Source organism: Populus trichocarpa, chromosome 8 (assembly GCF_000002775.5).
Source record: "Populus trichocarpa isolate Nisqually-1 chromosome 8, P.trichocarpa_v4.1, whole genome shotgun sequence".
Taxonomy (NCBI): Eukaryota; Viridiplantae; Streptophyta; class Magnoliopsida; order Malpighiales; family Salicaceae; genus Populus; species Populus trichocarpa.
Window position 1 is genome coordinate 10,789,808 of NC_037292.2, and position 50,784 is coordinate 10,840,591.

At 33.5% G+C, this 50,784-nt stretch overlaps 5 protein-coding genes and 1 pseudogene across 13 annotated transcripts; 4 read left to right on the forward strand and 2 right to left on the reverse strand.

The window, feature by feature from the left end:
* Window positions 1-4,544: 4,544 nt before the first annotated feature.
* On the forward strand, window positions 4,545-7,674 carry LOC7473428 (acireductone dioxygenase 1). Of its 2 annotated transcripts, none has more exons than XM_052455507.1 (5): window positions 4,545-4,678; window positions 4,841-4,931; window positions 5,027-5,121; window positions 6,977-7,216; window positions 7,311-7,674. In XM_052455507.1, the coding sequence occupies exons 2-5, from the start codon at window positions 4,850-4,852 to the stop codon at window positions 7,440-7,442; spliced, it is 549 nt and encodes a 182-aa protein (XP_052311467.1). In that variant the 5' UTR covers window positions 4,545-4,678; window positions 4,841-4,849; the 3' UTR covers window positions 7,443-7,674. The 2 variants fall into 2 exon arrangements, with proteins under 2 accessions (XP_052311467.1, XP_002311640.1); XM_002311604.4 differs by having other exon boundaries at window positions 4,596-4,761.
* A 1,213-nt stretch (window positions 7,675-8,887) lies between these two features.
* LOC7467506 (acireductone dioxygenase 2) lies at window positions 8,888-12,897 on the forward strand. The gene is made up of 7 exons (XM_002311605.4): window positions 8,888-9,144; window positions 10,778-10,889; window positions 10,984-11,078; window positions 11,296-11,410; window positions 11,506-11,630; window positions 12,501-12,571; window positions 12,678-12,897. The coding sequence occupies exons 1-7, from the start codon at window positions 9,127-9,129 to the stop codon at window positions 12,742-12,744; spliced, it is 603 nt and encodes a 200-aa protein (XP_002311641.1). The 5' UTR covers window positions 8,888-9,126; the 3' UTR covers window positions 12,745-12,897.
* Window positions 12,898-17,578: 4,681 nt separating this feature from the next.
* Window positions 17,579-20,113, forward strand: LOC7467507 (heat stress transcription factor A-6b). The gene is made up of 2 exons (XM_002311606.4): window positions 17,579-18,341; window positions 18,944-20,113. Exons 1-2 carry the CDS (start codon window positions 18,105-18,107, stop codon window positions 19,751-19,753), a joined length of 1,047 nt encoding a protein of 348 aa, XP_002311642.1. The 5' UTR covers window positions 17,579-18,104; the 3' UTR covers window positions 19,754-20,113.
* Window positions 20,114-25,216: 5,103 nt separating this feature from the next.
* Window positions 25,217-27,386, forward strand: LOC18101572 (uncharacterized; annotated as a pseudogene).
* Window positions 27,387-28,287: 901 nt separating this feature from the next.
* LOC18101574 (early light-induced protein 1, chloroplastic) lies at window positions 28,288-48,476 on the reverse strand. 7 transcript variants are annotated; one of them, XM_052455509.1, is made up of 4 exons: window positions 48,084-48,411; window positions 37,913-37,963; window positions 37,657-37,779; window positions 28,288-28,611 (listed from the first exon to the last, which is right to left on the reverse strand). In XM_052455509.1, the coding sequence occupies exons 1-4, from the start codon at window positions 48,237-48,239 to the stop codon at window positions 28,390-28,392; spliced, it is 552 nt and encodes a 183-aa protein (XP_052311469.1). In that variant the 5' UTR covers window positions 48,240-48,411; the 3' UTR covers window positions 28,288-28,389. The 7 variants fall into 7 exon arrangements, with proteins under 7 accessions (XP_052311469.1, XP_052311470.1, XP_002312550.4 ...); XM_024607743.2 differs by lacking the exons at window positions 28,288-28,611; window positions 37,657-37,779; window positions 37,913-37,963 and adding exons at window positions 47,372-47,812; window positions 47,946-47,993 and having other exon boundaries at window positions 48,084-48,266; window positions 48,351-48,476; XM_052455510.1 differs by lacking the exons at window positions 37,657-37,779; window positions 37,913-37,963; window positions 48,084-48,411 and adding exons at window positions 28,868-28,918; window positions 38,055-38,373 and having other exon boundaries at window positions 28,288-28,734.
* On the reverse strand, window positions 41,668-42,815 carry LOC7473430 (early light-induced protein 1, chloroplastic). 2 transcript variants are annotated; one of them, XM_024607745.2, is made up of 4 exons: window positions 42,679-42,815; window positions 42,412-42,594; window positions 42,274-42,321; window positions 41,668-42,141 (listed from the first exon to the last, which is right to left on the reverse strand). In XM_024607745.2, the coding sequence occupies exons 2-4, from the start codon at window positions 42,565-42,567 to the stop codon at window positions 41,797-41,799; spliced, it is 549 nt and encodes a 182-aa protein (XP_024463513.1). In that variant the 5' UTR covers window positions 42,568-42,594; window positions 42,679-42,815; the 3' UTR covers window positions 41,668-41,796. The 2 variants fall into 2 exon arrangements, with proteins under 2 accessions (XP_024463513.1, XP_002312552.2); XM_002312516.4 differs by having other exon boundaries at window positions 42,412-42,731.
* Window positions 48,477-50,784: the final 2,308 nt, after the last annotated feature.

Consider the following 50,784-nt stretch of genomic DNA (forward strand, 5'->3'; position numbering starts at 1 on the left):
ATGACATTATTGTCGGGGTAAAATTATTGAGAAGGTAAGGCGAGGCCAGTTTTGAATCTTTTGATTAAATGAATCCACCCCCATGAACTTTCTATAAGTGCGGGCCTAAACCTTGCAGCGGAGTTGTGGTATTTCCAGTGTCACTCTCAGCTCACTGATTAGTCATCAATGGCGAGGGGGGCTTCAGGTTCGGTAGCATTTAACGCTCAAGGTCAAGGCAGGTTCAGGACTTACAAATGACTGGCTAGAAGTCAGGTTTCTGGTTAGGGTCTCATCAAGCAAGCTTACAAGGTCAACATACCAAATAGTAACTTGGAAAAGCATGGAAGAAAATAGTAAAACCAGGGAACTGTTGCAAAACATGTGGGCTCTGTTTTTTAATTTTATTTTAAATCTACTTGTTCTAGTTGTGGAACGAAAAATAAGACATTTTAATATATAGAATCTACAGGCTAAATCATAGGCCTGAAGGCAACTGGAAGTGGGCGCTCTTTAATGACCCTGTGAACGCTCTCGCGGATCATAGCTTGAGAACAGCTTGGTGATGAACAGTGGACCTACCACCTGGACAAGCATGGCAGCAAGCAACCATTAGCTTTTTAGACATTAGATTTGATACATCGGGTTTAGAAAATGGAAAGGGACACTTCATGCTCGGGTACTATTTAGTATCCATGCTACCATATAAGCAAAGGGATTCTGCAAATCCTTTTAGCCTGTTTATCTGTGTCTAGGTACAATTTTGGGCAAGAATTTGAAGGAATTTTGTAGCATGTGCTTCTCCTTTTCGTTTTGGGCTCATGGATGATCGAGAACCCACCATACAACTTTTTGAATTGCGGGCCTCGTATGAAGGCCATAATTTATTCGAGATCAACTCACCAGCTATCACTGCTTTCCCATATTCTAGAGTGGCAGAGCCCAATAAATTGCACTATGCACATCAACGTATTTTGGGGCATCGCAATAACCAATGGTAGTTTTATATATATATAAATACGCTACGTGACAATAACAAGTTGGTTGAATGTATGGCTAGGATAGTTCATTGCTACTGGAAAACATGTCTCGGTTCCGATAACGTTATGTCAAGCTCGTGATTGATGGTAACCACATGCGCTCTGCCCTATGGCTTGTCTATAATACCAAATGAACTCTAAGTCTTTATGAATACAGTGTGTTTGAATTAAGGGTATTTTTTTCTTCGATGTTAGCCGTGCATCGAAAAAAATGATATTTGAACTCCAGATTTATTTTTTTATATATATTATTTTAGAGCATCACTATATTTACATTGTGCAGGGAATATAAACATATATTTATTGTACTATGAATCACACTATAAACAACACTGTAGTACCAGAAGACATTATCTTTTATGTTTTTTAGTTAAAAAGTGCTTTGCAGCTAGACCCCATAGCATTCGGGTCTAGCAGGGTCTGGCTCAACAGCCACATCCAAGGATATTGGATCTGGCTCCTCAGCCAGACCCAAAACTCTTGGATCCGGCGCTCTATACTTTTTATATTTATTTTACATTTGAAAAAAATTATTATTGATCCGTTGTGGAGCGCGAGCCAATATACTAGTAAACTTCATAGAGTATGTCCATTTCACATTTTACTTTAGCAATAGACACAAATAGTGGATTGCTATAGTGAAATGATTATTTTGTTTGGGTAACAAAAGCGAGAGTCTTGGTTGTGGGGGTAATTTGGTATTTTTCAATGACTCATTAGTCATTAAAAAATTATTCATGGTCTCTGAGTTTTTTCTGATTTTTTGCACAATAAGATTATGCTTCTACACTCGGAGTCAACAAAATTTAGAGTCGTTGACCAAGGTTTTTTCCATCTCTTCACAAGCTTTAGAACAATAAAAATATTTCTTTACACTAGTAGTGCTGATGACTAAGGTTTTTTATTTTTTTTCCCTGTCATTCTTTTCTTTGTCTTTTAGAGAACATACATGTCTGTCATTTTTTTTTTGTTTTTTAATTTCAGTCCTTATATTTTTTTATTGTTTATTTTTGTCTTTGACCCTTTATATAAAAGTTTTTTTTATGTTATCATTTTAGTCCTTAAAATTATAATTTGTCATATATTAATTTTTCCAATTTGCTTCTTATTTTTTTTATTTCTGATTTTTTTCCATGACTCTTTTGTTAAAGTGTTTTTGGTTTTCAGTTTCATTATTCAATAAAAGTTTATGTTGTTTAATTTTTTTAATTTAGCCCTTGTTTTTTTTATTTCTTTTTTCTTTTGTTAAAGTTTATTCTTTTCAATTTAACCTTCTACTTTAAATTTTTTTTATGCGCTTTAAGTTATTTTTTATTATGATTCTCTCCCTCATCTTTTAATTATACTTTTTTTGTGTGTGATTAATATTTTTTCTAAATTTCATCCTTCAACGTCTGATTTGTTAAGGATTGGACTTCATGGTTTTTTCATTTGTCATGCTTTCGATTTAATGACATAAGTCACGAGTTTTAAGTGTATGAATCCTTTTTCCCTCATTTTCTTTTATAATTTTATGATTTTACACTAGTTTTTAATAATAAAAAATTGGTTTGTTGGTTATCTTCAATTTCTTTTCTATTGGTTTATTTCGATCTCATAACCTAGGCTATAAGTTTTGCAGGTTCTTTTTAGATAGAGTTTTTAAATTTTTTAAAACAATTGTTTTGTTTTGTATTTATTTTTTGAAGAATTTTTATTTTATTTTATATAGATAAGCTTTATTTTATAAAAAAAATAGTTATTTTGAAATAATATTTCTAATATGTCCAGCCTTGCATAAAATATTTATTTTATTTACCTAGTTTCATATATGATTCTATTTTTATTATCTTTTATTGATTTTAATAAAAAAAATCAGTTGGCACAAACAAATGAATATCTCATTTTACGAGATCAAATATCTTGATAAATATCAATCTTTTAATGTTTTAGTTTTTATTTTAGTTATTGTTAATGATTTTTTTTTTATTTACATAGATAATTATGGATTTATTTAGTTAGATGTCTAGATAAACTTTTTGATATATATTTTAAATTTTTTATGTAAAGAAACATAATGAAATAGCTTGTTAGTCCGTTTTTTTTTATTATTATAAACCGTAGTGGATCAAATAGCTAGCTGGTTTAGGGGCTATTGAAAGTTGCATTCCAAATAGAGTTTTTAAAAAAATTAATTTTTTTTTGTTTAAATTATTTTTTAAAAAATTATTTTAATATATTAATATAAAAATAATTTTTAAACACTATCACAAGACAACAACACGAGCATAGCATTTGTAAAGGTAATCTCGAAACGGCTGATTCCTTCGTCAGGTACCCGGACTCGCTACACGTGTAGACGAGGAAAATATAAAAACTTAGGAGCTGGTGAAGTGGAAGCAAATCATGGGGCTGAGCGCAGAATCCTCCCAAGCTCGCATCGGTCATTTGAATCGCATTCGCCCCCTGCCATGAACAATCAAACATCAAGCCAGCTTTATGTTAATGTTAGAATACGTATACGTGTTTCCTTTTGGTATTATTATACATGTTTGATTTTTTATTATTTCTATTTGATCGTATATTTTTTTCTACTTGACTGTATAGATTTTTAATCTTTCTAATAGAACAATTTTGTTAGTTTTAAATTTTAACCTTCCGCCAGATTTTTTTTTAATTTCCATTTATTTTTCATTTGAGTTTTAATTAATACCCGATCTTATTATTTTTAATTTTTTAGCTTATTTTTTTTAAATAATAATTTTTTATTGTTTTTATAATTTCATAATACCTCAATAAGATAATTGTAATTTATGATCTTGAAAGGTCTCTCTCTCTTAGATTATAAATAAATAAGCTGTTTTTGCATGTTGCATTTTAAAAAACTAAAATCATTTGTACCTGAACAAAAATAATCTTCAAGAATAAATTGAATAATTTATCAAGTCATATACTTATTAATTTATTTTATTAAATGCAAATATCAGTTTTTTTGTTTCTCAACAAAAAAAATATTCATAATATTAAAAAATACATGCATATTTTCAACGCTCACTAGAAATTAAATTGAAGTCTTAATTACCAGTAAAATATCACGAGTACATTGGCTAAATTTTGACCTAAATTCCCGAATCCTCTCCCGTCGTCCTTTTCTTTATATAGCTTGTCAATTATAATATGAATCGTTTAAATGTTTTTTTTATAAAGGATCGTATCGGTGAGACAGCTTGCAGCCATGTTAGAAGGGAGCCAGTGGGTGGGATCCAAAACAAGCAAACAACAAATTGTGTGAGAAATCGTTTCCTCTTCTATTTCTAATATGATATTTGTTTAAAATACCAGAAACGAGAAAGAAAATTAACATTGAAAGGCATATAAATATATGTAAAAAAGTAGTGTCAGTAAAGACATAAACTGCTGGGATGCTTTGGTTGATCATGATGGAAGATGCCAAACAAAGTTATTGGGGGGTTACAACGTACAAAATCTGTGGGACGACGACGACCACAAAATAAACAAGAGGAAATGGAATTCTACACAAGGCATTGGCAACCACCAAATAATGGAAAAAACCAGAATCAATCAACAAATCACGACACAACTCCCTCACCTTATCATCTCTCTCTTTTTATAAAGCTTCATACAAGAAGCTGCTACGCGATTTTCTCATAGAATCTAAGGTAGGTCACAGAGAGAGAGAGAGAGAGAGAGAGAGAGAGAGAGTTCAATATTATTCTAGACAATTACCCAAATGGCTATCGAGGTAGGTTCTTCTAAAATTAATGTCAAATTCGAAGATTATACTTATAGTCAATGTTTTATACTTAAATATGCACATGCAGGCATGGTTCATGGATGAAACTAGTGGAGAAGACCAAAGACTCCCTCGTCACTGTAACCCAAAAGAGTTCGTTTCCCTTGACTACTTGGCTGGTCAAATCTCTATCTCTATCTCCGTTTCCTTCTTCTGGGTTCTTTTCTCTCTTTCTCTCACACTAACTCAGGATTGTGTTTGTATTTAAATACAGAGTTGGGAGTGTTATACTGGCGCTTGAACCCAGCGAACTACGAGAACGATGAAGAATTAAAGAAGATTAGGGAAGACAGGGGATACAATTACATGGTATGCCTGATTTCTTACCGTTTGGTTACGTTTGTTAAATGGTTGATAATGTTGTGTAAACAATAAAAAAAATACCAGGTTCAATATGTTTAGCCGGTTTCTTTACTGGGAAAATTAGCCAAGTTTTTTTGGTTTCATGTACCAAAATTCAAGAGGTTTAAAAATAAGAATGATGTGTTAGATAATTTGCTGATTTTTTAGTTTAAATGATTTGATTTATTATTCTTAGTTAAGGTATCTAATGAGTTGATATGAAAAACCCAAAGAGTTGGTATTTGATAGCATGTGATATTTGGTAATCCAGGTGATCAGTAGTTAGCACATGTAAAAAGTCTTTTTGATAGACGTGAGGACTATCCGATGTTAAAGTCAATAATTTTATAGAGAGAAAAAATGCAATAATACTCTAGAAAAAGATGCTCTGAAAATATATGTGCAGTAGAGAATGAAGAGATTGTGAATCTTTGTGCTGAAGGTCTTATAGTGTATTTATAACTCATGAGTCTTGTCATTTTGTGAAGAGGAGGGTCTGAAGTGTAATTTTACTCTTGCGATATTTTGAGTTGTATTTTACTCAAAATAATACGTATTGGATCAATATAAAATACTAAGGGACCTGCATGGAGTCCCAAAAAAATTCTCTAGCGAGTATTGGGCTCGGTCAAGGAGCCCAAGCCCATAAGAGGTGAAAGTGGGTTCGAGCACATGCTTGGACCCAAACACGTTGGGCTTTGGAGTGACAGCTCGAGCCAACCAGGGATGAAAGTGGGTTTGGGCGTTTTGTTTGGACCCAAACATGCTGGGCTCTGGTCTGATAGCCCATGCTCACGAGGGATGAAAGTGGATTCGGGCACGCTACTTGGACCCAAACACGCTGAGCTCTGACGTGATAGCCCAAGCCTATGAAGGGTGAAAGTGGATATGAGCGCGCTACTTGGACCCAAACACGCTGAGCTCTGGCGTGACAACCCAAGCCCACGAGGGGTGAATATGGGTCCAGACGCACTGCCTTAACCTAAACACGCTGGGCTCAGGTGTGATAGCTTGAGCTCACAAGGAGTGAAAATGGGTCTGGGCGTATTGCTTGTACCTAAACATGTTGGGATCAGACGTGATAGCCTGAGCTCAAGAGGAGTGAAAATGGGTCCGGACATGCTGCTTAGACACAAAGACACTAGGATCTTGGGTGAGAGCTTGAGCCCAAGAGGGGTGAAATGGGTTCGAGAGCGCTGCTTGGACCCAAACACGCTGAGTTCAGGTGTATTAGAAGTAAGAAATGGGTTCAGGTGTGTTGTTGATGCCCAAGCATGTTAGGCTCAGTGCGTACTCCATAACCCACGAGGGTGCTGGGGTGCACACCCACGTCAGGCGTGCACCCCGCATGGGCTCGGGCTTTTTGCCAAAGCCCATGTCCTCCATGGATGTGGGCTCAAGCAATAAGCTGAGCCTAGGTTTCTTGGGTGCTAGGCTTGGGCTACCACGCCTAAGCCCACTCTCCTTGAACCACCTATTGTACTTTGAGCTTAGGGTATCAAGCATGATTTCAGAAGTGTTTTTATTGGATTTATTTTTGGGAAATTTTTTGAGTCCATTTTGGGAGGTATTTTATATGGATCTATCATGTGGAAATCACTTATCTAAGGACTGGATTCTTGCACCAGTAATCTCATGGAACCTTATTTGAAGATTGTTTGCTTGCCCTTCTTATGGTTTTTCTTTCTCTGCCAAGCTCTACCATTCTTTGTTATGCCAGCATTGGACATTCAAACAATATTGCCGACTAAACTCGACTTCCATTCTATTCGGGATTAGTTATTACGCTTATAATTAAACTTCCAATGCTCCCTTTTTGCAGGACTTGCTTGATATTTGCCCAGAGAAAGTTGCTGATTTCAAGGAGAAGCTTAAGAACTTCTATACGGAGCACATACATGCTGATGAAGAGATACGTTACTGCTTAGAAGGAAGTGCATATTTTGATGTGCGAGACAAAGATGATCGTTGGATCCGTATCTGGATCAAGGCGGGTGATCTTATCATTCTGCCCGCAGGGATCTACCATCGGTTCACTCTCGACACTGGTGACTATGTTAAGGTAAGGCAGCTTAAGATATACTTGGCAATAGCATGATAAAGTAGTGACTTCAGAGCATTGGCTGATAGATTCTTCTCTTGGCAATAATAAATAGTTGATGAGGTTGTTCGTGGGAGAGCCAGTGTGGACAGCTTATAATCGCCCACAGGAAGATCATCCAGCAAGGAAGGAGTATATCAAGAGTATGGTGACCGAGAAGGTTGGCGTGGCACTTGAAGCTTTTTAAGGTGCTTGAGTACCTATCGGTTTAGCATGTATGATGCAGTATTCCTATTTATGAGATGGTTTAGACAAGTTAAATATATATCATGAAAGTAAGCATGTGGCTATCGCGGTGGAAAAGGTCTAGTGTATTTAACAGAAGAGGTGACAAATTGCATGTCAGTAATTACTTATCCTGTATTTAGTGTTGTTTCTTTCATGCTGAAGCACATTGCATTAATTTCCATGTTGTGCTACTACGTGTCTCTGCATATGCTTCAATTATTTGCATGGTGCGACATATGCCCTCTGGTGATATTAAATTATCAGACAGTTGAGATGCTTATGCTGGTAGAAGTTCAGTATAAGGTATGGTTTTTTAACATGTAGAAATTTTTAGGACGACAAATCGGTTGTTACTTGTTACATGTGGGGCATCCGAATCTGAGGTACAGCACGGAGAGCAAGAGGAACAATATAGCCATAGAAGTCCTTGTCATAGGCAGGAGAGTGTTTAGAGTGCTCTTTTTGTAGGAGAGAGTTTGAGCTCTGGACTGTAAAATGACATTTACTGGTTCGATGAGACTCCAATGCTGTCAGTTTTAACAATCAGAATCTTATAATTTCAATTTTGTTTCCATTACCTCCACAATCTACAACATCCTTGGTACGTTCCAAGAAATCACCCGAGACAATGATAACGAAATGATTCTGAAATGTAGCAAACTTAGTTCCTGGACAAATTGTCTTCATCTTCTGTATAAATTGGAGCTGGAGCAAACTTCCTCCACCCTGCAAGCTCTACGAAGATCCCATTATAGGACATAAGAAACCCCAATATAGCTTTAAGTAATATCGCCGTGGCAGCACGGGATGCCCTCACCCTATTCCTGCAGCTGCTTGCAATTGATGAGTGATAAACCAAAGCCAACGAGATGACACAAACAAGTGAGCAACTGTTCACAAAAACTTCACTTTTCTCTGTTTCATCATCCGCTGAGCAGAACATAGAAAAACTAATCAATGACTTTGAATTCAGTTACGATGGTGGAATTAAATTGTTCTGGTTTCCCATCCCTTGTGCCTCCTCTGGACAGGAACCGAAAGCTATTCTAATAATGATCCAAGTCGAAAAACAAGTTCAGTAAAAAAGGCCTGGGCACTTGGCAGAATTGACCCATTCCAAGAAATGAAGCGTATACCCAATGGACGCAAGAGCCCAGTTTCTGGATAAGCTTACGCAAGACATGATGGCATTAAAATTAATTGAGTTGAAGATCTCTTTCATAAATAAATCAAAGAAGAACTTTCAGGGTTGGGCATGGGATTTTCCATTTTTCTAGTCCGCCTCACCGGCACCAGTAACGCCTCCACTATTTATAATGACTAAAATGCCCCTACATTGCCAGTTCTCAGATTCAATTAACCTGGACCAATAAAATCATAAACGCAAGCGATATTTTCTCTTCCTCGCGTAAATTCCAGCTGCCGAACCCACCCCTTGTAGACAAGGTCAATTATGTCTTTCACCAATTCATGAATAAGACCCAACGTTTAAAATAATCATTTCAACCCCCCCCCCCCCCCCCCCCCCCCTCTATTTTTATCAAAATCAATCACTTGCGTTTTAGCGTGGCCTCAAAGCGTCGGGTAACAAACAAACAGCCAAAACAGACGAGGGACAGAGAAAGAGAGCACAGAAAAGAAACATGGTTGCACCGGCAAAGGTAAGCTGCCTCCTATTCTTACATCTTATTCTTCTTCTTTCGAGATTGTACATAGCTAAGAAGAATTTTTAAAGATTTACGAAATTGTGTAGATTTTGTGGATGGGCTATGTGGAAATCCAGAGTTTTTTTTTCTTCGAATTTTGTTGTTAATGGGCGATGCGATGCGATGCGATCAATTTAGGTTGAAGGAGTAGTATTCACGTTAAGTTAGATAGGGTGATTAAATGTAGCGTTGGTGGAGACGGGTAATTGAGGGAGTTATTGGGAAAAATTATAAATTGATCTTTTTAAAATATTTTAAATATATATATTTATTTATTTATGTTTAACGTCTTGAATAAGTGAGGATAATTTTCATTTCATAAAAAATAATTAATAAATATATTTTATTTATTCTTGATTTTTTTTTTTATTAAGTAGAGTTCTTAAGCCATTGCCCGAATGCTCTGGCTGGCTCTGGTGGTGCCTGTTTTCGTTAGTAGAGATTTATGCGGGAAATTGTTTCCCTTCCCATATGAGAGCATGGCTATGTAGGATTAAGTGCTTGTCCGTGCATAAGCTATATTTTGAGAGAGTCACACTTTTCTAATCCTGCCATCAGTATTTAGATTGAATGGGACCAAATTCACATGCAGAGTAAACCTTGTCTGGTTTGATTTTAATTGTTCATTGGCTGTTCACGGCAGCAATATTATACCAGCAATTGTTCCCGACTTTTTGGAAGATGATTTTTGAACTTGAATTTTAACTCAAAAGTTATTTTCATCAATAATGTGTGGCAAAAATGAGTTAAGTTAGAATCATGTTGGCAAATCAAGTCTTTTGATGATGGGAGGTAGTTTAAGTTAGAATCGATAATCTTAACTCTTTATTAAAGACAAGTTTTGTCTCAATTTTGTAACAAAATTTTATTGAAGTCTAAACTTATTTATGACCTTGGTATCTGTGTATATGGGTGCCTCCTTGTTTTTTAATCTAGCATGGAACGGAGACTCATAGATAGTGAGAGTTTGTACTTTCACTGCCTGGTCTAATACCAGAGTCTTATTGAGGTTGGTCTTCACAATGAGGTCCCTCTCCTCACTCACAACCCTAGTTCCAACCTCACCACCCTCCTCTTCCAGTACTTTTTACTCCATTAAAATTGAGAAAAATAAAATTTCTATTTATAATCTTGTCAAATTGCTGCACCTTGTTGTCATTGACAAATAGGTTCTCTCTTATTTATTTTTGGATTTTTACTTTCAAGAATGAGTGCAAAAAAGGCTTGTTTTCATACAGCTCTTATGGAGCAATATTATTCTTTTTTTGACTAATGCATTATCTTTTGTCAGAACTGTCACCAAGAAAAAATTCAAAGGGCTTTGTGTATGACATTTATTCATGCTATTATGGTTGATAGGTCGTATGCAGATTTTTGGATGATTTGTCTGCATGAAGTTATTCTATTGATTTTTAGTTTCCGTGCTTTGTGACCTTATATTATTTGGACATGTGACTTGGGTTAGGTTAGGGGGATGACTGGTTGCCTACAATATGAGAAATGTTGATAGCTGAAATTATGAGTTCCCATATTTTCCCCTTGTTTTCTTAAAATGAACATGTGGTGATATTGCATCTTCTTCACCCAGGATCCCAGAGAAGAAGTCATTCAAGCATGGTACATGGATGATACTGATGAAGACCAGCGGCTGCCTCATCACAGGGAGCCCAAGGAATTTGTGTCTTTGGACCAACTTGCTGGTAGGATTCGTTTAAAGTTAAAATTGAATGGGCTTATCAAATTGTTAAAAGTCTGTAACTTGCATATCATTTGCAATTATGCCTTGCCTTGCAGAGCTTGGTGTGCTTAGTTGGAAGCTTGATGCTGACAACCATGAAACAGATGCAGAGTTGAAGAAGATACGTGAAGAGCGTGGATATTCCTATGTGGTTTGTCATCTTAACTTAGCAAGCTTGAAGAAATGTGCTGCTATCATTATGACATCCATGTCATGTTATTCCTTATATTCGAAGTCTGCAGTTTGTCAATTACTTTAGAAACAACTGGGAAACAGTTCTTTACAATCAAAAGTCAGATATTGTAAACATGAAACTTAGTAATTTGCACAAAAGGAACAAGTTAAACTAAATAAGACCTGTTCTTCAGGACTTGATTGAAGTTTGCCCAGAGAAACTGCCTAATTATGAGGAGAAGATCAAGAGTTTTTTCGAAGAACATCTTCACACTGATGAGGAGATCCGCTACTGTTTGGGTGGAAGTGGTAAGATTGGTTTTGGCTCTACCTCCCCACACTCACACACGAACATTCATTTTGGCAACCAATTGAAGTCATCTTACTTTCTCTACACGGTGAAGGTTATTTTGATGTCAGGGATCATAATGACCACTGGATTCGTGTTTGGGTGAAGAAAGGTGGAATGATCGTCTTACCTGCTGGAATTTACCACCGTTTCACGTTGGACACAGATAACTATATCAAGGTATATAACAAAATATATGCAAGAGAGCTCATTGCTTGTGGAAGAATGGAGAAGGGAATAATTGAAAAAAATTATTCTGTTTCCCCATCTCATTTCACTGGGAACTAGGATTTAGTCATAAAACCGTTCTACTTGCCCAGTGGTCAACTCCGAACATTTGTGGTGAAAATTATAACTTTTAGTGTCATGATTGGCACTAACCTCAACATAGATAACCAATGCTCCTATAGTTTAGTAGTTACTATCTGTTTGCAAGGTGTGTGTTAAGGAATGATTTTTCATATGGGGGCTTGTGGCTTTAGATCAAATTCTAGGTATGGGATTCTGGTACAGAGTCCCATCTCTAAAAAAAATTGACATGTTGTATAGTTAGGATGTATCTCCAATACATTTTTACCACTGCACCTTTTTTAGACTTCTTGTTTTAAGGCATGCATGTCGACTGATGGCATCCTTGCTATGCTACGCACATAAGATGATATTTATGCTATGTTCAATGCTATTTGGTGCATTAAGAGCTTGCAAAATGATTTATTTGAGAGGCAACTAGAGTGAAGTTGTGTGAACATCATTGAGACATCAAATCAGCAATACTGTTCTACTTCAATGATTGAGGCTATAGTACATGATCCCTCATTAGAATTTTGGTATTTGAATATTTTCCCACAAGGAGAACGCTGGAGTGGTATTCTGGTATTTGACCTCATTTGACTGATTCCGCCATGATTCCTGGCATGAATGTTATTATGCTCAACGAGTTTTACGTTTACGTAGCGCGTACCAGTTTAGATTTATATGGTATTTGTGCAACTGTGCCTGATGTTTAACCAACGCATAAAAATGATATCCTAACAAGACATATTTCTTCAGGCAATGAGGCTGTTTGTGGGTGATCCAGTTTGGACTCCTTTTAATCGGCCACATGATCATCTACCTGCAAGGTTTGTTTCTTCCTCATTTATATTTTTGACATCTCTTGTTGTACATGTTTAGGCAATAAGAGATATTCAGAAGTTCCCTTGAGTCTAAGAAAAGGTTGTATTGCAGGAAAGAGTATGTGCAAGCTTTTGTTAGCAAGGACGACAGTGCTCGTGCTGTTGATGCTGCTGCATGAAATCTGCTTTCGCTGGTGTAAATCAAACTGAAATATTAGCATGATCATATTTTTAAAATAAAATACCCTGTCTTGGAAAACAGAATTTAAAACCTTCCTAACTGTGATAACTATATCTATAACCTATATGGCTGCTTGTGCTTGTGCTTGTAATTTCTTCTTTCTTGCCTGCAACTCTTTTCCCGTCATGATTTTCGCATTTGGTTTTTTCTGCACGTGGAAGATGGCCGTGGTAGTGATTAGTGATTACAGGGTGTGTTGAATCGATCACCCCTTTGTTTTGGCTCTCGTTACTCGGTTAAATTGATTGTTTCTTTAAAAGTATTGACGTGTACTGTTCCGATAAGGATGTTGAATGTATTTCGACAGATTAAAAAATCAGGCCCTTAAATAATTTCACTTTAATATATTACTTTGATTGAGTTTGATATTGCAGTGTGTGATGTACTTCTAAAAAAATACATGGAAATAATTTTTCTTTTAGATTTTTCTTTTATTTTTAACATAAATATATCAAAACAAAAAAAATCATTAAAAAATATATTAATTTAATTATTTTAGTAAAAAAACACTTTTAAAAAACAAGGAAAATTCTCGAACACACTTTTCATAAAATTATTATTATTATTATACAATAAACTAAAACATGGGTTTTCATGCAAAAAATCTCACTTTTAACTTTTTTTGTTCAAGTGTTTTTTTTTCTTTGAAATTTTTTAATTGGTGTTTTTTTTAAAAAAATTATCCTTTAATATTATATTTGTTTTTTATTCGGTTATTTCTTTTTAATGACACGAATCATGGATTTGACAGGTTAATCTGGTTGGCTAAGTTGTTTTAATTATTATTTTTTTAATTTTATTATTTAATATGAGTTAATTAAGAATTAGATTTTATAATTTATTTTGTTTGATTTCTATTGCTCAACGAGTTAATTTGAGTTGACTCGAGTTTTTTTTATATATTTTTTTTAATTGAATTTTTTTAATTTTATCATTCAATATTGGGTTGGTTGGTAATTGAGTTTTATAATTTGTTTTTATTTATTTTCTATGAAGATATCTTGGTCTCATGATCAGGGGCGCGAGTGTTGATATTTTAACCCTGGTTAAATCAGGTTGTTTATTATTATTATTATTATTATTATTATTATTATTATTATTTTTCTAAGATGTTCATAACCTGGGTCACATGTCCTTCAATATTAGATTTGTTTTTTATTAGGTTGTTCTCTTCTCATGACTTGAGTTGCGGGTTTAGCGAGTTAATCCGATTGACTCAATTTTTTTTAATTGACTTTTTTACTGGTTTTATCATTTATTATTGTGTTTCATTGAGAATTAGGCTTTATGATTTGTTTTAGTTTGCTTTTTATTAGATTATCTCAGCTTCATGACCCGAGAATAATGCTTAACAAGTTACCCTTGGCTGACTTTGCTTATTTTTGTGTTATTTTTTTAATTAAAATTTATACAAATTTCATCGTTCAACATTAGGTTTGACAAAGTCAATTGAGGATTAAAATTTATAATTTATTTTGATTTATTTTCTAAGAGGTTGTCTCAGTTTTATAATGAGAGTCACATATTTGATAGGTTAAAACATGTCGTGTTTTTTTGTTATTTTTCCTACAAGGTCATCTTCGTCTTATGACCCTGGTCATGAGTCTGATAGATTGACCCGAGTTATTTTTTTATGTTTTTTTTTATTTTTTTATCTTATCCTTCAACATTGAACTGATTAGGAATTGAACTTTAAATTTTATTTCAATTTGCTTTCTATGAGGTTATCTCGGTTGTGGGTATGACAAGTTAACTTGGTTAACTTTTTTAGGTTTTTTTTATTGATTTTGTTTTTCATTCTTATTCTTTAACATATGGTTAATTGCAAATTAGACTTTATAATTTGTTTTGATTTACTTCCTATAAAATTATTCTAATCTCATAACTCGGGTCATGAATTTGAAATGTTAACTCGGGTTAACCCAAGTCAATCCAATATGTTGGTATGTTAATATTAAAAAAAAAAAAACTTGAAATTTTTTTGAGTCAAATTATATTTTACAAGTTTCTTTTGAACTTACAAAATCATCCCTATCATATTAGATTAATCTCCATGTAATTTAAAATCTAAAAAAAATTAAAACATTAGCATATTTAATTTTTTTTTTAACTTTTATAAAAGAAATTAATGCGTATCACCAGTGAATTATGTAATCAGGAATTGATTCGGAGCGCAATAATTCGTTTCAAAAGTTGCATCTGATCGGCCCCAGTCATCCTCTCTCTAGATTTGGTTGTGTCGGGTATATTCCACGCGTTTCTACGCTCATCCTGAAGCCTTTTTATTAAACTATTTGCTCCACTTTACTCCAATAATTTATTCCACAGTCTTGCATTTGTTTTATTCTCGTTTCTCCATTCTTCCATTTGTTTAATATTTTTGCTGGTAAAACGAGCCACCTGTCAGCTGATAGTCGAGTTTAAAATATCTTCTTGTGCTTGTGTATGATTGGCTTTTGGTATGATGCGGTGGATAGCCATCTACCCTACACCTGTCATTGTCAATCTAGGGCAAACAGTGTATCACCCTTGTGCATGTAGAATGACAATTAAACCCAAAAATATCTGAAATATTCTCTTGATAGATATGAAACTGCAAGGATGGATCGCAAACGGAAAGTGGGCCTGGTGTGCCTATATATAATCTTGCAAGTTCGGATAGGTTACATCTATCTCAATTAATTTTTTAAAATTTTAAAATTAATTTTTTAAAATTAATAATTATATAAATTTTTAATAATTTTAAAACTTGTTAAATTCAAACTAATAGTTTATAAAAAGTAAATATATAACCTAATCAGTTAAGCTACATCGTCAGGGTTCGAGATATATTAATTATTTGAAAGTAGGTGGAAGATATTTTTTAAAATGTTTTTTATTTAATACTATATTAAAATTTTATCTTGAAATCATCGCATTAAAACTATTTAAAAATATAAAAATTAATTTAAAATTAAAAAAATATTTTTTTAAAAAAATACGACACAATTAAAATCCTAAATATAACTGTATTATTGAACCTTTTTGTAGGAAAAAAGAGTATTGAACTTTCTTTTTAATTTTTCTCTGACCTATTTAGATATTTAAGGTATAATAAAAAGATTCCATAACTTAGTAATAGTAATATGTATCTCCATCTCAAGAGAAGGTACAACTTCAAGCTCCGAAGAAAATGAAATATAATTAGCTACAGCGCACCCTACGCTAATATGATTTTCAGGAATTTAATTTAAGGTGGTTTTTATTTTTTTATTTTAAAAGTATTTTAAAAAAAATTAATTTTTTTTATTTAATTTTTTTTAAATTAATATATTTTTAATGATTTTAGATTATTTTGATGTTGATATCAAAAATAACTTTTTAAAAATAAAAAATATTATTTTAATATATTTTCAAATAAAAATTAATCATAATCTTATTTCTAAATAGATACCATGTGTCGGAGTTGTATGTTCTTTTTTACCTTATTAAGGATGATGACGTTATTGACTTATTTTTTGTTAATTAAAATTAACTTTTTTTTTTTTTTTTTGTCTAATCAAATTTTAAACAAAAGGTTCAAATCTGAACTTTCAATCCCTCTTTAAACTCGAATGTTTCATGATAGCATTAAGATAGTTTTAAATAAAAAAATCAAATTTTTATAAAAATATTTTTTTAACCATAAAAAATAAAATAGGCCGGGATTTTTCTTTAATTTTTTTCCGTCGAAAGGTCACTGTCAGTTTTGCACTGAACAGTTTCATTGGTGCACAATTAATTTTATTTATTTATTTATTATTATTATTAAGACTGGTACTGCACGTATATAAGAGACACGAGGGTGGGTCTCATAACTCCTTTTCTTTTTTGCAATTTTCATTTTATTCATCCATTTTTATGACCTAAAAAAACATCAACGGATGCCACTGTCCTGAAAACGAAAGCTAGCTGCAAACTCACACTTCATCCAGACTGGGTTCCATTCTCAGACACCACCATTACATCTCCATTACTCCAGACCGTTCCAGAACATTCCCATGGAGTCCCTATCTCATAATAACCGCGTCAAGAAAAACAACCCCATTATTAAATATTGATCCAGAATCTTCTATTGTTACAAAAACTTGTAATTAATAATAATATTACTATACTTGTAATATTCTTATATGGATGTTTGCTATTTGTTAATGTGGTTGAAAGATCTTTTTCGAAGTTTTTTTTATTTTATTGATTTTGATGTCTATATCATTAAAAAAATATTTTAAAAAATAACAATTCTATCCTTTTCTTTTTAAAGTAGTAATGACCATGACAACATATAAAAAATGATATATATATCCTGTAGAATTTTTATTTTACTTTTAGAATATAAATTTTCTAAATTCAATATCCAATCAATAAAAGAAATAAAAAAATGATACCAAGTTAGAATTTTTTTTAAAACAATTATATAAAATCTGGGTGAGTTATTTTTCATAAACATATGATCTATTACCATTTATGTTCAAACACAATATAAATAATACGAGTTCTATATAGTAGCAATGACCATGACAACATATAAACAAAATTATAATAATATAATTAAATTATTAAACAATTAATTATATTATATCACCACGGAACGCGCTGGAGAATACAACTAGTTATTTTTGTAAATCAATATTATTCCAACTAAAATTATACATCAGGATAGAACTTCCTTAGGTCTAGGTATTGACAAAACAAAAGCGTGCCAGGGGAGTACTTTCTCAAAGGAGAAATAAGTGATGTGGGGGCGAAGTATCTCACACTGTCATTTTTTGCTTCTTTTATGCCTTCGTCACCCGCTCAGGCTGCTGACTGTTGTGCTCTCATGCTTTGAAAAGAAGGAAAAGGCCAAAAAAATAATCTCATCAGCTTATTTAAAGACTAACCGATCCATATAGCCTAAATTTCACACCTCTCTGGTTCCCCAGCTCCTTACACCTCCTTTGTGTTTTTCCATCAGTGTCATTCCTGCCTAGCACAAAGCTCCTACTAACTCCTAATCAGTCTCTCTTCCTCTCTTTTCTGATTCTTAATTTCAAGAGTGATAGTTCCCATTTTCAATAGCTTTCTCAAATTTAGTTTACATATATATCCCTCACTGTATTCTTCTCAAGATTGGGCCTTTATACCAACTCAGTCTGCACATCGACCTGAAAAAAGAGAGACTACCTCAAATCTTGTCTTTATATCTCAGTGAGCTAGGTCGGTTTCCAAACCAGGAATCATCGCGGCCGAGAGATCAAAGGGGAGTTTACAGGATCTAGTTCAAGTACATACTCATCAGGCATGGCATCTACAGCTATTCCACAACCAATGGAGGGACTCCGTGACTCGGTTCCTCCACCATTTCTCACCAAAACTTATGATATAATAGAAGATGCAAGCACAAACCATATTGTTTCTTGGAGTAGAGGTAACAACAGCTTTATTATTTGGGATCCCCAAGCCTTTTCCACGAGTCTCCTCCCTAGATACTTCAAGCACAACAATTTCTCTAGCTTTGTTAGGCAGCTTAACACATATGTAAGTACTTTTTCCTTATAACCTTCAGATTTATCAACTTAATTTAAGTAGGAAAACAATTAAGGGAGTGATGGATATTGGTTTTTTTGGATTAGTATCTTCCTGTAATTTTAAGTGGGCTCTCTTTCTAGATGTGACTCCTTGGTTTGTTCAAGAACATGCTAGAAATTCATAGCTTTCTCTTTTTTTTCAAAAAAAATATATTATTCTTTTCAGAAAAGATCTAATCGGTCCCTTTTTTGTCCAATTTATTAATTTAATCGGACATTTTGCTTGTTTGATATATAGTTTGAAAAGGGCCACTGCTGAGATCAAATACATAAAATAATATACAAAGCTATTATTAGGTTGTTAAGCATTTGTAGTGTTTCCACATTTGGTTTGTTCAAAAAATTATGACTGTTTGATGAATGGAATGGAAGTTCATTAAAAACTCAACCTCTCTAAACCCCTGATAATTGCTCATAAATTTTAGTTCATCCCTTGTAGCTCTTGAAAACTGTTGTTGAGAGTGCAGATAGTACTAGCTTACAATTCATTTTTTGGTTATCTTAGCCTTTTTTTTGGAATTGATCAAAGAGGATGGGATTTGGATTGTGTAGGGGTTTAGAAAGGTTGATCCAGATAGATGGGAGTTTGCTAATGAAGGGTTTCTCAGAGGGAAAAAACATCTTCTCAAGAGTATTAGGAGGAGAAAAGCTCCTCAAACACTAACTTCTCAGGCTTGTGTTGAAGTTGGAACATTTGGACTGGATGGGGAAGTGAATCGATTAAGGCGAGACAAGCAAGTACTAATGGTGGAACTGGTGAAGCTTAGACAACAACAACAGACTACTAAAGCTTGCATTCAACTTATTGAACGAAAACTTAAAAGGACTGAGAATAAACAGCAACAGATGATGAGTTTCTTGGCTAGAGCAATGCAAAATCCCAACTTTGTGCAGCAACTAGCCCAACAAAAGGAAATGAGGAAAGAACTTGAAGAGGCGATTAGTAAAAAGAGAAGGCGACCGATTGATCAAGGGCGTAGTAATTTTGAGGTTGCAGAATTCGGCCATGGCGAGGGAGTAGGAACATTTGTTAAGATTGAACATCAGGAGTTTGGTGATCTTTCTGAGTTTGACGATCTTTCTGAGTTTGACGTTCCAGAATTTCACAATCCGGCAATGAACATGCAAGGACTAAGTGAAAACCAACTGATCAACTTGGTGGAAGAACGTATTGAGAAAGGAGAAGAACATGGAAATAAAGGTAACGAAATTGATGAGGGTTTCTGGGAAGATTTATTGAACGAGGATATTATTGACGAAGAAATAGCAGTATTGGGTAGCGAAGGTGAAGACGAGGAAGATGTAAGCGTGTTGGTTGAACAGCTTGGTTACTTGGGTTCCAGTACAGAGTTGAGGACTTGAGATTGACTGCTGCTTATTCCTTGTTGCTTCGCTGGAGTAGGAAACTATTCTAATTATCAAACTTTTTGGTTCTTGTGGGTTTGAGTCAGATAGCCTGGCTGACAAAAGCCGACTGTGTAGGGTTTGATTTGGTATTATTGATAGGAGACTGCCAGTAAATTTAAAACAGGAAGAATGTATTCCAAGAGGGGAAGCAATATATATATATATATATATATATATATATATTGCAGTCTTTTCTTCAGAAATAGATGCAGACGCATTCATTCTGGGATATTTTACAAATGATCATTTTCTTTTCTAGGTTTCGTTGAACATTAACTGATTTTATTAACTGATTATAATCACTTGTTCATCTCATCTCTTTAATTTGTCACTTAATTATGTGATCAATATTATTGACACCCAATTAGCTTGGAAAACCATGGTACAGCTTCATGATCATCTTATTTTTTTTTTATCACTAGTCTTGTATCCAAACTTGATGATCTTACCCAGAGAAGGTTTTGGTTGTTACATATGGCTACTGGCTAGGACTTGATCATGTGTACATATACACATGAAATCACCGGTGAGCATGCAAGTTACCTGACAAGCTACCTAAAAAGCACAAGCTTGGAATAGTATCGAACTTGTTTACTAAAAGAGAAAAGGAATGAAAGCGTCAGAGTATTTTAATGTATACAGTTGGGTTGAGTTTGAATATATGATTGTATTCTATTTAATTTTTTATATTTTATAAACAGTAAATTTGATCTATTTAAATATTTTTGGATTTAAACGTGTTAGATATATAGGGTTTCACTAATTTTTGTAGGGTTATATAGATATCTACATCTTGAATTTATATTGTTAATTTTCATGAGTTTATATTTAGAGATGGACTTATAATATGACTATAAATGTCATTAGATTTAATTTTTATTCCTTGCACTATTATTAAATTTTATTAATTACCTTATTCTCTCCTCTAACAAAGGCAAATATTTTTTATTATGTTAAATAAATTTAATTAGAATCCCACTAACAAAACTTTTAGAGCCAAAAAATTTCTAAATAAATTACAAATAATATTCAATTTACAAGTTATCAAATATAAAGATAAAAAAAATAAATGTTATACGAGTTGGGTCACAATATTAACTGGATTTTAAAAATCTTGATCAGTTACCAACTTATGATATGTATTTTTTTTATATTTTTTAAAGTTTTATAATTTATAATTTTCTCGATTTCTTGAGCTGGTTGTGATTATTCCATTTGGTTGTGCGCAAATTGAAACATGCATGAAAGTTAACACTCACACACACACGTGTGTGTGAATTAAATAGATGTTCGCTGATGTCTTAAACTAAGGATGCTCTATATTAAATTGGCGTAGCACTTTTTTTATTAGGTAAATTTTACGATCAAAAGTCAACCATTTCCACTTCTAAGTCCACAATTAGAAACTTTTTTTTTTTTAATAATAATAATTCGAAAACCTTAATTAAACAGCTGTAATCTTCTTCTTCCTCTTCTTCTTCTCCTCTTTTTTTTTTTATAAAAAAATAATCAAAATAGTTTTTTTTTTTTGCAGGAGCTAAGCATGTGGATCACTTCAATAGTACATAATTACATTAGTTTATTGAAATCTTAGTTCCAAGTTAGGAGACAACGAAGTTGAAAATAAGCAAATTGATCACTATAGTAGCTCGTATGGTAGATCACACAGGAAATTGGTTGAATATGGTCATCAACAGTTGGCTTTTGAAGCCGTTCAATCCCCTGCTGTTGAATAATTTTTTATTTTATTAATGTGGATGCTCGGACTAATTTGTTCGTATCTCAATTAATTTTATAGATCTTGAAATTAATAATTATATAAATTTATAATAACTTTAATGATAATTTTTAAAAAATAAATCTATTACATTACCGGTTAACTTATATTTCTAAGCTTCCGCACCCGTCGAACGATATTTACTGCACGAAGAATTTGTTCGTGTAGGTAAGCGTCATGAAGAATTTTCTGGAAATGAAGTAGACCACGCAACAACGAGCTGCAAGTTCTAAGAAATTACAAAAGACAGAATTATTAACTTCGGTGTCCATTAGCGAGCGTTTTTAACTTGGAAACCTTATTAAATTTAATTTGGATAAGTGCTTTGGCCAGTAATTGAAAATAATAAAACATAAATTTAATTTTCGCAGATGACCCGGTCATTGTCAATATGAGAAAATTTTTTTTATCATGATCTTTCTTTTCGATAGCTTCTGAAGACTCTAGATAATTAAATTATATATATAAAAAAATATAAATATTAATATATTTATAACCAAAAATATTTTAAAAAACAACCGCTATTATAATTTCAAACACTACCTTAATCACATTATCTATTTATGAGCGTGTTTGATATTGCATCCAAAACGTTATTTACTAGAATTATTTTTTAATATTTTTAAATCGATTTTATGTCCTCGCGTCAATAATAAATTTTTTAAAATAAAAAAAAAATATTTTTTTAATATATATTTTTAAAAATAATTTTAAAAAACAACCACTAATTATCATTTTTCTAAGTACAGGGTATAATTCATGAAAGCTTAGTCAATTAACCCCGTTTGTTTGCTGGAACATAGTTTTTTTTTGGAAAATGAATTCCGGTAAAATGAATTATTTTCCGATATTTGGTAGTATAATAGAAAATAAGTTGGAAAACACTTTCTAGTGTTTGGTTATGTCATGGAAAATGAGCTGGAAAATAACTTATTAATGTTTTATTTTTTTCAAGTTTATTAAAATAATGAGGAACAAATCTTACAAATTAAAAAGTTGAATGAGAATGAAATTGAAAAAAAAATATAATTTCATAAATTATCTCAAATAAAATAAATAATAATCAAAATAATAGAGATCAAATCTAAAAAATTAAAAAATTAAAAGATGAAGAAATTAAAATAATAATAATTAACATTTCATAAATTATTTCAAATAAAATAAGTAACAATCAAAAGAATGAGGACTAAATTTGATAGATAAAAAATTTCAATTAAAAAATGATAAGGGAAAAGCAAATAACAATTATAAAAATGAGAACCAAAATTAATATAAAAATTAAATTCTAAGGGATGAAATTGAAAAAAATATATTTAAAACAAAATACATATAGCAATCAAAAGTTTGAGGACCAAATTTGATATAATCAGCAAATAATATGACATTTCTAAATTTTTCACAACTTTCAGAAAGTGTTTTTCGTTAACCAGAAAGTGTTTTTTGCTGACCAAATTTTCTAATATTAAATAAACACAAAAACATTTAGAAAATGATTTCCCGAAACCTCTTTTCAGGACACAAAGGCAACATTAAACTCTTTAAACTCCAAGTCAATGGTGATGACATTAATGTGGTGGCATGCACGTCCAACGAGGATCAAATTTACACAATTAACATCAATGGCTAATTAGGCTATGTTTGTTTCCTGAAAAGTAATTTCTGAAAAACTACTTTCTAAACTTTTCTATATTTGTTTGCCATTAGAAAAGTTGGTTAACGGAAAACACTTTCCAGTCAAAGAAAAATTTGACTTGGTTTTTAGGAAAATATTTTCCTGGAAAATTTGAGCGGAAAACACTTTCCGGAAGTTGTGAAAAATTTTAAAATGTCATATTATTTGCTGATTATATCAAATTTGATCCTCAAACTTTTGATTGCTATATATATATATATATATATTTTTTTTTTTGTTTTGAATATTTATTTTTCAATTTCATTTCTTAAAATTTAATTTTTATATTAACTTTGGTTTTCATTTTTATAATTGTTATTTGCTTTTTCTTTATCATTTTTTTATTGAAATTTTTTATCTATCAAATTTAATCCTCATTCTTTTGATTGGTACTTATTTTATATGAAATAATTTATAAAATGTTAATTATTATTATTTTAATTTCTTCATCTTTTATTTTTTTTATTTTTTAGATTTGATCTCTATTATTTTGATTATTATTTATTTTATTTGAGATAATTTATGAAATTATATATTTTTTTAATTTTATTCTCATATAACTTTTTAATTTGTAAAATTTGTTCCTTATTATTTTAATAAACTTGAGAAAAATAAAACATTAATAAGTTATTTTCCTGCTCATTTTCCACGGCATAACCAAACACTGGAAAGTGTTTTCCAACTTATTTTTCATTACACTACCAAACATCAGAAAATAATTTACTTTCCCGTAATTTATTTTTCCAGAATTCACTTTCCAAAAAAATAATTACTTTCCAGCAAATAAACGGTATCTTAATTAAAGAGAATAGTAACTGAAAAACCAAACAGAAAGTGACTGGCGAGAATTAATGTGACAAACACCAGAAAAGACATGGAAATAAATGTGTAATAACATTTTCATTTAGCATGAAAATTGCTTTCCCTGAAACTGAATATAGTAGTGAGTACTTAACTTACAAACAACTCTTAATTACTATGATTTATAAGCTAATATATACTTTAGGGCATGGGTCATATACTGAATTAATCAGTAAAATACAGATAGAGTGGTATTTGGCAAATTCCAGGGACTGCTGCCGACGAAACAAAACTGTGCGCAAATGACAAAAAAAAAAAAAGAAGAAAAAAAACAATAAATTGAGCTTGTTTATTTTTGTAGTAAAAAAATATTTAAAAAATTAATTTTTTTTATTTTTAGATCGTTTTGATGTTTTAATATAAAAAAATATTTTTTTAAATAAAAAATACATTAAAAAAACAACAGATACTATATGAATAAATATATAAACCATCAATTCTTTGCTTTCGTAATAAGGTAAAGACACTTGCTTTTTTTTTTCCTCATTCCTTTTTAGAGTAAGGAAGACGATCTTAAATTGCAATTGCAGGAAAAGAGAGATAAAAATCCAAATTAATCATAACTCCACTGCAACTAAATATAATTAAATCATTAAACTTACAGCCAATATCCCAAGTTTTTTCTATTATTTAAGGATAAGCCGCTTGTAAAACACAGTTTAAATCCGTTTCTTGAGAGTCAAAATATTCCTTTGAATCATCACAAGTCAACGTTCTAAATAATCCATTATGTAATTCAGTTAAAGCTCTACTAAAAGAATTAATTATTAAATCCTGTAGTTAATATCATCAATAAACAAAAAAGGAGAATAAAAATATCAAACATGACATGTCATGGCATCCTATGCGCTGGCACAGCAACGAGAAAGTATCCTATTTGTGTTCAAACAAATTGCGTGGAAGGCATGGTTTTTTAAAGTATTTTTTATTTAAAAATATATTTAAAAAATATTTTTTATTTTTTAAAATTTATTTTTGATATTAATATATAAAAAGATTTAAAAACATTTAAAAAAAATTATTAATTTTAAAAAATCATTCAAGTTTTAATAAAAAACATGTTGAAATTTTCTCCAAAACAACGAAAAAAAGATAAAAGAAAAAAGAAAGTTGACCCCGCTCTCTAAAAACAGATAAAAAAAACACAGCAACACTCTCTCGCTCTACGCCTTTACCTCTGCGATGCCAATTGAGTCGCCGGACTCGCCTTTTAACCAAAGTTGACCCCGCTATCTAAAAACAACCGACTGAAATATTCCAATGGGAGCAGTGCCTTCAACGCCGCGCCTCTTCGGCGCTTGCCCTCAGTGCCGAGTATTTAATCGGTTCATTTGTCGGTGAGAAGACGTTTCCCATAGGTTCTCTCCATGAAGCCTGCAAGCTCTTCGGTCAGTTTATCACGAAACCTCCTCCTCTGTTCATTAACATCTTATCCTGCATTATATAATCTGTGTTTGCTTTAATTGTTACTTTATTCGCACACAAACCATGCTCTCTCTCTCTCCTTTTCCTCTTCATCATTTTTTAGTGCATTCGCTTCTCTGTTTATTGGAACTATAATTATAGAAATTATGTATTTTTAACAAAAAAAAATTTTGTGCAGCACAAAATAATTGTTATACTAGGCATCTGGCGAAGATTTTGATTCACTTATCATGGTGTTTGCAAGAGTGTGTTTCGAATTCTGTTGCACCTTCGGAGGTTTATGCGAAGGCTGTTAATGCGGTTTACAGTTCATCTGTTTTTTTGAAGTATTTAATTGAAAATGCTCAAAGCAATAATAGCATCAAGGAGTTGTATTTGTCATTGAATGTAAGCGAACCAGCACCTAATGATTTCAACACATGTATTTCATTTTTGTTATTTGGTAAGTAGTGCAAATTGAATGTCAGGGTGTAGGTTTGTTTCAAAGCATCCATAGTCAGCAACATTTAAGTGTTTAACCTGTTCTCTTTTATTATTGTTTTTGAATCGGCGTAGTTTGGCCATCTTTTCTTCGCAGGAAAAAAATCTAATGGCAAAATGGGTGCCAATAAGCTACAGTTTTACTCTATAATTGGAAACTAGATTTGCATTAAGGTTATGCAAAGAAATGCAATTGTCATAGAAGTTTCTGAAAGTTTAAATAAGTCCAAACATTTAGGTGAAGAACTGCTGAACTCCCGCCTTTGTGGTTGGTTATACATCCTCAAACAGCAGATTAATTATGTAAAGGAGGTCAAAAGAAAGTTAGATTCGAACTTTTGGACTTTCAAGGAATAATTTCAGGACAAATCTTGGTGTTTACTGATAGAATATATTTATTCAAGCCCAAAGAATGCCAATTGTGTACTTTAGACTCTCTGCTTTCAGTTCTATTGAAGTGTTTGTTTGACAACTATGCTTTCCAATACAAGTAAATCATTGTACGTATGCTGAATTTCTTACATGTGCAGATCAAAACATCGAAAATCTTGTCATGCATAGTGTACTCAACTTCATTGGCTCTGTTGAAATAAGGTACACCATGGATTTATCACAATGCTCACTATGTTAAGATTTTGTGCAATTTGATCTTCTAAAATGCGTTATTTTTGTTCCAAGTTCAAACACATACCTTCTACATCACGAGTTGCTCAATTTCATGCTTATTGCAATGTCAACCCAACTTCTCTACTGACTATCTCCTGGACCAAGTGACACGAACCCTTTTATTGATGCAGCCATGGTTCAGGTTAGGGGATGACCTTTGGCTTTATTTCTTGTTCTAAGTTCAGAATTGTTTAGATCTTGCAATCTTTTTTTGGACGTCTTCCATAATTTGCTGGAAAGTTCTTTGGTTAATTTGGTTGTTGGGAGATTGCTACTTAATTATACAGTGCAACCTTGTATCCCATTTAACAGTGCATCTTATTCAGTATTTTCTGGCGAGAGTCAGCCTGGAGTTTTGTAAAGAGTCGGTTCTGCAGCTCATATGATGTTCTTATTAGAGCTTCCCTTTATTTAAATAGGCTTGAACTAGTACTCTTTCTCATTTTTGTCTCATTTGCATTGCCTGCCTTATGCTTTCAAGTTTGGGTCATATTTATCAGACTACGAATAATGGTATTAGTGTCAAAGCATTGTGAGCATATATTTCTCCAAAACTTCTTTCTTAATTCGATTCATATATTTTTGTTAGCTTTCATATATTTTTTTCTTAACCCATGGATTCCCTTTCAAAGATACTATTTGAAACTCAGTGACCTTTTTTAGCTTTTCTTTACCATCAATGCTTTTGTTGACTTTATATATTTGCTTTGCAGCCACTTTTGTTTTATTGCCATTCAATTATTTGGTCTGTTCAACTGGTGAAGGCTCAAGAAATCCATTGGCAGACTGCCGTCTTCATGGGTTGCTTATACTTAATTATTAATCTTAAGTGTGTTGTTGGTGATGAGTCCATGACAGACCGAAGCAATGAAAATGCAACTGCAGATTCTCTTTCTAAAGGAAAAACACACTTCTCTGACTTTCCTTACTGCAAAGCCTTAGAAAATGCAATGTGAGTTCTTTTTAAAAAAATTTTTCTCAAATTGCTTTGATATGTTGTATGTTTTTGCCATATTACTGAGTAGTGCCATGCTTTCAGTTGATCGTGTAGATATCGAGGGGAAGGCGCACAGTGGGTCACATGTGAGATTGCCATTTGCATCTCTGTTTGATATTCTTGGCATGTAAATGTCTTGATCTTTTACCTCCATGACGAGAGTGATTTCTATGGTTTAAGTTATACTAGTCTTTTTGTTAGATTGGATGTATAAATGCAAATGCTCTACTACCCTTTGATGGCTTCGAAGGAAGTGATAAATTTAGACTTTATTTTGATTTCTCTTCCTCCTAAATATCTCTATCTTTGTTGGCTTCGAAGAAAGAGTTCTGTTTGACCTGTAGCGGGTGCGGTATGATACATCTCCTAAATAAACTTTTTTTAAAAAAAAGAAGAAAAAAAGCGATTTTAAATGGCCTAAACTGGATGGGCATTGCATTTCAATCTTACCATTTTCATCAAGTGTAGTTGGTCAAACATTTGTAATCGGTCGCTGAAAGAAAGATCCGTGATTCGTTAGAAGTCCGAAATATCTTCCTATTAATGCACCGACGGCTTTCAATCTTGGCATGTTCCTAGCTAGCATAACATAAAGAAGGAGAAGCAAAATCTACAGAAGTATTATTTGTAATTTATACATATTTTTACTGAAATTACATTGATTCAAGTATCCATGTTAACATCCATGGCTTGAATAATACACAGAACGGAAACTACAGAAGGGTTCCACCCGAGACATACTCGGTGTAGGCCAACGCAACCAAACCCAACATGGCAAATCTACCGTTCCACATCTCAGCATCAGATGTCATGACGCCATCTGACTTGGATTCCGCGCTGACCCCTTTGAACAGTGGGATCAAAGACGCGACAGAGAGCAGAATACTTGTTCCGACGAACCACGAGACTCCACCGTTAGATATCTGATAAGAAAGGTCTTGACCCTTGGACAGTTCCACTGCCATTGCAGCGACAAAGCCTATCATGGCAAGCCTGCCATTGATCCTCTCTGGTGCGGGTCCGCTAAATGCGAACAAATCAAGGAATTTTGTGCGGGCCTGTTAACCACAGTCATACGGGCGTTTACATTAGAAGTGGAAGCATAAATGCAATCACAAAGTCGTTGCTCTGCTTAAATTGTTAAAATTAAACATTTCCGAAATAAATCATGCCGTATAATTAATCCTGTACCTTTGGCATAGGAGTAGAACTTGGCTCTGCTAACTTCTTGATCTGGTCATCCTGCAAATTGATTCAAATGTTAACACAATCCTAAGAACAATCATCTAAAGTATACACGAAGGAAGTCGAAATAGATTCCAAACTCACCAGCTTGGAGCACTGCACCCGTTTGCTAGCACTGCCACGTAGTCGTGGCACAAACGTCGCAGAAAACAAGTTGCTCACTCGAGACCGGTTTTTCACCAGACCACTAGGTACTGGTGTTGCAAGGACGGTCTGCATGACTGTTGATGTGGCCATCACTTAGAACAATGTTTATCACTCGAGCTGTGATTAAGAAACTTAATCAATATCTAATATGTGAAAGCTATATTCTAATGCTAGAGGGAACGTTCGTAAGGGATATCACTACCAGTGAGTTGAAGCTGGAGCTATTTGCTTTGTAATGATAATTAATGTATCTGACAATCGTTTGGTAGGCTGTTATATAGCCGATGGGGCATGGGAGGAGAGGGCATTTTGCTTCCACGTCATCTACATCTAATTAAAAAGCTGATTGGATCACGTGGGTTCGGTTGTCCTCACATGGTCAAGTGGGTTACGTGGCCTCCTCACAGTCACTAGTGGACCCCACCCCATTTAAGAATCTGAGGCCAATGTTGTTCTAGGTTTTTCAGCGACCACGGCATAGTAATCGAACTGGACTCAGCCACGATTTTACCGCATTAATTTGACACGTTCAAAATAACACAGCTAAATTAAATCGTACTAATGGATACAATTTTTGCAATTTGTCGACATGTTTTTTTCTTAAATATCCTTTTTTAACATGTGATTGATGATAGATTGTGTACTTTCAATGTTCCTCTCTTTTTTTTATTCACTAAGCTAATTTCATTTCTTTCATTTTTATCTTTATTTTTTTAATATATTAAAAAACATTTCTTTTTATTTTTATATTATCTTTTTTAATATATTAAAAAACTTTTCTTTTTATTTTTATCTTATCTTTTCTAATATATTGACAAACTTTTCTTTTCTTATCATCAGTTGCTTATTGATTTCTTATCAAAATATTTAAAAGCTTCTTTTTTATATCTTCTAGTATTTACTGGTTGTATTCAACATCCTTTCAAATACAAGCCAAATAATATTTGAAATGGTAAATGTCTCAACTGAAAATTTTCTTGACAATACTTGCACTGAATCTTTCTTGAATTTTTATAAATATCTATATTATCTTTTCATCTCATGTCAAGTCTATTACCACTAGTAGTTTTTTTAGATATCATATATTTTGCAATTAAATAATCAATTCAAATTAATCCTATAATTAAAATCCCAAACATTTACTTGATATTGCAACTCACACACATATACTAGAGTCTAAGTGTCATCACCTAAATGAAACTTTGATAAATCTCTTGCCGAGCTCAGGCTAGGCATAATTTTAGATTGGCCATTAGGTCAAATTACATTAAAATCGTTGATAGATTTGGGGTTAGTAAGTCAGTGGCTCGATTTTATACCAAGCAACTGTGTTGTATTTTATGCAATAGTTTTTTGCTTTTAGGCGGATTTGCTTTTCTACCGAGCTTGAATTTGTATTCATAACTTGATAGATCGTTCAGAATCAAAATTCCCTCTTCAAAATTAAAAATTTAGCTAGATATATAGTGTGTTTTTTTTTTTTGCATGTTTATTTTAAAATTTTAGCCACTATTTGGTTGTTAGGTTTTTGTTGATTGTGATAAAAGTTGGTTTTGATTTAGAAATAATTTTAGCTTATGTTGTCCATGGAAGGAAAACAATAATGAAGCATTAAAGTGAATAAAACCTAAATTTCCAAAATGTTTGTGGTTTGTTCGGGGCTCCAAGATTTGCATTGTGAATTTTATGGAATGGAAGTGCTTCATAATAATTTGGCAAAATGAAAATGAACTGATTATATTTTATAATCTACTGATCATATCTTTCTTATAATGGCTATTAAAGTAGTTAAGGAATTTATCACAGTAACTTTTAGTGACATTTTTATTCATTTGATACATTAGGGATTCTTTAGTTATTAATTAAAATATAATGATGAACTTAATTGTAAATACTTATATATTTTTTGTTGATTTTTTTTCAATGCCATACAAAATATCCTGAACTTATGCGAAGTTAATTTTCTATAATTTTTATAAAAATAAAGGCATAATATAAAATTGAATAAACTTATGGATGATCAGGTGATTTTCCGTTTTTTAAATCAAATAACATCAAATTGAAATTTTTAATTATTGTTTTAGTTTTTTATATTTTCATATTAAAAAACTTAATATTATTTGAAATGTCATCAATTAATGATTTTACCCATAGTTATTAAACCCGGAGCGGTGCAGCAGGTCAACGCGGGACCCGGTCGACCTAATGGCTGGACCGGTCCGGATAAGGTAAAAGACCAAACTAAGCAAAAACCCGGTAGACTCATTTTTTTTCATATGTGTTTTTTCACCTAACCAAAGACCTCTTTTTTAATATACTTTTTTAGTTGGTTATTAACCCTTTTCAAAGTTCACTATGTTGTTACCCAATTTTGGGTTCTCACAAAAAAATAAGAAAATACAAAAAAAAAATATCAAAAACTCAGTGTTTTAAAACCCGGACCGGCCTGGCGGGTCGACCCGGGACCCGGGCGACCCGGGCCTGGGACCGGTCCGGGTGGAGGCAAAAACTCGGATGGGAGTTGGCCCGGGGAAACCCGGTCGACCCGGGACCCGTCAAACCCGGGTGAGACCCGGTCAATTTTTTTTTTAATTGCTAGTCATTAAACGACGTCGTTTTGGCCTTTTAAAAGGCCAAAACGCTGAAGACTAAAGAGTAAAGACTGAAGAAGAACGAAGCAAAGTTACAATTTGCAAATCTAATTGAAACCCAGCTGATCGCACTGAAGAAGATCATCGCAGAGGACGTCTTGACTGAGGAGCAGAGGACTTCCCACCGCTTCCTGCCGCTGCCTCTTCTCTTCCTTCGACCTCCGCGTCCCGGCCTATTGTGTTGAAACCCAGCTGATCGCACTGAAGAAGATCATCGCAGAGGACGTCTTGACAGAGGAGCAGAGGACTTCCCACCGCTTCCTGCCGCTGCCTCTTCTCTTCCTTCGACCTCCGCGTCCCGGCCTATTGTGTTGAAACCCAGCTGATCGCACTGAAGAAGATCATCGCAGAGGACGTCTTGACTGAGGAGCAGAGGACTTCCCACCGCTTCCTGCCGCTGCCTCTTCTCTTCCTTCGACCTCCGCGTCCCGGCCTATTGTGTTGAAACCCAGCTGATCGCACTGAAGAAGATCATCGCAGAGGACGTCTTGACAGAGGAGCAGAGGACTTCCCACCGCTTCCTGCCGCTGCCTCTTCTCTTCCTTCGACCTCCGCGTCCCGGCCTATTGTGTTGAAACCCAGCTGATCGCACTGAAGAAGATCATCGCAGAGGACGTCTTGACTGAGGAGCAGAGGACTTCCCACCGCTTCCTGCCGCTGCCTCTTCTCTTCCTTCGACCTCCGCGTCCCGACCTATTGTGTTGAAACCCAGCTGATCGCACTGAAGAAGATCATCGCAGAGGACGTCTTGACAGAGGAGCAGAGGACTTCCCACCGCTTCCTGCCGCTGCCTCTTCTCTTCCTTCGACCTCCGCGTCCCGGCCTATTGCACCTGCTGCCTCTTCCGGTTAGTATTGCAACTACTCTTTCTTTCATTCTTTTCTGTTGGACTTGGAATTTGAAGCATAAAAGAGTGTGTGTGAGTGCAAGGACTGTGAACTAACCCATATCTAGTCAAAGGCATGTGCTTTTATTTCATGGACATAAGGATTGTTAAATTGAAAACACAATCTGGATTTTGCTCGTTTGATCAAAAACAATTAATTGCGTGGTTTTTAGCTCACATGATTTAGTATATTACTGTCATAGTAGTATTACAGAATAATATAGAATAATTCAATACATGTTATGTGGAGTTGTGGATAAAAATGCCGACTGCTAGTTTTACAGAATAATATTGTTAGAGTAGTATTAGTTCAAATGAATCTGTGGTGTTCTTTAAGCCGTTTCAATGTCTTTTTCCAGTGATATAGGTGTTTTTTTTTGGGTTGACCCGGGTCAACCCATCTGACCCGTGACCCGATCACTGGACCGGGTCGATGACCGGGTCGGGTTTTAAAACTATGCAAAAACTATTCGCAAGAAATCCCAAAAATAATAGGAGCGAGAAAAGGAAGCTGGAATGTTGAAAAAAGGCCAAAATTGGTTGAGGAGGTTTAAAAATGTAAAAGTTTGAAATTTGATAGTATATTTTTAACTGGTGAGAGCCATGTTGACAAGGAAAATTTAATTTTAGAAAGAAAAGTCCAAAATAAGATATTTATGGGCTCAATTAAATTTTATCTAAGGTTTAATTGAATTTATGAAGGGTTTGATTGCAAGAAAAATTAATGTTTAAGTTAATTTAGGCTTTTATTTGAATAAATTAAAGTTCTGGGGTCCAATTATAATTTTGAAAAGTTGATTTGATCAAATCAGGAGCTTAATTGCATAATTATTGAAGTTTGATGGCCAATTAGGGATTTAATTGAAACAATTCAAAACCAAGGACAAAACCGCAAAATGCGCTAAAATCAAGGGATCCAATTAAAATATTTACGGGGGGCTTGATTACAAAATTGCAAACAATTCAATGACCAAATCAAAAGTATCTATTTGAATTTTGAAACGGCGCCGTTTCTTGGACACTATTCATTGTCTCTTCCAATCAGCCGTTTTCAGCAGTAATGGCTGAGGCGTTTATTGCAGCATGGCGTCCGTTATGGAGCATGCTTTAAGGCTGTGATCCCTCTACATGCAGAGGACAAGCCGACCATTACCAGCACAAGGCTCTCTCTCTGACCTATAAAAGCAGGAGAAGAAGACTGAACAGGGGGAGGAGGAGGAGCAGGGGCAGAAAAAAAACAGGGAAGAAAGTGGAAACCACAGAGAGAAAGAAAAGAAAAAAAAAAAGGGAAAGCGTGAACATAAGAAGAGAGGATAACAGGGAAAGGAAAGAAAATCTGAGAGAGAAAGAGAGGGAGGGGAGTGAACGAAGCATAAGAGAATGCAGGAGGAAGAAGAAGAAAATACAGAAAACAAAACCAAAGCAGCATCCTTCGTGTACCACGGCCCGTCCTCCTTTTCGCCGCCACCAGAGGCACCGCTAGCATCAACAACACCTCTACGAAGCCACTGCAGAGGCAGAAACACCGTTGACAGGAGGGGAAAAAAACAGAGTAAGCAGACAGCATAACCGAAACAGAGGAGAAAAGAAGAAGCAGCAGCGTTTACCACCACAGCCAGCTGCCGCGACACCAAAGCCATCGTAGGCCACCAGCACCGTGAACTACAACGCCTCCATTCCAGGTAATCCTATTCCCTTTTGTTTTAATTTCTGCGCTTGAAACAGGGGCTCGTTTTTGCTATCTGCAAAAACGACCATGAACAGTGCGAAGGTAATATCCATGCACGCCTAAAATTTTACGCGTGCATGGTTTGTTTGGGTCACTGGCTTGGGCCAGTGACCATGCACGGGTTGCTGGGCCCAGCCCAAAAACAAATTCTTCAAAAATTATTTCAAAAAAATATGTGATTTTCCGCAAATTTTTTACTTTTTTTTATCAATATTGATTTGAATTTTTATACTGTAAAGATACAAATCCGGTATTAAAATACCTGGTTTTCGTCAAAACATATAAAAAAAAATATTTTGTTTTCAAGCATATGACCAAGTCTCTCAAAAAAAAAAAAATCATATTGTATTTTCATATAACAAAGAAAATTTCAAAAATATGTATTAGCGTGCATTTTGGCTTTAATAACCAGTTTATTAAAGTCACGAGAACTAGACTAATATTTTAAAATTTTCAAAAAACTTATTTTGTTTTCTTTCAATATCTGGGGTTACAACCTTATACGTAAGATGTATTCCGGATATTAAATTTTTTTGTTGACATCATAATTACCCGATAAGATAAGGATCTCCTTATCAAGAAGGACTTTTCTTAAACCATAGACGGACCAACAACTAGAAATCACGATAAGACCTTAGATTTTATCAGACAATAAAACAATGCAGCTTACCTTAGATAGGGCGTATTTGGGGTGGTAATACCTTTTCTTTATGCAACCAGTCCCCGTAATTAATTTCTGAGACCAGTAAGGGTTCCTAGTGACCAAAATATTAGGTGACGACTCCCATTCCATTTTCCCATTGATAAAAGACAAGAATTCCTTGTCTCCCCACCTTTGCCACATTAGATAAAATGTGAGAGTATATGTTTTTCGCCGCGATACCGCACACGTGCGACACACTATATAAATATTAGAAAGATTTTTTATTTTATCAATGTGGAATTTGAAACCCTTTAATATATATACTCTATGTTCACAAGAAAAAAAGTTATTTTTCAATGTGGGATATAAAAACCATTTTGAAATAATCTTCTAAACTTTATTATTTACAACATGTATAGCTTATATTCATACAGATTGTTTTTTAATTTTTTCATATGAACTATTATAACTTCAAATATTTTTTTAAAATTTTTTGTGGGTTGACTAAACCCACGTAACCCGGGACGAGGCTCCGTGGTCGGGTCAATTCTCAGGTCAAGTTTGATAACTACGATTTCACCTCTTCAATAATATTTTAAAAATAATTTTTAAATGCAATGTAATTAATCACATTATCAAAAGGAAAATAAATGTGTAATCGGAATAGTGAACTTATAACGCAGACAAAAAATTGTTAAATCTAGTAATTATTTAAATTGTTTAAATATTATTCAAATTGTACTACCACCACTTGTTCTATACAATTGGGATGATTTAAAAAATTTGTAAAACACTGTTGTATTGGCATACGTACATTTATGTTCATAGAGATGAATTTAGAATTTGTTGACAGAAAAGACCAAAATGCACAGCCTTGTTGTCGGGTGGCTATTACATAAAAATAACTTCAAAAATAATATAAGTTCAAGGATGATTTTGTAAACATCTCAAACTTTGAGGGGCCAGTGCCACCGTAGCTGCCATTTATCTCTACACGTGCAAGTGTTTGTTAGGCCTTTTGGCACATTATATAACATGCATTTTAAAGGATGCCTTGGTATAATTGCTTCGATCCTTGCCCTCTGATTATCATTAGTAAACCTGAAAACCATTGCTATATTGGTCTGATATCTATTTTGATTCTAGCCAAATACATAATGTTTTTTTTTTCCTGTGGATGCCCTTTTTTTTGGTAGAATATTACATCTGCTGTCTCATTATTTCATCATCAAATGGTGTTGTCAATATAATGCAATGTCAATTTTAACTTTTCTTTCTTTTTAATTAATTTAATTAAGTCCCTAATCTTTAAATTATATAGCGTCAACAAAATTGAATCTCGTATCTTCAGTGAAATCCACTAAGGCGAATCGAAATGCAAAAAGAACAAAAAAAAAGAGGTTTTAATTTGGCTGCTTTCATTCTTACTACGCTTATGCATGCAGAGTTCTTTCCTAATAAAACTGAAAACAACACAAGGAGGTTTATGGAGACAGCTACCTGCTGACATGCTTGTTTGCTTGTGTGTCTAGTTTTTGTAATCACACTGTTATTAGCAGCTACTCTTGATGCTTCGAAGGAAGTGAAAAATTTAGACTTTATTTTGATTTCTCTTCCTCCTAAATATCTCTCAATCTTTGTTGGCTTCGAAGAAAGAGTTCTGCTTGACCTGTAGCGGGGTGCAGTGGAGTAGCCAGAAATTTAGAAATTTTTAAATGAGTGGGTAAAGTATTAAAAAAGACTTGATATTATATATGTATTATGTAGATATGTATCATATTAATTTGAAATATATATACTAAATCATATCAAATACAATTAATGTAAGAATACTTTCAAAATGAAAAAACTAACTTGGTTAATTGGTTTTTTTTTACGATTTTGGTTTTTTTTTTTTTTTTAGTTTTAATCAGTTTTTCAATTTTTTTTTCATCTTTAAAGTTAACAATAACTAATTTAGATTAAATGATAACCAAAAAAAAAATTTAAATCTGCTAGATATTATTAATATTAATATAAAATTAGGAATTAAAAAAAAAAAGATTAAGGGGGCAATTGCCCCCTCACCCTACGTGGCTCCGCCCCTGGCGGGGTGCGGTATAATGTACCTCCTAAATAAACTTTTTTTTTAAAAAAAAAGAAAAAAAGCGATTTTAAATGGCCTAAACTGGATGGGCATTGCATTTAAATCTACCACTTTCATCAAGTGTAGTTGGTCAAATATTTGTAATCGGTCGCTGAAAGAAAGATCCGTGATTCGTTAGAAGTCCGAAATATCTTCCTATTAATGCACCGACGGCTTTCAATCTTGGCATGTTCCTAGCTAGCATAACATAAAGAAGGAGAAGCAAAATCTACAGAAGTATTATTTGTAATTTATACATATTTTTACTGAAATTACATTGATTCAAGTATCCATGTTAACATCCATGGCTTGAATAATACACAGAACAGAAACTACAGAAGGGTTCCACCCGAGACATACTCGGTGTAGGCCAACGCAACCAAACCCAGCATGGCAAATCTACCGTTCCACATCTCAGCATCAGATGTCATGACGCCCTCTGACTTGGATTCCGCGCTGACCCCTTTGAACAGTGGGATCAAAGACGCGACTGAGAGCAGAATACTTGTTCCGAGGAACCACGAGACTCCACCGTTAGATATCTGATAAGAAAGGTCTTGGCCCTTGGACAGTTCCACTGCCATTGCAGCGACAAAGCCTATCATGGCAAGCCTGCCATTGATCCTCTCTGGTGCGGGTCCGCTAAATGCGAACAAATCAAGGAATTTTGTGCTGCCCTGTTAATCACAGTCATACGGGCGTTTACATTAGAAGTGGAAGCATAAATGCAATCACAAAGTCCATGCTCTATGTAAATTGTTAAAATTAAACGTTTCCGAAATAAACCATGCCGTATAATTAATCCTGTACCTTTGGCTTAGGAGTAGAACTTGGCTCTGCTAACTTCTTGATCTGGTCATCCTGCAAATTGATTCAAATGTCAACACAATCCTAAGAACAATCACCTAATTAAAGTATACACAAAGGAAGTCGAAATAGATTCCAAACTCACCAGCTTGGAGCACTGCACCCGTTTGCTAGCACTGCCACGTAGTCGTGGCACAAACGTCGCAGAAAACAAGTTGCTCACTCGAGACCGGTTTTTCACCAGACCACTAGGTACTGGAGTTGCAAGGACGGTCTGCATGACTGTTGATGTGGCCATCAATTAGAACAATGTTTATCACTCGAGCTGTGATTTAGAAACTTAATCAATATCTAAACTGTGAAAGCTATTCTAATGCTAGAGGCAACGTTCAGTAAGAGATATCACTACCAGTGAGTTGAAGCTCGAGCTATCGCTTTGTAATGATGAATATTTAATGTATCTGACAGTGGTTTGGTAGGCTGTTATATAGCCGATGGGGCAAGAGAGGAGCGGGCATTTTGCTTCCACGTCATCTATATCTAATGAAAAGGCTGATTGGATCACGTGGCTTCGGTTGTCCTCATATGGTCAAGTGGGTTACGTGGCCTCCTCACAGTCACTAGTGGATCCCCACCCCATTTAAGAACCTGAGGCCAACGTTGTTCTAGGTTTTCCAGCTGAGCAGCGACCACGGCATAGTAATTGAACTGGGCTCAGCCACATTTTACCGCATTAATTTGACACGTTCCAAATAACACAGTTAAATGGAATGTATAATTTGTCGACAAGTTTCTTCTCTGAGATCTTTTTTAGTAGGTGGTTGATGATAGTTTATGTATTTTCATCTCCTACTTGTTATCCTTTTTCCTTTGTTCACTAAGTTAATTTTTTCTTTATCCGCTGAGCTAATTTCATTCCTTGGGAATATTTTTATCGTTGTTTTTTTTTTTCTCATTTGCTTTTTAATTTTTCACCAAAACATTTAAAATCATCTTCTTTACATCTTCAAGGTTTTTTTCAATATATTGAAAAGCCTTTTTTTTCTTCTCAGTTACGTGTTGATTTCTCACCGAAACATTCAAAAGCATCTTCTTTGCATCTTCTAGTATTTGCTGGCATGACTCAACATCCTTTCGAATGCAAGCCAAATGATATTTGAAATGGTAAATGTCTCAACTGAAAATTTTCTAACAATACTTGCACTGAACTTTTCTTGAATTCTTATCAATATCTATACTATGTTACCATCTCACGTCAAGTTTATTGTCACTAGTAGTTTTTTTTAGATGTCATGTATCTTGCAATTCAAGAATCAATTCAAATCAACTCTATAATTAAAATCGCAAACATTTACTTCACTTTGCAACTTAATAAGAAACTCGATAAAAATCATGTGTAACCCTCAACTATTTTATTATTTTCACTTTGATTCCTCTGTTTTTTGGATAGATTAACTCATTTACTTCATCATTTACAAGAAACGAGTCCCTTTAAATTTTAGCAGGCTATTTAACATTAATTACTCTATTGTCTAATGCCAGTTTACAACTTATATTCTATAGATTTGCCAGCTAAAACAGAGAAATGCCAAATTTTTCTTCACATCTTTCTCCAATTATTTGAATTGATTATAGATTTGTGTCCCATTGAATCTTCAAAGAGAAAAAAAAAATAGAGAACACAAAAGAATGCATCTCATGTTTAATCAAAACACAAAACTCAACAGAGCAAGAACAAAGAGAGAAGTGACATTAACATTTAAAACACTACTAGAAAATTGATAAATACAAACGGAAATACCGAGAGAATATTTCCGTCGGTAAATTTCTGAGAGATTTTACCGACGGAAATATTCCCTCGGTATATACCGAGGGAATTACTGTGGGAAACAAAATTAAAACAAAGCAAAAAAAAATGATAACGTGTCATTTTTACCAACGGAAATAAATCCGTCGGTAAATCTGGTGGTAAACTGTGAACATTGTTCATCATGTCAATTACAAAGGGAATCACCGACGGAAATTTTTTTCGGTATTTTCCAGAGAGCTCCAGAACTGTTCACTTTCCAATTGCACTGTTAATTGTTGTTCTTTACAGACAAAATCACCGACGGATTGAAAAGTCGTCGGTGTTATTTGGTGGTTTTCTGAAAAAAAATCAATTAATTTAAATTTTTCATTTAAATATTACAGATGGAATCACCGACGGATTGAAAAATCGTCGGTAATTGTTGGCGGTTTCTGAAAACTTTTTACAAAATTGAAAATTTAAATTAAATATTACCGATAGAATTACCGACGGAATAATTAAAAAATATTAATATTCAATTATCCGTCGGTAGATCCGTCGCTAACGCGCCCCAATAAAAAGTCTGGATCCCCTTATTTCACAAGAGACAGGCTCATTTTTTATAATTTTTCTTCTACTTCTTCTTCTTCTTCTACTACTACTACTACTACTACTTCTTCTTCTTCTTGTTCACTATATGTAAAAAATATCAATATCTATTTCATTCTTTTATTTTCTCTTCTCATCTTCTTCTCCTTAGCTTCACTTGCAACTACATTAAGGTAATATTTTTCTTTTTTCTTCTTTTTTCATGATTGTTTTCACTATATTTGTTTTTTATTCTATTTTTAATTGTTTTTGTTCTTAATAATTGTATAAATTTTGTTGTGAGATTTTTTTTCATATGAGACTAATTTTTAGTTGATTTATTTATAGGGATTTTTAAATTTTTAGCAATTGCAACTTCATTTTTTTCATATGAATTTTTTTAGTTGAATTTATTTTTTTCATTTTATTTATTTGTTGCAAATTTGTTTGAGTTGATTTTCTTCTTTTTTTTCCAAGCATTTTGAGTATATAATATACAATGTTGATTTATGTTAATTTAATTATTTTATAATTTCATAAAATGAATTTTTTTAAAATATTTTTATATAATTACCGACGGAATTACCGAGCTTGAATTTGTGTCCAATGATATTGAGGCTCTTATTGGATTGCCAATTTGTTATGGTATGATAGATCATTCAGAATCAAAATTGTCAATTTGTTAACCATCTAGGTGGTGGCCCAGTGGTAACAGTTTGGGACTAAGAGGTTTGCTCTCTTTGTGGTCTCAGGTTCAAGCCCTGTAGTTGCTCATATGATGGCCACTGGAGGCTTACATGGTCGTTAACTTCAGGGCCCGTGGGATTAGTCGAAGTGTGTGCAAGCAGACCCAGACACCCACGTTAAACTAAAAAAAAAAAAATTGTCTTTTCAAAATTAAAAATTTAGCCAGATAAGGAGATTTTTTTTGGCATGTTTGTTTTCAAATTTCAGGCACCATTTGGTTGTTAGGTTCTTATTGATTGTGATTAAAGTGATTGGTTTTGATTTAGAAATAATTTTAGCTTATGTTGTGCATGGAAGAAAAACAATAATGAAGCATTAAAGTGAATAAAACCTAAATTTCCAAAATGTTTGTGGTTTGTTCGGGGCTCTAAGATTTGCATTGTGAATTTTATAGAATGGAAGTGCTTGATAATAATTTGGCAAAATGAAAATGAACCGATTAGATTTTGTAGGAAAGTTTATGCAATCTCCTCAAATCTTTCTTATAATGGCTGTTTTTACTTATTTTGGGCCCACATGCTGAAGATGATGTATACTGTTTTTTGAATCGAGTGCAGGTGCTAAAGATGCACCGACGGCTTTCAATCTTGGCATGTTCCTAGCTAGGATAACATAAAGAAGGAGAAGTAAAACCTACAGAAGTATTATTTGTAATTTATATAAATGATTGAAAATTGATCTTTTACATATTTCGCTACTGAAATTACATTGATTCAAGTATCCATGTTAACATCTATGGCTTGAAAAATACACAAGACAGAAACTATAGAAGGGTTCCACCCGAGACATACTCGGTGCAGGCCAGCGCAACCAAACCCAACATGGCAAATCTACCGTTCCACATCTCAGCATCAGATGTCATGACGCCCTCTGACTTGGATTCCGCGCTGACCCCTTTGAATAGTGGGATCAAAGACGCGACAGAGAGCAGAATACTTGTTCCGACGAACCACGAGACTCCACCGTTAGATATCTGAGAAAAAAGGTCTTGGCCCTTGGACAGTTCCACTGCCATTGCAGCGACAAAGCCTATCATGGCAAGCCTGCCATTGATCCTCTCTGGTGCGGGTCCGCTAAATGCCAACACATCAGCGAATTTTGTGCTGACCTGTTAATCGTCATCATGCGTGCGTTTACATTAGAAGTGTAAGCATAATTGAAATCAAAATGTCCATGCTCTACTTAAATTGTTAAAATTAAACATTTCCGAAATAACTCTACCAGATAATTAATCCTGTACCTTTGGCTTAGGAGGAGGACTTGGCTCTGCTGACATATTCTGCTCATCCTGCAAATTGAACCAAATGTTAACACAATCCTAAGAACCATCACCTAAACTATATACAAAGGAAGTCGAGATGGAATCCAAATTACTCACCAGCTCGGCCTTGCACTGCAACCGTTTGCCAGCACTGCCACGTAGTCGTGGCACATACGTAGCAGAAAACAAGTTGCTCACTCGAGACCGGTTTTTCACCAGACTACTGGCCACTGGAGATGCAAGGACGGTCTGCATGACTGTTGATGTGGCCATCACTTAGAACAATGTTTATCACTCGATCTGTGATTAAGAAACTTAATCAATATCTAAACTGTGAAAGCTATTCGAATGCTAGAGGCAGCGTTCAGTAAGAAATATCACTACCAGTGAGTTGAAGCTGGAGCTTTTTGCTTTGTAATGATGAATATTTAATGAATCTGACGGTGGTTTGGTAGGCTGTTATATAGCCGATGGGGCAAGAGAGGAGCGGGCATTTTGCTTCCACGTCATCTATATCTAATGAAAAGGCTGATTGAATCACGTGGCTTCGGTTGTCTTCACACGGTCAAGAGTGGGTTACGTGGCCTCCTCACAGTCACTAGTGGATCCCCACCCAATTTAAGAATCTGAGGCCAATGTTGTTCTGGGACCACGGCATAGCAATCGAACTGGACTCAGCCACGATTTTACCGCATTAATTTGACACGTTCAATCACATAACCTGACAAACCAATATTAATAGTAATATAAAAAACTTATGATGTAACAAAACATTTATGATGCTTATGATTTTTTCTTCTTTTTATATTTGTTTTTTATGTTATAAATACTCCATAATTAAAATTTTAAGCAAAAGTAAGTGTGTGATTTATAGAACAATACAAATATTTTATGTAAAAGTATTTTTTAAAGAGAAAATTATCTTGAGTATCGTATAGTTTATTTAATTTTATATTTTGTTTTTATTATTTTAAAAATTACTGAAATTATTCTTGATCAACCGAAAATTTTAAATCGATTGAAATGATCAAATTAACCTCTACCTGTTGTAATTCCTTAAAATTTTGTTGCTTGTTGGGTGCTATTATAACTATGGTAAAAACATATTGTTGATCAAGACATGGTCACAAAAAAGATAAGGAAAATTTTTCTTGGGAGAGAAACATTGAGATGCTCGTCATGAAAGACTTTCAAAGGTAGATCACAAAGTTGACTTATAGGTTAAAGGATAAGGGTTTATAAAACCAAAATTAGAAGAGTGATCATGGATTCCTAGCCAATACTGAAAACCAAAGGCATGATCATATATAAAATATAACCTCTTGATTAGGAAGAGATTAAATTTAGGAATTTTTTGTTTCACATTAAAATCCCTAAATTCACAAGAACTTCACAAGTAAAGGATTTCATAGAACAGATAAATAGGGTAAAATGAATTTTTTAGTATAATGAGGTTCTCAAATAGATGTGAGGGAAGTTGATGGTGATTAGATTAAAAGGTAGAGTTTCTGTTTAATGAGAATAGTTAAAAGAAATCGAGAGAGGCATGAAAAGCTGAGAATAGTAATTTAGAAAAGATGAAGAAGAAACTAAAAGAACACTTCCTTCCATTTGGCTATGCCCAAACCCTGTACAAAAGGTTTCATATGTTAAAACAAATAGACATCAAGTCATAGTTTTGGTTTAGTTTTCAGGATTTGTTGTTATAGTTGTGGTGAGTTAAGGCATCAAGCTAATGAGAATGCATTAAAAAACCAGAAAGTTATATAGAAAAAAATATGTTGATAGAGGAACCTGCAAATAATATGGCTGATCTTATTTAAAATGACTCTAACAACAGTGAATAGACTTTAAATGGGGATAGCAGTACTACACTAGTTGTCTGAAAAATCATGTTGTCACCCGATGGTGATTAATGATAGAATTGGTTGTGTTCTAAAATCTTCCAAATAACGTGTATTGTTAACAACAAGATATGCAATCTAATCATCTTCGATAGTAGTTATGAGAATATAGTGTTAGTTGAAGTGGTAGAAAAATTACAGCTTAACATAGAAAAACTCTTCATCCCTTCAAACTAAAATAGCTGAATGAAACAACAAGGTAATAACGGACAAGGGCTATTTTATTTTGTTTTTCATAAGCAAGATTATATATTTTAATAATATTTGGCATGATGTGGTGGCTATAGATGTGTATCATATACTTTTGGACAGACCATAACAATATGAAAGAAATGTCGTGCATGATGGAAGCTGTAATACAAATACCCTTACTATAACAAGGAAAATATGGTAATGACTCCTAGAAAGAGGAGGCAATTGTTGAAGATAAGGGTAAAAATAAGTTGTTTTTATATAGATTTACGGAGAACAAGAATAAAAAAAAAAGAATGTGAAGGAGGTGAAGAGGGTAAAGGTCTATTGTGGAATAAGTTAATTAAAATGAGTAGTGGTTTTGTCAAGATCAAGGGTGGTATTTTGAAAAGTTAATTATTTTTTTCCCTACTTTATCTAAGTTGATTACATGACAAAAGTCTAAAAATGGTTGATGACAGCGACATGGTTATGACCAAAACTTGAGGATGAGTTTTTCCTAACCCAAATGATATAGGTATGTTTGCAAAGATTAGGAGTTCTAAGCAGTTATATAAAGATTTTCCTAAAACAAATTATGTGGATGACCTAATATATATTTTCATGAATTGATGGGACAGGTCTCGGTCAAAGAAAAGGTTTGGCCACGCCAAACTGAGATAATAGCTTAAAATGATGATTATAGAACATTTTACCGTTGTATTGGATTTAAATTTTATAGGAGATTTTTCATGCTATTTTTCTATAAAAGCTACTACATTACTTACTAGACCATAGAACATCCCAATATTAGGACTTAAAGTTATTGTTTGGACTACTTTTTTTTATTTTTGCTAGATATTTTTGGATTTTGTGTTAATTTCCTTTACTTGTTAGGATTTTCATTTTAATTTTAATTTTAATTTTCTAGTTTAGGTCATTTTTTTAACCTATAAAAAAGCATTGTAAATCTCTTTATAAGGCATACTTGGTCAAATTATTATTTCATAAATAAAATAAGTTTCAATTCTAATTCAGTCTCTCTTTATGTGTTGTTATTATTTTAGTGTGCTTTTATCTACATTAATAGGCTAGATATTTTACTTGCTTGTTGTTTTGGCTACTTCAGTGCACATCTATCTTTATTAAAATCCATTAAGGTGAGTAAAAAATGCAGAAAAAAATAAAAGAAAAATTATCCTGATTATTCTATAATTTACTCAATTTTACACATTGTCTCTATAGTTTTGAAAATTTCAGAAAGTATTTTGAATTTATATGTTCATAACACTTTACACGATGCTAAAAAAATCAACAAAAAAGGTTTAACTATTTACAAGATTGGTTTTGTATTTTTTTTAATGACTAAACAACGTTAGTATATCAAAATAATAAAAATACCCTTAAATAAAAAATGGCAATCCAATAAATATAGCATATATTCAGAGCTTGAAATTTTGTGAAGCATTTTAACAAACACATCGTATGTTACTTCAACTTTTCAAATCCTCATCCTCAAATCATAAAGTCCAAAACCTTGTTCTTCATTTTCTCCTTCTAGAATCTAGCCAACTAAACCTAACAAATCTCCTCTATTAAAGCACCAATTTTGCCACCACTCAAACCTAACATAAGTCTTTCTACTGTTGTTTTCTAAAAGCTCATTGACTTTCAAAGCACAAGAACACCACTAAATTTTTAGGCTAAAATAATAATGTCAAAGCTCCAACCAACTTTTATTATCTAGATATAATGAAGTTTTTTTGGCAAGAAGAAGAGATGCATATTTGCACAACCAAGCTAGGAATGCTTTATTGTCAACTAGATGTAGATCTACACCATGTAGAGCTTCTTCTTTAGTTGGTAGATTTTAGGGGTCACCTTCGAAGAGCAAAGAAATTGAGAGAAAAACATAAATACTCCGAAAGAAAACAAAGGAAATGGAGAAAATAAGTTTGGACCCAAAAACTAAAGTAAAGATTATGCTTTGGATGTAAACTAATGCAGATCTTACTAATTTTTCTTTTACCCTTTCTCTATTTATTTTTATTCTATATCTTTAAGATCTTAAAAACAAGCTTTCATATTAGTCTATATTCACGAACAAATGATTTTTCTTTCGGAACAATCTTAAATTTTGTCTTTAAAACTCCATACAACACCTGATCAAGGCACGCTAATCTCTATAAAATCCACAATAAAAAAAACCCTAGTAATAATGCCAACATTGGCACACCAATCTCTATAAAATCCACACTCAAATCTCTTAATAAAAAAAACCCTGATAATAATGCCATCAATGAAACCCAACTTTTCAATTCAATCAAAGACCTCCCTTTAGCATATGCATTATTCTTTTCCTTTCAAATATCCTTCACACATTGCTTTCTTGAATCCCACAGAACCCCGCAATTGAAAACAACTTTACCCTACTTAGCCTCTGATGAATGATGAAATTTTATCAGATTTATATAAAAATTTTATCAGATCTATATAAATCTAAAGGGCATGAAACCATAATTCATTAATCTTGTGTTTTCTTTTATGGTGTTGGATTTGGTTAGACAAGAAAATTTGTTGACCAGCGAGTAGTTCTCTATGCTCCCAGTTCAATCGGACTTCTGTTCTATGTGCATTTCACTCGTTTTTGACTGATAGTAAATTTTTTATCATGTATATATCATTTGAGATATACCGGTTGGAAATCTGAGTAGAAGTGAATTTTTGGTATTCCAGTTTGTAAATATATTTTGTAACTGGCAAAGGAATGGCGATTTTTAAATGGCCTAAACTGGATGGGTATCGGGTTTCTGTCTACCATTTTCATTAAGTGTAGTTGGGCAAACATTTGCAATCGGTTGCTGCAAGAAAGATGCGTGACTGGTTACAAGTCCGAAAGATTATTAGTTTGAGAGTTTAGCTACTCCAACTTCACTATAGATGGCATAACATAAAGAAGGAGAAGAGAAATCTACAGAAGCGTTATTTGTAAGTTATATAGATGATTGAAAATTGATCTTATATATTTTGCTACTGAAATTACTTTGATTCAAGTATCCATGTTAACATATAAGCTTGAATAATACACAAAACAGAAACTACAGAAGCGTTCTACCCGAGACAAACTCGGTGAAGGCCAACGCAACCAAACCCAACATGGCAAATCTACCGTTCCACATCTCAGCATCAGATGTCATTACGCCATCTGACTTGGATTCCGCGCTGACCCCTTTGAATAGTGGGACCAAAGACGCGACAGAGAGCAGAATACTTGTTCCGACGAACCACGAGACTCCACCGTTAGATATCTGAGAAAAAAGGTCTTGGCCCTTGGACAGTTCCACTGCCATTGCAGCGACAAAGCCTATCATGGCAAGCCTGCCATTGATCCTCTCTGGTGCGGGTCCGCTAAATGCCAACACATCAGCGAATTTTGTGCTGACCTGTTAATCATCATCATGCATGCGTTTATATTAGAAGTGTAAGCATAAATGCAATCAAAAAGTCCATGCTCTACTTAAATTGTTAAAATTAAACATTTCCGAAATAACTCATGCCAGATAATTAATCCTGTACCTTTGGCTTAGGAGGAGGACTTGGCTCTGCTGACATTTTCTGCTCATCCTGCAAATTGAACCAAATGTTAACACAATCCTAAGAACCATCACCTAAACTATATACAAAGGAAGTCGAGATGGAATCCAAATTACTCACCAGCTCGGCCTTGCACTGCAACCGTTTGCTAGCACTGCCACGTAGTCGTGGCACATACGTAGCAGAAAACAAGTTGCTCACTCGAGACCGGTTTTTCACCAGACTACTGGCCACTGGAGATGCAAGGACGGTCTGCATGACTGTTGATGTGGCCATCACTTAGAACAATGTTTATCACTCGATCTGTGATTAAGAAACTTAATCAATATCTAAACTGTGAAAGCTATTCGAATGCTAGAGGCAGCGTTCAGTAAGAAATATCACTACCAGTGAGTTGAAGCTGGAGCTTTTTGCTTTGTAATGATGAATATTTAATGAATCTGACGGTGGTTTGGTAGGCTGTTATATAGCCGATGGGGCAAGAGAGGAGCGGGCATTTTGCTTCCACGTCATCTATATCTAATGAAAAGGCTGATTGAATCACGTGGCTTCGGTTGTCTTCACACGGTCAAGAGTGGGTTACGTGGCCTCCTCACAGTCACTAGTGGATCCCCACCCAATTTAAGAATCTGAGGCCAATGTTGTTCTGGGACCACGGCATAGCAATCGAACGGGACTCAGCCACGATTTTACCGCATTAATTTGACACGTTCAATCACATAACCTGACAAACCAATATTAATAGTAATAAACTAAAATATATATATATATATATATATATATATATTAATAGTAACAAAAAAAAAGTTATGATGCTTGTGATTCTTTTTCTTTTATAAAATTTTAAGCAAAAGTAAGTTTGTGATTTATAGCACAATATAAATATTTTATGTAAAAATATTTTTTAAAAAGAAAATTATCCTAATTATCCTATAATTTATTTAATTTTACACTTTGCTTTTATTATTCTAAGAATTATAGAAAATATTCTTCATCAATCAAAAGTTTTAAATTAAAATGATCAATTTAACCTTGTATTTATTATTTCATATAAACAACTAAACAATACCGTAAATTTTCTTTTAGACCAATTAGAATAAACTCATTTAATTCAAGGTTAAATCTTATTTTAACTATCTTTCATGTAATGGATCAGAGTTAATGACTAAAAAACCTATAATATTGCTTTGCTTTGCTTTCTTCAGAAATTATGTGATGAACATCACAAACTAACTTATATTGCTTTGCTTTCTTATCTTGTCTTTAAGCTTCTCCTTCGTATTCTCTTTTTTTTCCCTGCGTCAACTCCCCTTTCATTTGTCTCTAATTCTCGTAATTCCAATTCCCATGGAATTTTTTTACAAATTATTTATTATTTTCTCTCTTCTCAAGAAATCATTAGTTCACTTTAAATGCTCTCAAATCTTGACATTCAAGAAACTGGAGAGAACTCAACTATAAAAATTAGATACTGAGTTGAAAACCATGAACTCACAAATCAACTTAATGAGTTGGAATAAGGTTCTTTTCATCTTGACTCTTTCAAAACCATCTCTAGAATGAGCTATTCAACGCTTGAATGGTTGTTTGGCTTGCTTGAACCATTATTAGAGTGTCGTTACCTAAATGAAACATCAATAAATCTCTCAGTCGAGCTCAAGCTAGGCTTAGGTTTAAATTGGCCACTAGATCAAAATATACAGTTATATTGAGGGTGCGGGATAGGGGGCAGTGCCCCACCTAGTGACATGTAGTTTCTTCTTTGTATGTGAAAGCATTTACTAGGCCTTTGGGCCTGCTGTATGACATTAAAAGAAACCAAAGTGGATTGGAACAATAAAATTACGGTTTTTCATCTGTAAATGTAACACAATTGGCCTTGAGAGAAAGGGTAAAGAGGTTTTTTTATTGTTTTGTGCACAATAAAATATTTTATATAAGGCCCCGTTTGTTTGCTGGAAAGTAGTTTCTTTTTGGAAAGTGAATTCCGGGAAAAGTGAATTCCGGGAAAGTATTTTCCGATATTTGGTAGTGTAATGGAGAGTAAGTTGGAAAACACTTTCCAGTGTTTGGTTATGTCATGGAAAATGAGCTGGAAAATAACTTATTAATGTTTTATTTTTTTCAAGTTTATTAAAATAATGAGGAACAAATCTTACAAATTAAAAAGTTGAATGAGAATGAAATTGAAAAAAAATATAATTTCATAAATTATCTCAAATAAAATAAATAATAATCAAAATAATAGAGATCAAATCTAAAAAATTAAAAAAAATAAAAGGTGAAGAAATTAAAATAATAATAATTAACATTTCATAAATTATTTCAAATAAAATAAGTAACAATCAAAAGAATGAGGATCAAATTTGATAGATAAAAAATTTCAATAAAAAACGATAAGGAAAAAGCAAATAGCAATTATAAAAATAAGGACCAAAATTAATATAAAAATTAAATTTTAAGAGATGGAATTGAAAAATAAATATTCAAAACAAATTATATATAGCAATCAAAAGTTTGAAGATCAAATTTGATATAATTAGCAAATAATGACATTTCTAAATTTTTCACAACTTCTGGAAAGTGTTTTCCGCCCAAATTTTCCAGGAAAACACTTTCCTGAAAACCAAGCCAAATTTTCCTTTGACTGGAAAGTGTTTTCCGTTGACCAACTTTTCTAATGGCAAACAAACACAGGAAAGTTTGGAAAGTAGTTTCCCGGAAATCACTTTCCGGAAAACAAACACAGCCAAAAGGGAAAACACTTTCCTGAAAACCAAACCAAATTCGAAAAGTGTTTTCGTTGACTGGAAAGTGTTTT

Bases quoted from the DNA above. Each gene is read 5' to 3' on its own strand.
- LOC18101574 (XM_052455509.1), bottom strand. From the start codon at position 48,239: ATGGCCACATCAACAGTCATGCAGACCGTCCTTGCATCTCCAGTGGCC. The intron at 37,964-48,083 runs GTGAGTAATTTG...ATCAATTTGCAG, and splicing joins TGCAGTGCAAGGCCGAGCTG to GATGACCAGATCAAGAAGTT. The intron at 28,612-37,656 runs CTTTCTTATCAG...AAGGGTCAAGAC, and splicing joins AACTGTCCAAGGGCCAAGAC to CTTTCTTATCAGATATCTAA.
- LOC7473430 (XM_024607745.2), bottom strand. From the start codon at position 42,567: ATGGCCACATCAACAGTCATGCAGACCGTCCTTGCATCTCCAGTGGCC. The intron at 42,322-42,411 runs GTGAGTAATTTG...TTCAATTTGCAG, and splicing joins TGCAGTGCAAGGCCGAGCTG to GATGAGCAGAATATGTCAGC. The intron at 42,142-42,273 runs GTACAGGATTAA...GACGATTAACAG, and splicing joins GTCCTCCTCCTAAGCCAAAG to GTCAGCACAAAATTCGCTGA.
- LOC7467507 (XM_002311606.4), top strand. From the start codon at position 18,105: ATGGCATCTACAGCTATTCCACAACCAATGGAGGGACTCCGTGACTCG. The intron at 18,342-18,943 runs GTAAGTACTTTT...TGGATTGTGTAG, and splicing joins TTAGGCAGCTTAACACATAT to GGGTTTAGAAAGGTTGATCC.
- LOC7473428 (XM_002311604.4), top strand. The intron at 4,932-5,026 runs GTCAAATCTCTA...ATTTAAATACAG, and splicing joins TTCCCTTGACTACTTGGCTG to AGTTGGGAGTGTTATACTGG. The intron at 5,122-6,976 runs GTATGCCTGATT...CCCTTTTTGCAG, and splicing joins ACAGGGGATACAATTACATG to GACTTGCTTGATATTTGCCC.
- LOC7467506 (XM_002311605.4), top strand. The intron at 11,411-11,505 runs GTAAGATTGGTT...TACACGGTGAAG, and splicing joins CTACTGTTTGGGTGGAAGTG to GTTATTTTGATGTCAGGGAT. The intron at 12,572-12,677 runs GTTTGTTTCTTC...GTTGTATTGCAG, and splicing joins CATGATCATCTACCTGCAAG to GAAAGAGTATGTGCAAGCTT.